Source organism: Ictalurus punctatus, chromosome 10 (assembly GCF_001660625.3).
Source record: "Ictalurus punctatus breed USDA103 chromosome 10, Coco_2.0, whole genome shotgun sequence".
Classification (NCBI taxonomy): Eukaryota; Metazoa; Chordata; class Actinopteri; order Siluriformes; family Ictaluridae; genus Ictalurus; species Ictalurus punctatus.
This window is the reverse complement of record NC_030425.2, coordinates 3,921,043-3,993,131: the sequence shown is the minus strand read 5'-3', so window position 1 is coordinate 3,993,131 and position 72,089 is coordinate 3,921,043. Positions and strand designations below refer to the sequence as shown.

General features: G+C 38.8%; 1 protein-coding gene across 49 annotated transcripts; it reads right to left on the bottom strand.

The window, feature by feature from the left end:
- Window positions 1-18,794: 18,794 nt before the first annotated feature.
- ptprc (protein tyrosine phosphatase receptor type C) lies at window positions 18,795-52,539 on the bottom strand. 49 transcript variants are annotated; one of them, XM_053682970.1, is made up of 45 exons: window positions 52,387-52,539; window positions 52,156-52,252; window positions 48,201-48,290; window positions 46,102-46,128; window positions 45,506-45,595; window positions 44,841-44,906; window positions 44,653-44,727; window positions 42,936-43,013; window positions 42,504-42,593; window positions 41,386-41,451; window positions 41,198-41,278; window positions 39,497-39,574; window positions 39,065-39,154; window positions 37,919-37,984; window positions 37,731-37,805; window positions 37,506-37,589; window positions 37,091-37,180; window positions 36,830-36,844; window positions 36,509-36,733; window positions 36,205-36,381; window positions 35,851-35,949; window positions 35,597-35,716; window positions 32,385-32,507; window positions 32,268-32,288; window positions 32,030-32,161; window positions 30,590-30,801; window positions 30,402-30,465; window positions 30,161-30,269; window positions 29,980-30,017; window positions 29,790-29,890; window positions 28,122-28,212; window positions 27,941-28,005; window positions 27,808-27,844; window positions 27,602-27,699; window positions 26,272-26,397; window positions 25,931-26,088; window positions 25,695-25,830; window positions 23,055-23,201; window positions 22,308-22,395; window positions 21,856-21,989; window positions 21,627-21,761; window positions 21,412-21,534; window positions 21,122-21,282; window positions 20,814-20,949; window positions 19,000-20,234 (listed from the first exon to the last, which is right to left on the bottom strand). In XM_053682970.1, exons 2-45 carry the CDS (start codon window positions 52,211-52,213, stop codon window positions 19,896-19,898), a joined length of 4,614 nt encoding a protein of 1,537 aa, XP_053538945.1. In that variant the 5' UTR covers window positions 52,214-52,252; window positions 52,387-52,539; the 3' UTR covers window positions 19,000-19,895.
- Between the last annotated feature and the right edge of the window lie 19,550 nt (window positions 52,540-72,089).

The window sequence follows — 72,089 nt, the reverse complement described above, 5'->3', positions numbered from 1 at the left end:
TCTTGACATCATCTCAGTTTCATCCAACTGCTGAATCCATGGTCCTCAAAGAGCTTACAAAACATGTACAGGATTCTCATTGGAGAAAAAATGAGGAGACGCGTACAAAAGAATTTCCAAAACATTAGATGTACTGGCACACTGTGAAGGCCCAACAAAAGGAGAAAATGGGGCACCACAGGAACAGGATGTCCCTCCAAAACTGATGAAAGGACAAGATGAAAACTTATCAGGAAGGCTGCCAACAGACCTACAGCAACAATAAAGGAACTGAAGAAATATCTGGCAAGTATTGGTAATTCCCTGCAGATGATAACAATCTCTCATATTTTTCACATGTCTGGGCTATGGGATAGGGTGCCTAGAAAGAAGCCTTTCGCATGGATAAAAACAAACCTGTCAAAATTTAGCCAAAACCATATGGCAAAATGTGTTGTGGTTTGATGAGGCCTAGGTAGATCCTTTGGGAATAATTCTCAAAGATATATTTGTTGCAAAAAGAAGACTATATGCATAGTGAAGCACGGTGGTGGCAGCATCATTCTCTGGGGCTGCTTCTCTTCAGCTGGGACTGGGGCTCTAGTCAAGAAAGAGGGAATCATGGATAGCTTCAAATACCAATCTATTTTGACACAAAACCTGCAGGCCCTTCGTTAGACAGCTGAAGAAATGATAAAAACCCAAAGAACAAATCCAAGTCAACAAAGGAATGGCTTCAAAACAATAAAAGATCAATGGCCCAGTCAGAGCCCAGATCCAAATCCTACATAAAAACCTGAAGAATGACTTGAAGAGAGTTGTGTACAAGAGATCCCATCACAAATTGATATCTTGAGGTTCCCCCACACACACACAAACACTGCAATATTAACATGGGGTGTGTAGACTTTTTATATCCACTGTAGTACTGACCAGGAAATTACGACTAGGCATATGGTAACTAACTTTTTATCATTTTATTATTATCTTAATACATGTACTTTATTTCACATCTTTTTTTTTAAAAGATCCCCCAACATACAACACTTTTCTACAAATATTCTTGTGAACAGAATGAATAAACAAGTAAAGCTGGTCGATTTAAATTATTCCTCAGGGTGTTCCCTATTTTAGATGCTCAGTTCTGGTTTGGAGCTCTTGCAAAAGGCAAAGCAGTGGTGGAGTGGTGTTACCATCACCACACTCACTCCCTACCATTTTATCACTTCAGCAGACTTCTTCATGGCTGTGAACAAGTGGGAGTGATTTTCTATTGCAGTCTAAAACTGATCTCTCGTCACGCAGATACTCGTTGTTATTGCACACATTAGCATCTGAGCTCATTAAAACCCGACCACTATGGCACGTCTTCAACAAAAGTGCTGTCACTAGATGTGAAATGGTGTGAAAAATTCATGGCATGCTAACAATCTAACATAATATTACATGAGCAATATAAGCTTACAACGTGACATTAGCAAACCAAGTGACATTTAAACGAGGTACAACACTTCAGCAGCAGTGCAAGTATTACGTATTTTGCACAGACTTATGACAACAATGTTGAAATACAATTTTACATTCTTTTCCTGGTTAGTTTGTTCTGTATAAAAATAGGCTACACATTTATAAAAATCTAGCACCCCTTTTAAAGGACTAAAATAATGCTTTATGTAACACCACCTTGTGTATTTTAGATTTCTTTATACTATTAAACAGTATACATAGTCACACCTCTGTTTATCTGCTATCATAATATCTTTTAAATGTAAAGAAACAAATTCTGAAGGATGAAAAGGAAAGGATTACTGGAAGGCAGCTCCTCAGGCATAGAAAGTTTGGGACGTGTCCTTTGTAGAGTGCAGAGAGCTTGCAGAAAGCTCATAGAGTTTTTCAGATGGTGCATCTCCATCTCGCCTTGTATGACCCCCTCTAAGTACAGGCCTTGAGGTTTTCTGGAGTTTAAAAATATCCACCGCTACGTTCTTCAATTGCAGTGGCTTCAGACACCGGGCGAATTTCCACAACTAGGTTTCCATATAAACATTGACAGCTTTTTTTTCTCTCCTCCTTTTTCCTTCACAAGATGGATTCCAAAAATATCAGGTGTGAACAGTGTCCCTCTGTGCTCACTTTCCTCCAATGGATGGTTCTCCAGCAGTGTTTTTTTTCCCTGACACATTAGCATTAATTACTCTACAAAAATTTGCACAGCACGATGCACTCCGGATAGAAAAATACACTGTGTGAGTAAAGGGAACCCTACAGTATTATAAGTCAAAACAAGTCAGGTGGGTTTCACTGTAATTACACCATATTACTTTTATTAAAAACAAATGTAAGGTGTAAAAGTAAAACAGTACAGTAATATTTAAGTAATGCATACTGTAAGTAACTGATGCTTTCATAATGATGAATTAACACATCATTAATGCATTAAAGAAATAATGAAGCATATATGTACATTAACAGCCAACTGTGTACATATACAGTATCTCACAAAAGTGAGTACACCCCTCACATTTTTGTAAATATTTGATTATATCTTTTCATGTGACAACACTGAAGAAATGACACTTTGCTACAATGTAAAGTAGTGAGTGTACAGCTTGTGTAACAGTGTAAATTTGCTGTCCCCTCAAAATAACTCAACACACAGCCATTAATGTCTAAACCACTGGCAACAAATGTGAGTACACTCCTAAGTGAAATGGGCCAAATTAGCCATTTTCCCTCCCCGGTATCATGTGACTTGTTAGTGTTACAAGGTCTCAGGTGTGAATGGGGAGCAGGTGTGTTAAATTTGGTGTCATCACTCTCACACTCCCTCATACTGGTCAATGGAAGTTCAACATGGCACCTCATGGCAAAGAACTCTCTGGGGATCTGAGAAAAAGAATTGTTGCTCTACATAAAGATGGCCTAGGCTATAAGAAGATTGCCAAGACCCTGACACTGAGCTGCAGCACGGTGGCCAAGACCATACAGCGGTTTAACAGGACAGGTTCCACTCAGAACAGGCCTCGCCATGGTCGACCAAAGAAGCACGTGCTCAGCGTCATATCCAGAGGTTGTGTTTGGGAAATAGACGTATGGGTGCTGCCAGCATTGCTGCAGAGGTTGAAGGGGTGGGGGGTCAGCCTGTCAGTGCTCAGACCTTACGCCGCACACTGCATCAAATTGGTCTGCATGGCTGTCATCCCAGAAGGAAGCCTCTTCTAAAGATGATGCACAAGAAAGTCCGCAAACAGTTTGCTGAAGACAAGCAGACTAAGGACATGGATTACTGGAACCATGTCCTGTGGTCTGATGAGACCAAGATAAACTTATTTGGTTCAGAGGGAGTCAAGCGTGTGTGGCAGCAACCAGGTAAGGAGTACAAAGACAAGTGTGTCTTGCCTACAGTCAAGCATGGTGGTGGGAGTGTCATGGTCTGGGGCTGCATGAGTGCTGCCGGCACTGGGGAGCTACAGTTCATTGAGGGAACCATGAATGCCAACAAGTACTGTGACATACTGAAGCAGAGCATGATCCCCTCCCTTCGGAGACTGGGCCACAGGGCAATATTCCAGCATGATAACAACCCCAAACACACCTCCAAGATGACCACTGCCTTGCTAAAAAAGCTGAGGGTGAAGTCTCCAGACCTAAACCCTATTGAGCATCCTCAAACGGAAGGTGGAGGAGCACAAGGTCTCTAACATCTCTCTGTACTCACTTTTGTTGCCAGTAGTTTAGACATTAATGGCTGTGTGGTGAGTTATTTTGAGGGGACAGCAAATTTACACTGTTACACAAGCTGTACTCTCACTACTTTACATTGTAGCAAAGTGTCATTTCTTCAGTGTTGTCACATTAAAAGATATCATCAAATATTTACAAAAATGTGAGGGGTGTACTCACTTTTGTGAGATACTGTCCATTAACAAAGTTATATAGGAATAGCCTTTAATCATGGTAAAAAAAAAAAAAAAAAAAAATTATTAACATCTTGTTAATTCATTCTGTTAATTTCCTGACTTATCCAGTATTAGTAAAGATAATTTACATTGTCTTGTTGTACACAATGCACCCTAAACTTTAGGCTATTTAAATAACAAGAAATTTGCGATTCACAAGGTGAAGAACGACCGACACTTAGTAGTACCTACTCAGCATGGCTCAAGGTCCCTTTGAAGAACCTTCAAACTAACTGTTCCTCAGTGGTGGGATGAACTTCCAATCTCAATCTGGACCGCAGAATCTGTCACCATCTTCAAGAAACAGCTAAAGACCCACCTCTTCCGTGAACACCTAACCAACCCATAATTTTTTTTTTTAAAAGAGCATGTTACAGACATGTACACACCTTAACCACACTGTGAACGTCATGTGGGAGTTTTCAGCACATTATGCGACAGGACACGTACACACACTGCAGTGCTCAACCGTTTGACGGCAAACAAGAGAGCATGGTTGCTTCCGAAACCGCATACTTACCTGCTCTATAGTAGGTGAAATACATGTATCTCGGCTACAGTAGGTAAGTATGTGGTTTGGGACGCAGCCCACGGCTATAAGCAGTCATCTATTTGCACGTATAGCATGCAAAAAACAAAATATTAACTGCATTCAAAGTTTTCATAAAATTAAAAATGAAACACCCAAAACTGTATACAGTACCATAATGAAGACCAACTGTATGTTGATATTCTGGAGGGAACGTCGGACAGAGTGGCGTGGGGACGTAATGACGTGTGCCGTTAATCGATATATGTTCTATAACATGTAAAATGTGAACATGAAAGGAATATTCTGAAAGCAACTAATGTAAACTCCTCAATCAGAATATTATCTTATTAAGAATAAGTTCAATCATTAGATTACTGCTGTCCATGTAAACACCTTAATCAGAATATTGTCTTATTCAGAATAAGGTTGTCATGATTGGTTGAGACGGATGCAAGTGCATAATATCAAAGTTTTAATAAAGAAACAAACAACATACAAAAGACACTATAACTAGAGGCAAAAAACTGTGGCAAAGATAAACATAAACTAAAGAACAAAAGCATGGCTACAGAGACAAAGGCAAAGAAAGACTAACGTGACAAAAAAGGTGCAGTGCAAACTGTGGCTATATACATGAGTGCTCAATTAACAGGAATGTGATTCAGGTGCAGGTGGTCATGTGACTGTAGTGCAGTGACTGCTGGGAACTGTAGGTCCATGTTGCTTCTCTGATTTCATGACAGAACCACCCCCTAAGGGCGCTTCTCCTGGAGCGCCAAAATACACTCCATCCCTCTGGCGGTCCTGTCCCCCTGGGCAAAATGTCCCCAGCTGAACGAGGAGACTGAGCGGTGCCCTCAGCGGAGCAAGAAAGCAAAGAGAAGTCCTCAACGGAACAGGTAAGCAGAGCAATGTCCTCAGTGGAGCAAGAAAGCAGAGCGATGTCCTCAGTGGAACCGGAAAGCAGAGTGATGTCCTCAGCAGGACAGGAAAGCAGAGCGACGTCTTAGCCAATGAGCTGGAAGAGTATAAACCCCAGCCACTGCTTCTGGTCAGGCTTGGGGTGTACCAGGCTCAAAAAAATGTTATTGTCAGTCAAACAGAAAATACTCAGGGTGGCCGAAAACTCCATTGTAAGGCTCTGGGGGATCCATGGCAGCTCATTGAGGAAGCTTGATAGAGTTGAGTCTCAGTAGGGTGTTCCTAATTACCTTGGCATGATGTCTCCTTCGCTTTCCTGCTGCTTCCATGTTATTGGGAAAGTATTCTGTCTGGTAATGGAGGCTGAGATGGAAGCAAGTGCAGGTTAGCTAGTTTAATACAATAGTCCAAGGTAACAGGCAGAAATCAATAAACAAAGACAGGTAGAGGTCACACGATCAGGCAAACAGTCCAAACAAGGCAAGGCAAAGAGACAAGGTCGTGAACATGAACAAGGTCAAAACCAGAATAAACAAACAGGATTCAAGGCTTGGCACAGACAGAGACAAGACAACTGCACGTATACTTCACAAACAGTGAATGCTTAGAAAGTCCTTTTCAACTCTGGTTGTGATTGTGCTGTGAATTGGATGCAGGTGTGCATGATTAGAATGAAGGCATGTGTTCTGGGAATTGTGGTCCATGGCGGCCATGTTTGTAGGCCACAGTGCTGTATGGGAAATGTAGTCACTGGTTTGCTGTGATATGACAATTAACTACAGATGGCACGATACGATACCCAGGGTCAGTATTGGCCCAATGCCAGTAGAAATGATGGATTGAAGGATATCAGAGAAAAAAAATCATTAATTTGATCCGATCCAATAACAAATAGAAGAAATTGAGATAATTAGTTTGGGACTGTTAATGTTTACATATAAAGAAATACATGAATGTATTTTTTCTTAGAATTAATATTTATTATATTTATATATTATACTTTATAATATTTGAATGCAGTTTTTAAAAATCATTTAACAGCTTAGTAGTTTAAAAAAAAAAAAGATAGATATTGGTATTGGCTGATATTCAATGTTTTAACATCATTATCCATATCAGAAATGAAAAAGTGGTATCAAGCCATCTCTACTATTAATGTATTGCTTATATATTAAACAGTAACCAAGACAATAAGGATATATAATATTAACAATTGGTTTTCACTAGCTTTAATTACTTGCCTCTTGAAAATAGTCATGCCATACTTCTGAGTTCTTCATACTGTATATTGTATAATGCAAAAACACTTGATATTTTCATACTGTAAACAAAATCAGACAAGTAGCTATTAGGTACCGTATATCTTCAATGATTTTATTAAAGATTATTCACAACTCTCTTTCATTTAGGTCCTGAAACCAAAAGTCTGAAATTAGATTATATATTGAGCATGTTGGTTAAATGTTTTACAGACTTTCAAAGCAGTGATGTGTATCTGTGTTAGTGTATTCTTTGTATACTGTATTATACAATCTCAATCTGTGCTTTTGGCTCAGTTTAGAATTAGCTCCATTAAAAGCACCAAAATGAGGCTTGTCTCATGCCAGTGAGGGGGACTGCGTTATGGCAGAATTAATAAAACACTAAAACCAGCATGGAGTACCGAAGTGCAGCTGTAGCATCTAATGAGATTTAAAAGTGCTCCCATAAAGCCTCATAAATGGTGCCTACTTGGGGAATTATATTCTCTTTAGGTGGAGTCTGATTGGTGTTTTAGCAAGCGGAGGCAGCAGTTGTCCCTGTGCTGGATGAGCAACACATAATGACGGGTGCGTGATCAGATCTTTACACTTATTTAGGATAGTCGTCCTGCCAGGCACATCCATTCACCATACACACAAACATGAATTCGTCTAGTACCATGTACCATTCACTGCAGCTGAATCAGAAAGTCATTGTACACAAGAATGGTGCTTTAGAAGAAGCAAATCATTATTTAGATTTATTTATTTATTTATTTTTACAAATTCTGGCAAATTACAATGCCATGCTAACAAACAACCATCTCTAGCAATGTGCGTCTGACCTGATTTCCGAGTGATACATGCGATATTTTAATTAGAGAGAATGTGAACGTGTGGCGACAAAGATAAGATGCTTAAATTTGAACTATTAGTCGTAGTAGTGGCTAAGGTATACTGGATCTGCCATAAAATTAGAAACCCCATTTAAATTGTTAAAGCCTAAAACACCATAAAGCAAAATAGAAAATTGTAATACAAGCAGAACTATTTGTTATGACTATTACTATGTATTATGACTATGTATTGACTATAGGCTTTAGGTCACGCATGGCTTCACCAAGCCTGGCTTGAAAGAAAGTTGTGCTTTATGAGTGGGCCACGCATTAGATATGTGTGTGAATGGTTATGAAAGAGGGAAGTGAAGAAGAGAGAGAGGGAGTGAGAGAAAGAAAGAGAGAAACGCATCTGTGAGAACCAGGACGGACAATACTTGACTGTATAGAGGCATGAAGTCTGGCCATGCACTGTGTGGGTTTCGTCCAAGCTGAAGACATCTTTTGTATGAGATATGTAGCCTCTTTGTGTTTGTGAGGAAAAACTCTTTTTTGCATGATAATACTATGGCTGGGGCATCTCAAGAGTCACATGAACACTTTCTCTCATAAACAGCAGACTTGCACATACTGTCTCTGTGTATGAAAGAGGGAGTATCAGTCACTTTCTGTGGAATTTAACAAGGTCATTTAAAGCCTACGTTGTAAAAAGAAACAACTAGGCATAACAGGCTTTTAGTACACTGGACGCACAGAATATCTAGCTTTCATATACGAGTGGAACGGGATAGTGTTTTGCACTGCTGACCGTAGAATGTAAATGATACTTTATCTGAGATATTCACCTGAGACTTTCTTGCTTTCGTTAATCCCAAGATAGGTATCAGATATACAGTCCCCTCTGAAAGTATTTGCACAGCAAGGCCAATTCTTTTGTTATATATGAGATGATAGATCAGAGTTTCAGTTTTCATTTCCTGATATTTACATCTAGGTGTGTTAACTAACTTAGAACCCAGCCATATTTCAAGTTATCAAACATATGGACATGTGACTGTGATGTTGTTATAAGGAGGAGGAAAAACCAGGTTGTGAGGATGCATACCTGGCACATGGGCTAATCAGTGGGAGGGAGAGAGACATAAAGGAGCAGCTGGAAGTGCCACTGAGGGAGAGAGAGAGACACACACGTGCACTTTATGTTTGTGTTACGTTTGTGTTTTATGTAATGGTTAGTATTATACTCACTGTATGTTTACTGTATGTTCAGCCAGTTCCCACCTACTACTTACCTGGTTTTAAAGTTTGTTACACTGGTGCCAAAACTCGGGGAAAAAGGAGGGATGCTCTGTCGGAGAACAGAGTCATAGTCATAGTCATAGTCATAGTCACCACCGTTGGAGAATCGCAATGCTGAGGATACAGTGATGCTGGAGTGGTTGCCAAGGAGGACAGAGGAACTGCTGCTATCCACCTGAAATAGAAGGAGTTGTCTGCCAGGGGATAGAGGACCTGCTGCCGTCTGCCAGGAAAGCGAAGATGTGGTTGCTGTCCTCCTGAAAAGGGGAGGAGCCGTAGCTGTCTGTTGGGGAGGTGGAGGTGCAGCAGTCATCTGTCGGAAAAGGGGAAGAGCCACGGCCGCCTTCTCGGAAGTCCAGTGCCATCGCCTGGAATTCTGTGTTTACAAATGGGACCCCTGTCTTCCAAACAGTTCCTACTATTGCAGAAAAATGTTTTCATATATAGAAAACGAAAATAATAGACTTTTTTAATCTGCATATGAAATTTGAGCTTGTTAGTTTTGTTGTGGACCACTCAATAACTAAACAGACGTCACCTCTGAACTTCCGAAGTCACATGGCCAAGTATTTGGGACATCACAAGCCAAATACTTTTACCATCAAAAAATTGTGTTCCATCAGGGCAAAAATAAAATACAGCTCATGGAAATTAAACAAAAGTCATAGTTTATTTATATTATTTAATGAAATGGGACATTTAAACCATTAGTCATTGGTGTACAGTTCTTAAATTTTGGGACAGTATGACTTAAACTGAACTAGTAAAAAAACAAACAAAAGGAAATTACCCTATTTTACCCTCTAAACAAATGGATTAAGCATTTCAGTGGGGTTGAAGCCTGGACTTTGACTTGTCCATTCGCATGGCTTGATTGAGTTGTATGTTTGCTGTTTTGCTTAGGATTACTGTCCTATTGCATGCCCCAGTTATGACCAAGCTTTATCTGCTAGACAGATGGCCTCACATTTGTTTTTATAATGCTTTGGTATAACAAATAGTTCATGTTTACTCAACGACCATGTTGGATAGTTGGCATGAGATGTTGATATGCTTTGTTTCATTATCCCCAAACATTGTGCTGTGCATTATTATAACAACAAAGAGGAGTGGCTCTGAGCAAACTGACATTAATGTGAGACATGCATGCCAAACTTGTGAGTGAACTGAGCCCCTCTATCGGACACAATGTCCTCACATAGTACATAAGCACTTCTTTAACTATGTTCCTTTTCAAAGGGAACTCCACGTTGCATTTAGCATAACACTATGGGGAGCGCCCTTGCACGCGACTGGCATCTGAAGCTTGTGTAAAATCATGCCTATTTATAGGCCTGCCGTGATCAGCTGACATGGCAATTAAGCGCATCACGTATACATATATGGCACCTCTGAACCTCTCTGTCAGCCTTATTATCTTCAGCAAGACTGCATGTCGGTTGTTTGTGTAAAGAAACAAGAAGACGCTTCATTTAATCTCTATCTTTCTCAAAATCTCTGGACTTTTCTATCCCTTTAAAAAAAGAGAAGAAAAAAAAGGGAATGAGCGAGAGAGAAAAGTATGAATGAGAGAATTCAGGAAGTGTGTTACGCTTTGCTCCTGTTTCATCAGGAGGATTGCACACGTTTTGTGTGAAGTGTCTAGGGCTGGAGCATGCGACGGCAGCCCTCGAGAGGTCTGACTGTGCGCAGTGTAACTCCTTACTTTAGGCAGCTCCGCTCACAACTTGCTCTCTTCTCGGTAGCTGAAGCTAGATGGGTTTCAAAGCCTCGTGGATCTGGGCCAGCCACTGCCAGCAGCTAGCCGTCTCAGGTCCAGGAGATCTCTTATGGATCCGGAAAAGTAGCCGGAGACGAGTGCTGCTCTATCTCTTGCTCTGTCTTCCGGGTCCAGCTCTCCGCTGGCTAAGGAAAGCCAAAAAAAAAAAAAAAAAAAAAAAACACATAAAAATAATAGTAATAATTCCTCTCTTATTCCGAGAAGCCAGAAGGGTGTACTAAGAACTTAGAGCAGCATATAAAGAGCTGTTTGAAGTGATTACTAAGGTTGGATGAGCTTTTTTCTCCCCAGTGAAAGTAAATCCCTCCCACTGCAGAAAACTCCCCTTTTTCCAGAAGTGCATGACAAAATATCAGGCTTCTTGCGGAAAACCATGCATAAGCCTTATTTATAACCCCACGATGTTGTATTATTCGGCCATTGTGGGGAATGAATACCATGGCTATTTAGCTATGCTGAAGGTGAGGGTGGCGCTTGCGAGCCACCTCTCTCCATCAACAGCAGGTAAATTAGGGGGGCCGGCTTTGCCATCCAAACCACCATGTAAGGCCACTGTGGCATTGGTGTGCAAGGTGTATGGAGTAGTAGTCTTGCTTGTGGGTCACTGCAGATAATGACAGTGTTGCAGGCCTACCAATCAGACCTGCTGAGTGAGCTCAACATATGGCGGCATTCAGCCAGTTCCTACCCTGTTGTGTCAAGTTCACTAGTGTGCACTAGTGTGAGGGAGACACAGAAGGTGTGTATGGCAGCCTGCCAACCCCCACAGACAGCCAGGGGAACCAGGCGTCCACAGTCATGGCCTGCTACTAGGCCTGAACTGAGAGGGTAATATGGTAATAAAGGCCAAGCAGACAAATAAGGATTGGGTTCTTCCCTTCAGGCAATCTTTATCCCCTCGCACCTTCACAAAGTGCATGGATGTCATTCTGGCTCCATTGTGACTCCAGGGCATTCGTGTACCAATCTAACTGGATGACTGGTTATTTCTAGCATGATCCAGGGAACTGGTGGTTCATCATCGAGATGTTGTTCTCGTCCACATGAAGAGCTTGGGGATCAGGTTGAACCTCAGAAAAGTATGCTTTCTTCAGTGCAGTGGACAACATTTCTAGGGATTATAAGGCTTCTACTACAATGAGGGCGTTTCTACCTCTAACATTGTATGGTCAATCCTATCAAAATTGAGCAAGATTAAGCTGGATCTTGGCATCCCCTTCAGTCTCTATGGGAGACTATTGGAGCTTATGGGCAGCCAACGTCATACCCTTGGGCCTATTCCACAGGAGACCATTCAGTGGTGGCTCAGAAGTTGGGAGTTTCATCCAAGGATGAAACCTCTGAGAGTAATCAATGTCACGCAGAGATGCCTACGTGCTCTGAGAATTTAAAGTGTCCCCGGTTTCCAGCCTTGGGTCACACTCTAGGGGTGTCTCCTTAGCGTAAGACAGTAATGACAGACACCTCCCTCATGGGCTGGAGCTCGGTCTTAGACAGCTGTCCCACTCATGGTCTCTGGAGTGTCCCTCATTTGGATTGGCATATAAATTGCCTAGAAATGTGGGCCATATTTCTAGCACTGAAATTCCTTCTTCCTCAATTGAGAGGTCACCATGTGTTTACAGACAACACAGTGGCGGTCTCATATACTGACCACCAGGGATGATTATGTCCGCACCCCCTGTTCAGGCAGGTGCAACTAATTCTTCTCTGGGCAGAGGGAAGGTTTTGTCAGTGAGTGCAATGTACATTCTGGACAACTGGAATGTGAGGGCAGACATCCTGTTGAGGCAGGGGCTGAGGCCCAGGGATTGGTGGCTCCATCCACAAGCGGTTGAGTCCAGAGGGCGGAGGTTTGGCCAAGTGGGACTGTATGTGTTCGCTTCCGAGGAGACAACACACTGCCCGCTGTGGTTCGCCTTCACAGCTCCCACAAAATTAGGGCTGAACGCCATGGTGCACATGTGGCCGATGCCACATCTGTACGCTTTTTCCCCGATTGCTCTGCTCCCACAAGTTCTAGCGAGAGTTCACCAAGGCAGTCTATGTCTGCTGCTAGTAGCACCTTATTGGCTAGCTTGAATGTGGTTCTCAGAGATAATATCCCTGCTAGATGGCACTCCTTGGGAGATTCCCATCCGCAGGGATCTACTGTCTCAAGCCGGAGGGCTGATTTATCACCTTCGGCTATGGAAACTGTAGGTCTGGCCCCTGAGGGTCACCAGTGCTTAATTGCCATGTCACCTGATCACGGAAGGCCTATAAATAGGCATGATTTTACACAAGGGACACACAGTGGCTTAGTGGTTAGCACGTTCGCCTCACACCTCCAGGGTTCGAGTCCCACCAGGGCCATGTGTGTGTGGAGTTTGCATGTTCTCCCCATGCTGCGGGGTTTTCCTCCCCCAGTCCAAAGACATGCATAGTAGGCTGATTGGTGTGTCTAAAGTGTCTGATTGTGCCCTGTGATGGACTGGCACCCTGTCCAGGGTGTACCCCGCCTTGTGAAAGATGCTCCCTGGGATAAGCTCCAGGTTCCCCGCGACCCTGAGAAAGGAGTAAGTGGTAGAATATGGCCGGTCGCGCGCGAAGGCGCTCCCCATAGTGTTATGCTAAATGCAATGTCTCATTCCCTTCTCAGGGAACAGGGTTACAAGCGTAACCCAGATGATTTCAATGGTTTCCATGACAGTTGGGAGTTTTGGCATGGACACCAGAGAAACAACCAGTTATTGAAAGGGGAGCATGGGAGCTTTATCAAAATATTCTTTTTGATCGAAGTAAGCATGGCGGATCATAAAAGACCAAAAGTTCACTCAGGTACTGTGGCACCAGGCCATTCAGTGCTTTATAGGTCCATAGTAGTATTTTATAATCAATGCAAAATTTCACTTGGAGCCAATACAGTGTGAATAAGATAGGGGTGTTGTGGTCATACTTTCTGGTTCTAGTAAGGACTCTTGCAGCTGCATTCTGCACTAACTGGAGCATTTATATGCTCCATACTAGAACAGCCAAACAGTAAAACATTACAATAATCTAGCCTCCGCTAGCTCCGATGCTCTTGTCTTTCTTCAGGATTGCTGTTATCTGTGCAGTGACATCAAGAACACGAGCACCAGAAAAAACATGTGTAACCATGTTACCGTTAGTTGAGGCGATGCAGACGTTATGAACAATGGCATCTCTGATGATCATGGTGTTCTATTTGGTCTCACGGAGAGCGGGGAAGCGGTGCCTGGTGGAGATCTCGAAGACTGGGGGCAGTGGAGGGGGAGAGGTCCTCGCCTGGGGTCTGGCCCATGCTTTCCGCTGCTGGTGCACCCAAGGTCCGTGGTGTGTCTGTGCCAGAGTAACGGAGACCTGGGCTGGATACGTCCTGGGTGCACAGTCCCTGCACAGAGAAACACACAGTGTAGAGGTGCTGGGAGTGATAGTACCATGCTGCATGCTTACCTTGGATTTTTGGGTGATAGCACAAGATGTTTCTAGCGCGGTTTTTCGTTCATGCAGCTGGGCCTGCTTGTCGAGTAGGTCACGGATCTGTTTCTCCATGCTGGCCTCTAATTCCAACAGCACCATGTGCAACTCGAGTGAGTCCTCATCTGCACTCAAAGGTGGAGAAACAAGCGACATATTTTCCTTTATAAACAGCAGTGTGAAATGAGTGAGAAATGTAAAATAAGGCTAGCAGTAAGGTGATGCGAGCAGGCTGCAAGCTAGTCGCGGAGGTTTCGTAAGATTCGATTAAAGCTTAGAGATATCGCAATGTTACAATTGCTTTTCATCTAAAATAGTATCTGTGATATGTTTACACGTTATAATAGTAAAAATTATCATTTTAAAGTATAGAAATTTATAAAAAATAATGTGAACTCGAGGGTCACTGCTTCCTGCGTCACTGCTTTCTCCGTCACCTATAAGGTTGCTTTTTATATGTTCAAAACAGGAAATGGAATGGCCAACTAGGAAGGGCTCGAAATTCAGAGAAGGGTGCCTTCTGGTGGTGTGGTGGTGAATTGTCCATAGTGGGTGTGACACTTATAACCATGCATCTCCACTTTTGTGTATCTCCACTTTGCAAAGGACATTTTTCCAGAAATAACACTGCAAACCTAAGCTGTGCTTGCATGTTCTTTCTGGAGAGAAGATGCTTTCTCTTTGCTGATCTTCCATAAAAGCCATATTTGTTAAGTCTTTGTCTTACAATGTCTTGAACATCAATTTAATATCCTAAATGAGGCCTGCAGATCTTAAATGTAAGTCTTATGGTCTTTGCAATTTCTCAGACCATCAGACAGTCTGACTTTGGGATGAATTTGCTGGGATGTCCACTCCTGGGAAGACTCGCAATTGTCTTGAATGCTCTCCATTTCTTAAGAATCCTTCTCACTGTACAATGCTGTATTTTAAATTGTTTGGATATGGCCTTATAACCCACACTGGACTGATAGGTAGCAACAATTGATTCTCTAAGGTCATTGCTGATGTCTCCATGGCATGGTCTTGATACAAATTTGAATGCCACCAATCCTGACCTCCAGACTTTCATTATCAGCAACTAATCATCTAATTAAGTGGTTAGCTATATAGTGCTTCAGTTATACTTTTACTCACCTAAAAATCGGGTGATTTGCCACCAAAGGTGCCATGTTCTAAGCTGTTTAACACATCTTTATGCAAACATCAGGAAATAAAAGCTGAAATTTTGATCTATCTTCTTATAATCATCTTTTGCTCTCAAACCTAAATGCCTTCAGTGTATAGCAAAAACAAGAGTTCACCTTGCCATTTGAATACTTTTGGAGGGAACTGTATATGTAGTATGTTTATGACTGTGTCCCATTTAGTGCTGGCTCAGCATGGAAAATCTATGTTATGAAGAAGAAAGTAGAATGATATCTCACAGTTCCTGGAGCATCCATGTGGCATCAAAGGATCTCCCAGTAATTATCCTATATAAAATGGAATTTGGCTTCACTGGAGCCTACTTTGCATATTTGTCTTTTACTATAAAGCACCTTGATTATAGTTTCCCTCACCCTATTAACATTTTTGTTTGTTACATTGTGTATAGCATTCCATGTGTAGTATATGGTCCATGTTGTCTCTGCCTGTGGCATGTGTTTTCAAAACAGTACTATTTTACATTGTATTTTTATATATCTTTCACATACAGATGATGGCATTTGCTTACCTGATATGCATATTTTAATGCTAATACAGTATATACTACATACTACATCATCAGATAAATCTAAACATATGTACCAAACCAGATTATCTCTTACTAAAGTTAGAACTGAGCTGGAACTGCTCAGTAATGACTAAACCCCTCCCAAAGCAGGAACCGTAATTATATAAAGCTGCTGCGGGTAATTCATGCCACTCATATATAGGGTAGGTTATTTATAGTCCTTAGTAACTAGCTGTATATTACCGCTGAGATATGTGTATCTGTATCTGAATGACTGGGCCACACCTACTGCAAATACCACTCGCACAAAGGCTGGAGAGAAAGATGATATGATAATTGTATTCTTGGGTGGAGTTGAATGTGGTCTCTGAAGGCACAGACGTTCCAGAGAATTACACTTGATTTATTAAAGGGAATTTCCTGCATTTCTCTGGCATTTTACGTACAGTGCATACTTTGTTCATTGATACTGAAACCATAGAAGCTTAGAAGGAAGAATCTTACATATCTCTATATGTATAAAAATTTGTATATGTATAATAAAGTTACCAATTATTTGACAATTTTGTATCTTTAGTAATGTGTAATACATTACTTTGAGCAGTATAGTACCATTAGAGTCCCAAAAAATTCACCGGGTCAGTCCTAATATTTTTTGTGTAAGTGAAGCTTGTGTGTATAAGCATCACATGTCAGAGTGTGTTTACTAACTGATTAAATTAGCACTCTAGAACTAAGATTTTAGATTTTTATTTTATTGGATGTCTATTTTATGTCTTCTATGGGGAGGGGGTGGTGGTGGTGTTCACATTGTCTTCCTGAGTGTGGAAGGTGTTGTGATGTCATTCTCTGTCATTGTGTTGACTGCTGGTAAAAAGAGGCAGGCTGTGACTGTCATGCCCCAACCTTGTGGTGCCTCAGGAAGGCCTGCAGAGAAGGGAGGTGTGAAATGGGACAGCCATCTTGGAGCTGCGAATGGGGACATTTGAGGAGGTGGAAGGAGGTTTGGCAAAGTAAAGAAAAAGAGTCAAAGTAGGAAAGGAAGAGAGAGATGCTGTGACGTGCTGCCACTCGCAGCGGCACCCCACTCATGTGTATCTTATCGAAGCTCATCTTATCTTAACTGTTGGAGTTGGACTTGGATTCCTTTCACAAGCATGCTGGACTGATTTACCTGTTAAACCCAGGAGAGCTTCCTGGTTGTCTCCTGGGAGTCTCTAAAAGAAGCTTTGGTGAGAGTATTTAACGCCCCACTTCCAAAAATGGACTTGTTCCTTATACCAAGTGACCAAATGAGGTTGTGACATTAAGTCTAAATGGACCAAGTCACCAAGCTCTGCTGAGCATGTTCATTTTGAGGACCTCCTTAACCCAGTATAAATGCCATCTCTCCAGGTGGCAGTTGTAGAAATCTCTAGTGCTTTGGAGTCCAACTCTGTAGCTGATGTTATTATGGTCGTTTGAAACCTTAGTAGTTGCAAGGCTTCAGGGGTGAATGCGATTTGGCCTGAGATGTTGAAGGCCCTGGACAAGCTTGAGGTTGTGTGGTTAAACTTTTTTTTTGGAGATCTCAGGCAGTACTTTTGGACTGGCACAATTCCCTATTTTTAAATAAAGGAGAGCAGGGGGTGTTCCAATTACAGAAGCACACCCCTCAGTCTCCTGGGACAAGACTATGACAGAGTACTGAAGTGAGTCTCAGATTCAGGATGAACAATATGGGTTCCATACAGACCTTAGAACAGTGGGTGGGTGTCAGACTCCAATAAGGTTGTGTCTTGTCTCCACTCATATTTGTGGTTTTCAATGCAGGTAAAGTTTGAGAGGTGTTTCTTATGGGGGTTAGAGATAACATTACTTGTTACTTGTGAAAGATGTTGTTCGCTTGACACCATCTGAAGTGGCACTCCAACACATGTTGAGTGTGAAGTGGCTGGAATGAAAATCAGCACTTCCAAATCCGAGGCCGTGGTACTTCCCTGGAATAGAGTAAGACGCTTCCTTCAGGAGAGGGGAGAGACCTTGCCCCTCAAAAAGCAGAAGGGATTTCTATATATACATATGACCAAACTGATATTCTGAAATATTTTACAATGATAATATGGATGAGTTACAGAAAAGACATCTGTAGTGAATTCAAATTATTTGAATTCTTATAATCAGAAAAATCTGCTTAATGTTCAGAAATATTAATGAGAAAGGGAAATCAAGCATATCCAGTGGTTTTACTCACAGCCAATATGATCTATCCTTTGTTTCTAGTCCTCATGTGCCACCCAGTGTATGTTACCTGTATTACACTTATCTATTTTCAAGTCCTGGTCTTGTAATGACCAAAATAATACAAATTGTAGTTTACATCCTGCTCTAACACACTTGAATCATGCTCGGCAATATTGCATTTAAATTGTGGGTGTGTGAGTTAAGCCCTACGCATTTATAGTAACACTTTATGTGAAGTCTACCAGCTGTACATTAGGTCTTCATAAAACAATTAAAACTTATGAGGTGGCATTTGAGTTTTACAGACATTATTTAGTAAGGTATCTGCCATTGTCTTAACATGAAAAAGGAAAGAACAGAAGCTCAAAATAATTGAAAAGGTAGACAGTTGAAGACTGCACTGTACACTGTACGTTATAGAGGTTATCCAATGCACAGCTGCCACTTTAATGATTTAGTGACACATCTTAAGGTGTATTGGAGGTGCATCCAAAAAGTTTTCCATTTCCCAAATGGTAAGATTACAGAATTTTGTTTCAGAATTTGTTTTCGTTTTCTTATATGCCTAGCTAACTAGCTGTCACTACCTTCTTCAGTAAAATTTAGCTAGGTAGCTTTAGTTTTAAACGCTAATAATGTTGTTGACCTGATTTCCGAAAAGTATTTACTTCAGTAATAGATACCTGTGCCATTGGATGATAGGTAGATACTTTATTTATGAATGTACTATTAATAAAGACAAACTAGTAACATGTTTGTTAGTGAAGTAAGATGAAACATTCAGCCTTCATATTAAAACAGTAAAATCTTTACTATACACTTTGTATGTTTGATCCCATCTGCACAGGATGTTGTCACAGCCCCAAATCGAATTCTTCGTTCTTTCTTCTTTTTTTTTTTTTTACTTTGGGGAAACAAGATTGTGAGGTTCTGCATCTGGAGTGTCCTACAAACCCACATAAGCGGCACCTACATGCTAACGGTGCTGATCTGCTTTAAAATCCACCTTTAAAAAAAAATAAAAATACATAGTGACATATTTAAAACCTTTATTCATTATTTTTCCAATTACAAAACAACAAAGGATATAGCCATAATTATATAAGATATTAAACTAATAATAAAAATCAATACCAATCAGATAGTTTGAAGACAAAAGTGTACTGCAAAGTAATCTTTGCATAACATATCTTTGCCCTTTTATACATTCGGCACTTCATAACTTAGATTTCTTAACAAAATACTTCTAGATATATATAGATATACAGTGAATATGAGCAAACTTTCCATTTACATTACATTCATGCATGCAGTTTAAAAAGGAAAAAAAAGAGACAGGACTAAAAGCTAATTCTGGAGGGTTTTTTTGGAGTTCTGGAAATTTCAAGCATAGATTCATGACAAGGTGGTATGATGGATTTAAATACAGAATGTGTTGAGATGTAGGACTAATTGCGTATAACTGGTCCTCCAGAAGTCTTAGCATCTTGCACTAAAATACACCACTAGAAAGGTACAGTTTGAAATAATAATAATAATAATAATAATAATAATAATAATAATAATAATAATAATAATAATAGTATAACACTAAAGCAATGGGTTGTTGTTTCTCACAGATTCAGAACAGAGGGATGTTGTTTCTTACAGATTCAGAGCTGGTCATTAGTTTTCCCCCATGTTTTCGGTTAATTAAATTAACACTGTAGTTGAATACAACAAAACTCTAAAATTCAATGTTAAAAAAAGAGACAGTTATTTCTCTTTTTCTCTTATAACATTTATTTTTACAGTCACCCAGAGTGTGTCAAATAAGCAGTCATTAAATTAAAGATTGTTTTGTTTGTTTTTGTTTGTTTTTTATTTTATAAAAAAAAAATTGAAAAAAAAGTCAAATACAAAGCAAGCTGCAATTATAATTGAACAGTTTAAACCTCTACAGTAGCAGTGGGACCATTAGTGGTGTTTTCACTGAGGGCTTTCTCTGGCTCGCTGCTGGACTCAGTGACTCCCTCTTCAGGCGATGTTGAGTCAGTGCCTTCCTTGGTGCTCTCTTCGCTTGGTTTCTCTTTGGTGCTCTCTTCGCTTGGTTTCTCTTTGGTGCTCTCTTGGTGCTCAGCGTCTGTGCTGGGATTCGTTGGGATCAGTGCTGTTGATTCGTTAATAATCTGCACTGAGTCAGCAGGGGCTTCACTGGGCTTCTTCACCTCGCCGTTCTGCACGGGGTACGCTGCCTCCAGGGCGGCATACAGGAACTCGTACTGCTCCTGTTTTAATGAAGGACAACATACATACATTACATCACATTTAAAGCCTGTTAAAGGACTTTAAAATGGGTGTGTTAGGAGAGAATAACACAAATCTTTTTGGTCTTTTGTAAAACTAGTCCATAGCTATTACTACTGTTCTATGCAGTTATTTCAGATTTTAAAATGTACGTCATTTTAAAATGTGCATTTTAATACAGATTTAATATCACAATCTGTAAAGAACTGTACAAAAGTTTGTGAAAATTTCTAAATAACGACTCCAAAGGTTGCTAATCCTGCTGAATGTTATCTCTCGTTATGGATGAAGCAGCTAAAGGTAAAGTTGAATTGTTGCTGGAATTACTGTCATGATTTAAGAATATTTATTACCAAGATTTATTGGAATTGTTTTAATCTGATAGATTATTATAAATAAATAAGACTGCATGGGGTTTTTCTTTCTTTATTTATTTTATGCTATGATGTCATGATAGACTTGTATTTGTCCAAATATTTGTCTAAATATATCATTTTGTTTTTCTGTACAGTGCACCAAGTTACGAGGTTTTTGCCTGGATATGAAGTTTAAAAACTCACGAGGGTGTTGATCATCCCTAGACGAGCCTTGCGTAAGTCCTTGGCCACCTGGAAGATGTCCACCAGTTTCTCTGTGTCCGCACTGTCCAGAAGCTTCCACAAGGCGCAGAAGATTCCAGAACGTGAGGAGCCATCACTGGTAGAGGAAACAATCATGTGCATGTAAATACAGTCTATATTAAATAAACATTTCTGTATATGCTCTATTCAATGATATGCAAACTCCCAAAAACTGTGTGGACTCAATAAGGGTTCGAAGGCATCAGCAAGCAGTGTGTCGCATTGTGTGTTAAACAATTTAAACTCACTTGCAGTGGACTACAATGGGCAAATTGTTGTTTTTGCTGCTGTTAACACCGCTCTGTCTGGCACTCTTCATCATGTCAACCAAGTCGAGAGGCTTGGGTGGGATCTCATGACCCACCCATTTCAGGAAGTGGTACTGCTGCAATGTTTGGCTGTCTTTCCTCTGCAGGAGTGATGAGCAAATCTGAGTGCATGACTATATCTTACATACATAGATAGTTGCACTGTATTGAAATACGGGCATCTGAGTCTAACAGTCAATATAATAATGAACAACAGAAAAGCTGTGCACCTTTGTGTGCTGTATTTCTAGGCACCGTCTGATGTATGTAGGGAAGTTTTCAGTCTCCTTGACCTCCACCACCATCTCCCCAAATGTTTTCTTCTCATCATCCCAATACTGGGCGCACATCTCCTGGCAGATTGACACATAACAGCAAGAAGTCGTAAGAGTGGTATCTTTTTGAAACCTATTTAATGAAACCGCTTAGATGTGGAGAGACTCACCTGGTCATTCTCAATGCAATCAGAGAGCATGAACACAGTTTTAACCTTCTTCTGGTAAAGCATGTGCAGAAAGTCAGCAACTGTGTCAGGCATAGGTCCCTGAGCAACAATGAAGCTACTTGGGCACCAGTATCCCTAGAGGACGGCAGATGTAATAATAATTTGACCGTGCATTAAAATATTCATTTAATTGAACAGCTTTTAAGCTTTGTATAAAGGAAACATTTACATCCACATATGAGGCATTAATATATTTGGTGGGGACTTCATCTTCTTCGTCTGAGGAATATTCGTCCTCATCTTCAGCCTCGCTGTCATGACTGGCTTCGTCGTCCACTTTAATTGGGACTCTGTTGAAGTCATCTAAAAAGGGGGGGGGGGGGGGGGGGGGTGTTAAAGACCAAAGACATACAGACATTAGTTGAGGCTAAAAATATTTCACTTTGTACAACACAACTCAGCTTCTTTTAAAAAAAAAAAAAAAGTATATATATATATATATATATATATATATATATATATATATATATATATATATATATATATATATATATATAAACAGTTCCAACACATTGTGAATAGATCAATCATTAAGTACAAATTACATGATGAAATCTGATTTTAAAAACAACAACTCTGAAATGTCACTAAAAGTGAGTAAAAACAAAGCTTGATGCTCACATGGCACGATAGACGAGCGGTTTTTCTTATTATTCTCCTCAGTCCGCGCCGTGTTGGACGCCCTGTAGTTTCTGAATTTTGGAAGTTTCTGCATAAAAACCCACAACAACAAAATGTTATAATGTGCTAGGGGTTGAGTCGTGTTAACGCACCATTAACGCAAACGTCAGCGTAAACGTGCTTAATACGGTATTTATTTCATAATAGACACCACTGATGTATCACACTTGTAAAGAATGCGTATAACTCTGCTTTGTCATTCATAAATGTCAGGAAGAAAAGCACCATGACACAGAGAAAAAGTACATAAATTGAGAAAGATGTAGTTAATATACAGACCCTTTAAAAGCATTATTTTAAAAGCGAATGGAAAATAAGTGTACTTTCTAAGAATTGAAGTCACATTTACATGTAAATTTTACATGTAAAAAAACAAAACAAATATACATTGTGTATGAATGAAAGCCAGCTATTTTCAATTACTCTTTTTACACGTTGCAGTGTATGCATTTTAAACAAGAGGTTTTGCATTTACATTCGTTTATTTGCCAAATAATTGCCCAAAGCCAATTAAAGTAAGTTAGAATACAGTACAATGATAAAGCCGAGTAGGTTATAATGTATTTAACGAAGAGGCAGCGTGTGTTTACGCAGCAGTGGCTTTCTGACAAACTTTCCAGTCAGTAATGGACAAATGGACATTATCAGTAGGATAATAAAAAAATATTTAAAAGAGGAAGCACCCACCTGAAACTCCAGGTCCATTAAAGATGTCTCATTTCCCTCCTTCTGTCTGAGTGTATTGACCTCTGAGTGGAAATCTGCGAGTGACATTTCTGTCTCGCCAAACTGACTGTACTCGATCAGCGCCATGTGGATGAGCACATACTGGGCCTGGGATACATTACACTTCCATTTAGATCAGGGTACATTTGTGATCTGTACGATCACTTGTATGATATTATACAAGTAAAGGAACGAGTTCGTTCTTTATTTTAAAAAAAACAAACATATATAATATTATATTTATATGTATACATACAGTGCCCTCCACAACTATTGGCACCCTTGGTAAATATGAGCAAAGAAGGCTGTGAAGAATTGAATTGTCGTTATTGTTTAAGCTCATGATATTTTGTTTAAAAAGTTAAAAAAAAAAAAAAAAAACACTCTGCTCTCATGGATATCAAACAATTGCAAATACAACACAGGTTTATCAAATCTTTATTAAATATAAGTGTGCAACAATTACTGGCACTCATATGAATTCATATGAGGAAATTGTTCATTCATGACTTCCTGTTGCACAGGGGTATATATGTGAGGTAACACATAGGTCAAATTCCCTTAGTCATTTATAACAATGGGTAAGAGTGAGGAATATAGCTGTGATGTGCAGCAAAAGGTTGTTGAGCTTCACAAAATGGGAAGAGGTTATAAGAAAATAGCACAAGCATTGAAAATGCCCATTTCCGCCATGATGGCAATAATTAGGAAGTTCCAGTCAACTGGAAATGTTATGAATCGACCTGGAATTGGACGTGTGTCTATATCGTCTCAACGCACTGTGAAGAGGACGGTTCGAGTAGCCAAAAAATTTCCAAAGATCACAGCTGGAGAATTGCAGAAATTAGTTGCGTCTTGGGGTCAGAAAGTCTCCAAAACTACAATCCGAAGTCACCTCCATCACCACAAGTTGTTTGGAAGGGTTTCAAGAAAAAAGCCTCTACTCTCATCCAAAAACAAACTCGAGCATCTTCAGTGTGCCGACACTACTGGAACTTCAAATGGGATCGGGTTCTACAGTCAGATGAAACCAAAATAGAGCTTTTTGGTAATAAACACAGAGGTGGTTTTGGAGCACACAGAGAGGTAGCCATATGGAAAAGTACCTCATGCCCACTGTTAAATATGGAGGTGGATCTTTAATGTTTTGGGGCTGTTTTTCTGCCAGAGGATCTGGACATTTTGTTAGGATACATGGCCTCATGGACTCCATCAAATATTAGCAGATACTAAATAAAAACCTGACTGCCTCTGCCAGAAACCTTCAAATGGGCCGTGGTCGGATCTTCCAGCAGGACAATGATCCAAAACATACATCAAAATCAACACAAAAATGGTTTACTGACCACAAAATCAAGGTCCTGCCCTGGCCATCCCAGTCCCCTGACTGGAAACATATAGAAAACCTGTGGGGTGAACTGAAGAGGAGAGTCCACCAGCGTGGACCTCGAAATGTGAAGGATCTGGAGAGATTCTGTATGGAGGAACGGTCTCAGATCCCTCGCCATGTATTCTCCAACCTCATCAGGCGTTATAGGAGAAGACTCAGAGATGTTATCTTGGCAAAGGGAGGTAGCGCAAAGTATTGACTAAAAGGGTGCCAATAATTGTTGATCACCTATATTTAACAAAGATATATATATATATTATAAACCTGTGTTTTGTTTGCAATTGTTTGATATCCATGAGAGCAGAGAATTTTTATGATATTTTTTGAACAAAAGATACATTTTTCACAGCCTTCTTTGCTCATATTTACCAAGGTGGCCAATATTAGTGGAGGGCACTGTATATATAGGTACAGCAAAGATAACTTCAAAAATACAGAAATTAAATGTTCTACATTTTAAAAAATACTATAAAGTGCAGTAATAAACAGTAATAAATGAGTCAAAATAAAATAAAAAAGTCAACTGAATGAGCATTCAGTTGTACTGAATGTACTGAACGAAAGGCAGGAAGACCACAGAATGTGCCCAATTGTTAAAGCACAAAGAATTCATAAGTTAGATGATCATAACTGTTTACAAATGTTAGTTGATACTGTACCATTAAAAGGTCTAGTTAATTGTTACGTAATTCTTTTAATTTCTGCAAAATCTGCTTTAAGAAACAACTTATCATACACATCAATAATATATATAATGATATATAATGATATAATGATAACTGACATTTTGTGTGTTACTATTTTATAGGTTTTTTAAAAATATATATTCTTAAGGGTGCATTAATACACATTTATTAACACAGCATTTAGCTTGGGTAAACAGTTAATAAAATAAATTAAAAACTAAATAAATTGATTTATTTACTACTGAGTATTGATAGTTATGATAACTATTATTATTATTTTTCTATATTAATTAAGCAATTTTTAAGCATTAAGTGACTATGAATTAATAGGAATGAATTACTGCTTAACAGCTGGTTGATGTCTATGATACTCATTTGCAAATTGTATGTAATTAGTTAATGATTAATAGACTTATTATTGAACTGTTTTGCAATCATTATTACTGTACTAATCCCTATAATGTCTATAAAGAAGAAAATGAAGACAGAAAGTGGCAGGATGCTTTGATATGCTATGTGTCTCACCTCAACTTGGACCATGAGGCATCTTTGACGGCGAAGTTTGACCACATATCCATAAATGTCCACACGTCCTTCTGCCTCCAGACTCTCAATCATGGCATCGATGCCGATGTAGGTCCCTGTGCGTCCAACTCCAGCGCTGCACGGAATAAAGATCCATTTGAGTTCAGCTTTAAATGTACTCGTTTGCAAAAATGTACTCGTTTGCAATCAAATGTAAAAACTGCTTTCTATAGTACCTGCAGTGAATGACGATGGGACCACTGAAGAAGTTTTTAAAGGAATTGACTCTGCGGCGGAGTTTAAGGAGCAGGCCAGGATCAGAGGGGACACCATGGTCAGGCCAGCTCGTGAACTGGATGTGCGTGACTTCTCTTTCTGCTGCCTTCTCTTTCCGCTAAAAAGGAGGAAACATTACGACTCATTAACCGACTTTTGTGTGCTTGAACCATAAAGAATATATCTAAACAAGTCCAAAAAGTGAAGCATTATATTTTGGTACAGGTTATAGAGTAAATGTGGACTAAGTCTCCTAATTCATATTAGTAATGTAAATGAAAACAAGTTTGAAATTGCTTACATTCATCATTGTCAGGTGGCGAATTATGTAATCCGGGCAGTTTTCCTCTCCCTTGATTTTCACAACCAAATCCTCAAAAATCTCTGTTTCTCTGTCCATTGATGGCCAGTACTGAGCGCATTTGTTCTGAGAAGACAAAAAAAAAACGATTAATGAAATTTTTAGAAATAAATAAAGGACAGCGTGAGTGACTAGGTCCACCATGTCAGGTTCAATCCTGAACACAAGAGACTTTGCCCTGGTGGAAGAGTTTTGTTCTTAGTTTTGGCACCTTACAAAGAATACACCCTGTTCGGCTCCCACTAAACATGTATCAAGCAAATCCTATTGGATGGAGGACAAACCTCCATCCATACGATAGAGAAGTCTGACCTTCTGACCTGGAGTAGAGAAGCTTGACCTTTTAAACTCACTACAACCCCCACAAGCTAAAGCAGAAGGAACTTACACTGAGGTGCCTATCTTCCTATCTCTTGCGCAATTTGTCAGTTACCCTCAACTTCACACTTCAGTAGAAAGTAATCATTGTTGACAAGATACTCATCTGATTAAGTGGTATATTTAAGCACAGAAGGTAGCGTGTATTGAAATGGAAGTGGTAGATTATTTCCTCTGAGACTACTGCGGATGGTACCACACAGAAACCATAAAGATGGCTGTAGATGTGTTTTCTTGGATAGCCTTAGGACTGCAATTGCTAAGAACAGTTTTGCACTCTATCAAGTCTCCATCACTGAACAGTTAATAACTTCAGTTCAATATAATAGACTTTAAGTTAAAAACTATAATGAATTCAGAAGTTGCTCATAAGCTGATAGGTTCCTGGTTACACAATTGCAATTTTGTCTATATAGTACACAGTTATAGAAGGGAATTATTTATAATCGCACTATTTGGTGTCACCCAGATGAGGATGGGTTTCTTTCTGAGTCTGATTCCTCTCAAGGTTTCTCTAAATTGTCTCAGGGAGTTTTTCTTTGCCACCTTCACCTCTGGCCTGCTCATTAAATCTGGAATTTATATGTTTTGTGACAATGTCCAAAAAGTATTAAAAGTGCTATACAAATAAAACTGAATTGAATTGGCTCATTGTCACTGCTGACAAACTACAAGGTGAACTGACTGGGAAGGGAAAAGTAAGTGTTTAAATGTTTAAAAATGCCAGCATCGAGCATCACTTCTAGCATGATGGCAGAACAATTTTCCATTTAAGTCCCGATCTAACACATTTTTAGGTTCTGGTCAGAAAGCTCTCCACTCATGGAAATGACTACCCCGTATAGAAGATCACAGGTTTACTGATATATTAATACATCATGATTAGCTATACCTTGTTTCCTTCTTCACAACGGGTTACCATGACAATAATCGAAGTCTTTTGCTCCCAGATCATTGCCCAGAAATCTCCAACTGTCTCTTCCTTGGGTCCTTTGGAAAATAAATAAATAAATAAAAAAATAAAAATTACAGTCCTCATTAGCAACAACAGGAAAGATTATTTCTGATGGTGTTTTGAGTCAAAAAAGCAACATTTACCTTGGGCTGCAATGTATTTGTTGGACTCCTTGTAACCCTGAATGAAGAAATGTAAAGGTTATTGACCTTTTCAAGTACAGCGGAATGAATAATGATCAGCTGATTTTGAAACTTTCAGAGGAACTACTCCTACCTCGATAAAACTGGCGTTGATATAATCTGTTCCTCCATGAGAGAGAGTAACACGATTATAATCATCTGAAAGTAGACACGCAGTCAGGGGTTAATTTACGGGGAGGAAATAAATCAAATTTTAAAAATTTAATTAATGGAAGCTTAGATTTTGATTTGTATTTGCTCCATGATAAACTTACAGGGAAGAATGTCAACATAGCGATTCTTGGGTTGGTTTTCTGGTTTTTTGGCCTCTCTGACTGAGTAATTGGAGAAGATACGTGGAACACTCTACGCAAAGCAAACAAGCAACGTATAGTCAGCTTTCAAATTAGAACAAAATCATCTCTGGTTAAGCATTTAGGACAGAGTGTCTCACCACATATTAATGGTCTGAAATTCATGCAATCTGTGGGGGGGGTGTTCTGCTTTTTAAAAAAATAATAGATAAATCACACTACTTACTACTATTGAAAATTCGGGTGCATTCTGGGGTAAGAGTGCACAATGTTATTATAGTTTCTTATTTAAAGATTAAAACTGATCTTGTCAAATTCCGTCATAATTTTTTGGTGATGGAATAATAATAATATTATAGGAATATTCTTCCTCTTCTTCTTCTTCTTCTTCTTCTTCTTCTTATTATTATTATTATTATTATTATTTTACATATTTATGCATTACTGTGCATTAAGACCAGGGCTGAGTTTCTCAAAAGCATCACAAAGTTAACATCATTTTAACTGGGAGAAAGAGAGAGAGAGAGTGTACAATGTGATGCTTGCTCGACCATTTAACGATGATCTTTGTGCTGCGATGCTTTTGGGAAACTCAGTCCAAGAACAGTACTGACTTTGCAAAAAAAAAATTTAATCTAAAAAAAAAAAAACACCTAAGTATACATGTAAAAGTAAAACCAAGACTAGTATCCTAGTACTGATGAAGTTCTGATCTGGTAAGTCTTCTTGAGAATTTGTGAATGTGGACGTCAGTATTTATATGTAAGACTAATTAATTCAGGACTTTTTAGTTACAGTAATAAATCATATACATCACTTACAATTAGATTTACCAACTCAGTGTGACCAAATTACAGGAAAGCTTTGTCAAAATGTATAATATTACTCTAAACAGCTTATTTCAGTGCATTTTGGTAATGATGGTTACTAATAGTTCATTTTGTATAAATGCGGTTTCCCAGTGGCATCAGTGCAGCAGTCATGACATTGTAGCATACTTTACTGAGTTGATTACTTATCTAGAAGTACAAAACTAGCTACGTATGTGACTGTGGTGAACCACAGATAACTGGGAATCTGTCAGAATTTGGTGAGTGGGTTCTGATGGCCATGTGACTGGTATTTATGTAAAAAAATTGTCATGTTTCAATAGGTTGGAAGGTCTTGGCGTGTGTACACATATAAGAAGGTATCTATGTGATTCTCACCACCTCTGGCTGTGATCCAGGGATCCTCAGGAAGACACAGTTACATACACAACTAGCACTCGTGTTCTGTTTAGATTATGCGTATACACTGCAAAATGTAGCATTAGCATTGTATTTTACCATGTTTCTAGCTATAAATCATATCCTTGCCATTCTGTGCATACTGTAGTTTTTAATCACGCTGCATGTCTGATAGAAAAGGCCACTGGTGTATAGATTTAAGCACTCCAGTGTCATGGTAATTGCATTATTGGTTGACTTTCATTATTGTTGTGACTCCATGTCAGGTCAACCCACATGATGTAGGTATACCTCTAGCTCTACCCCTTCTTCCTCAGATTTTGCTGTTTAATATTACTGAGGCAGCTGAGATACTCGGTCTACATGCACGTGGATCCAAATGAAAATAGCTGAGAGTAACCTGAAATTCCTCCATGAACAGACGTCCCTCGTCAGCCCTCTTCTTCTTGTAGGCCTCCAGCAGAGCTTCAGCACTCATGGGTTCCACCCGGAGCAGTGCATCTTACCAGGAGGAGAACATTATCAAAAAAGGTCCACAACAATATAGATATTCCAACCAGAAAAATGGTGAGAGATTAGTTATTACATACTTGTAGGAAGAAGGTCATCCAGTTCTTGGTCGTTCCTGCTGTGCAAAATAAAAACAGCATTTATGAAACTGATTTTTAAAATCAGCACATTTTATTTAATAAAATAAAATAAAATAAAATAAAACAAATCAATTAAAGCCACACAAGAGAGGGTTCAGGAAACATCATCTGTGACACAGACCTTGACTTCTCTCTCTTTAAAAGATAGATTTTGTAGAGGACAAACAGCAGTGCAACAGATGTGAGTACAATGAGAAAGGCCAGGAATCCAATAACGGCTTTGTCATTGTCTGAAACACACCACATATTAGTTTTAGACTGGTTATTAATATATTATTATTATTATTATTATATGGATATTAGAGGAACATAAAATATGAGGACATCTGAATTAGGGCAAAGGAGGTAAAAGTGGGTCTTACATTTAGTGGAATGATCCACATCAAGGATAACTGTTCTGTTCCCATTACCATTTTGGGCATACACCTGAGTAAAAATACAGTGTGAAGTCCACTATCAAAATAATGCAGTGGTTCCCAAAGTTAGCACTGACTAATCACTTTATAAACTGCAAAATGAAAGTCAGTTAAGTGTGATCAAATGTCAGTACCTTAATTTTATATTTTGTTAAGTAGTAGAGGTTTGTGAAATGAAAATCACAACTCATTCCATTACAGTCTGTTTTATTGTCTTCCAGATGATCATTAATGTAGAGCTCTGCGAAGATCTTTCCCGGAATTCCATTCCAATTGTCGATTGAACAGCTCACTTTGAAAGCATTATGGCTTTCATCTTTTTTTGTTTGAGTTTTTGCGAAAGGTCCTATGAGAGAAAGAAGAAAAATTTAAGAAATTACATGATTTTCAATTAAATTGCTTAGTTTTGAAGGAGCTATGACATTGTTTATGCTTCAGTCTTATACCAGTAATTTGCATTCGTAATATGTGCATGAAGAATACGCCTACATCACACGTTTATGTCTTAGATGTTATACATGAACATGTCCGTGTTTGTTTTATTAGTTGTTATACAGTGCTCATAGATTAATGGTATATACTGTATAACCTTTCATAAACTGAATCAAACATACTGAAACACTAAACAACATAATGCCGAGAGGTGAGGATCATTAACCAGCAGGTGGTTGCAGTTACAGAGAGAAGTCATGGACCGTTCAAGCTGAACTGATCACCACGTCATGATGGATCTTGCTTTCCAAAGACATCAATTCTGCTTTCCTTTTCTCAGACAAGATCTGATGTCTGTGTCTGTTTCCATATAATCTATATGTGCAGGGTTTTATTTATTTATTTATTTTTTCTTCTATTTTTGAAATACCAGTGACACAATAATACAGGTCACCAATAATAACTTATTTATATCTTTATTATTATATAAATAAATATACATTTTTGAATTTATTAAACAACCATTTTGTGGTCATTGTGGTGGCTCTGCCATCATATTATGATCAGTTTAGCTTGAATGTGTTGCTGTTATTTTGCTTTCTTTTAACGTAGGTTCTATAAAAGAAAGAAGAGAAATATTAGAATTTATGAAACTTTAACAATAATTAAACCTTAAGCTTATGCTTCAGTCTTATAGCAGAAATTTGTGCCTATAATTTGTGGTGGTTTTTGCATCATGTTGTGATCAGTTTGGTTTTAATTAGTTGTGGCTTGAATTTGCTACTATTGTCTATGTAGACACGACTTCCTACTGGTTAAAGATCCAATTCTGCTGTGTCTACAAATAAATAAGGAGCTGGACCATGACAAAGAAGAAATAAATAAGACAACAACAACAGTTTTAAGATGTAGTGAGAATAGATAATGGCTTAATTGGGGTTTGATCAAAAGAGAAAGAGTGGGAGAAAGAAAGGAGGACAAGGTTCATGGGACTTGGAACTGTACATCTTTTCTCAACAAATAAACAAATATTGCAATGATTATGTATCAGATCAACACTTGGGATTAGTGGTCATGGTTAGTTATTATGCATTACTAACACCATCAGACATGAAAACTAAAAAATCGTGTGCAGTACTTACGTCCAGGCCAGGTTTTTGTAGTATTGGTAGTGGTGTTAAATGGTTTGTTTTCATAAGATGCTTCAAACTCACAAGTATATTCCGTAAAAAAATTCAAATTAGAAAATTTACAGGGGTTCTTGGTACAGTGCTCTGAAATGATAAAACTCATAATGAAGTATAACTGTTGAATAATGTTTAAAAAGACAGAAGAACATTTGAAATGAAGAGGACGCATCTGTAAAGCACAGGGACAAACCTTTTAAAGAGCTGGTGGAACCTGGAATGAAATAGAAACACAAAGATTTCTAAGATTAAAAAAGAGAGATCTTGCATGATTCTTCTAACTTTACTATATAAGAGAATGTTTTCCTACCATTTTTACACGTTACTTTCCAGGTGAAGTCTGTGGTAATCGATGGACACTTCTTGCTATCCAATTGCCAGGATGCATGAATGCTATTATGACTTACAGAGAGACTGGGCTCATTCACTATATCTATAACAGAGAGAGTAGTTAGCTGCATTTTTTTTAAACCTCTCTAGATTAAATAATAGTGAGTGAAACATGTTGCTTCTTTAATCCATTCTGATCAGACAGGCTTTGTGCAGGACAGAAAATATGTTGTCATTACATGCTGATGACTTGTTTTTGTACATATCTGAATGTACCATGTCACGACATGCTCTATTGGAGTTGATAAAACACTTTGGTACCTTTTCTGGTTTTTCAATTAATTGGGAAAGGAGCATTTTTGTTCTCTTGAGATGCAAGATTTCTAATCTCTGTCCCATATAAAATTTCCCATCAACACTTTACTTACCTTGGAGTAACCATTCCCAAGGACCCTAAGGACTTGTTTGAATTTTAACTTTACTGAAGCCATTAATAAACTGAACATTTGTATTGAGAAATTGCGGATTCTTCCACTGTCCCTGATTACGCATGTCAGTGCGATAAAATGGTTTCCCTTCCCAATTTTCTTGATCTTTTTCATAATTTACCCATATGTTTACTTCCCATTATAAATTACTGAACTCAGTTATCTTGCCTTTTGTTCGGGGCTACAAGGCCCATCGTATTTCCAAGAGGATTACATTACATTACATGTTCTACTAATGCAAGGCTTCCGCTTATACAGTTTATGTTATGCAGTTTGCATTGATGTAAAGAGAAGATTCAGAAAATTTCTCCACTCTGCTCGATGCTTGTGTTCTGAGGGGACTGTTATGTCATATGTTTTGGGTGTTCCCAATCATATTTAATTTCTGGAGGATATATTTTGCTGGTACTCTTTGGTGTATGATATGGAGATTGGTCCTAATATTAAATTTGCCCTTCTTGGCTGCTTGACTGCCACACTGACTCTCTCATATGCCCTTTGAGCCTACTGTCTTTATGTCTTTAATCTTTGGCATGGTTGTAGCCAAGAGAATCATTCTGGGCTGCAACTATACAGCTTCTCCTAGGTTTTAGGACTGGCTTAGTGAGATGGGCCTTTCCCTATGACTGGAGAGAATATGTTTTAATATTATATTTTATTTTTTACAGACATAAAAAATATATATATATTTGGGGCCCTTTCCTTGAACATTTAGAAAGTAGTTGAAATGTGTAGAATGTTATTTTTATTTTCATTCCATTATACTTTTTTTTTTTTTTTTTTGGGGGGGGGGGGGGGGGGGCATGTTAGTTTAGTAGTTAGCAAGTTTGCCTCTCAACTCCAGGGTTTGGGGATCAATTCCCACCTCTGCCCTGTGTGAACAGAGCATACAGGTTCTCCCTGTGCCTCTCAGGGAGGGTTTCCTCAGGCTACTCCAAAGACATTTAGATTTTTTTTCTTACCCTTTACCCTCTCATTAGCTATGATTACCATTTTGGCATTTGAGGGATCATGTGATTTACATTTATTTATTTCTTTTTTTGTGTGTTTTTATGTCTACAAACTGAAGTATGTATGGATTAAAACTGGCTTTAAATATGTCTCAGCGGAAAACTGTTTCTGTTGTTGAACTTTGCACACTATAAAAGTACTTGACTACATCAGATTTATATGCATCGATGTAAAGTTTTGTCCAAACTGCAAACTGTACATTATTAAGTTCAAACACAAAAAAGTATATAAAAAATGGGGCCTGACTCAAATCTCTTCCTCCTTGAGCTCAGTGTAAATCCTTATCTTTTATGGCTTCATGTGTGAGGAGTAATTCCTGTCACATTACTTCATGTTAGTTAATAGATAGCATTAGGGGTCAGCTCACATTAACTAGAGAGCTACAGTCAGCAGCTGGCTTTAAGACAATCTTGCCAGATTGGTTGATTTTAGTTAACTGCTAGGATTAGCAGTGAAAAATCCTTAACACTAATTCTGATTTATGTGCTCTAAAACAAGATCTTGGATGCTGAGGACTGTCTTAAATGAGCCAAAAAATGCCATCAGGAGACTTTGTTCCAACTAGCATAGTATGGTGTAAAACTGGCAACCCTACCAACATTGTGTGTTCTCAATGACACACTGAGAGGGCAGGGGTAATTATTAAAATTTCTACATTTAAGATTTAGTTTGGAGATTTAGGGTTAAAATGTAGATAACATTTACATTTTAACATTTAGAATTAATATTTACATTTTACATTTAGATTCATATGTAAAATTTACTCTGAAACTTAAAACAGTTATTTGACACGAGTCACTATGTAACTAAAACAAACAAACAAATAAATAAATAAATAGTCATAAAGAAAAGAATGTTAAACTTTTTGCATTTGATGCCCCAAATAATATTATTCAGAACATGTGCATGTTTTAATATTTTTGAAAATCTGAATAGTTGAATGGTTTGTGTCTTCTTAATTCTGCCTTTATTAAGGTAATATCAGACTTTAAATTTTTAAAAAATCCCACTTCACTTTATATTCCATTTCTCATACAGCTCTCATTATGCTTTGACACAAGAGTTATCCGTGACCTATTTGTTTTGTTGATATCACCTTAATGTCATCTTACCGGCTGATGAGATTCTCACTGCATAAGAAAAATGCTGAAATTGAGTCAGTGCCCAAAAAATTTGTCTTAACTGTCTTCTCTGAGCAGAATTTGTGTTGTTTTGTACTTTTATATTGGATTAAATGTCTGTTTATTATCATTTGTATTCAAGTATTTTTGTCTTCAAAAAGTTGTTGTCTTTTTTAAAATGAATTTATTGTTTGTTTGTATTTTTTTTATGAATCAGCTTAGGATGTCACTAACAGAATTTCACTGTGCGATACACTAAAAGACACTAAAACTTTTAAATCCTTGAATAATAGATTAAAACTTCTACACTGACAGTTTCACACTTTGACCAGGCTGTATACTCAGATTTATTCAATTCTTTTTTTTTATAAAATTACAGTGACTTAAATGTGCGAGAGAACTCAGCTCGGTAAAAGAGATCATTATTAGCAACTTGCACACATCCAGTTTGTGTCCACTGACTTACTGAAGCTAATGTCATTAGAGAGAAGGTCAGGATGATGTGCCTTGGTCAAAACACTTCTATGAGGCTTTTTTATAGGATCTGATACTCAGATAAATTACCAACTTACCACAATCAATCTTAACTGGGATGGGATCACTTGTAATTGTTCCATTCCCATAATCATATGTCCCAGTGCAGATATGATTATGAATAGGTTTCAAATCTTTAAAATCTGCAACTGCCAAACCTACAAAGAGTAAAGTTTTTTAAATTATAAACATAATTATTATGTGTTACATCATAAAAAAATATTGTTCATGGCAATAAAACAAACAGTTGCTCTTATTAAACAGTGTAAGCATTTATAACTTCAGTGCTTACCATTGCAGTTGTATGTGAGGTCTTTTAGGCAGTTTGAAGGCCGATTGTCCCAACGTAATTCCGTGGGAAACTCGTTTGTATAATTAATAACAGGCTTTACTGCAACAGACACATTTAAGAATTTATTTTCCAAAATGATTCTTCCACATACTGTACGCACAGCTATATTTAAGCCTTTGTAATTTGGGTGTGGAAATTCCAAACCGTGCTATGTGTTATTAATACAATACAGCCTACATTCATTAATTAATGAGATTTATTAATTAGAGACTGTATATATAATGTATACAGTATGCAATGTAATATATATGTATTTTTGTGTTTATCATGTACATTAATAAGTGCAATATATACCTGGGGGAAGTGTGAAAGGGATAGATTTCTTGCAGGGATCTCCGTTAAAAGTCACGCTGTCAGTGCAGGAGTTACTGGTATTGAGATCAATACATTCACTCAAATTCCATTTGGTCTCAAAACACACTTGTACTTTTTCCCCAGTTATCTTCAACGTGTGGTTTACATCTGAGTCAACTGCAAAAACAATCAAATTAAATAAAGCTGTTAAAATTCTTTTCTTATTACATATAATAGCCACTTTATTATTAGTTGAATAAAGACGTGTACAAATTCTGTACACAAAATTATATATTTAATTTACCTAATTCTCTTGTTTTAAAAAATCCAGTCGTGGGGTTACAGGAAGGAGTAAGAGTGACAGCGTAATTTTGGCAAGGCTTAAATGATTTAAGTGATATTGGGAAAGACTCTTCTGTAGAGCTTCCATCTGATGTGTCTGTGAATTTAATCTTGTATTTGTCTGCTGAGTCATTCTTGTCAATTTTCACTGTCACAGTATCGTTTTCTTCTTTGAGGGTGTAGTTGCCTGTAAAGAAATGTTTTCATGTACATCGTGAACAAAACAATATCATGATCATAAACAGAAGAACTTTTGCTTTGGAATTGATGGACTTGTACTTACACTTGGGGGATGTCTCTGTGGAGTAAAAAGAATGACAAAATTATAGCATATATACTTAGATGAAATATAAATATAAAGGTCCATAATAATAAGAAAAGTGTGTGTGTGTGTGTGTGTGTGTGTGTGTGTGTGTGTGTGTGTGTGTGTGTGTGTGTGTGTGTGTGTGAGAGAGAGAGAGAGAGAGAGAGAGAGAGAGAGAGAGAGAGAGAGAGAGAGAGAGAGAGAACTAAGCAGCTGTGTGATCCAGCATTGTCTTGTTACCTTTTGCTGTGCTGGTTGTGAGTGGGGGTGGGGTTGTGTTCATGGTGGAGGAGGTGCGTGGGGAGACGGAGGTGTTTGCTTTGATGATTTCTGCAAATTGTCAACAATGTCAATAGGTTGTGAATTACAGCAAAGCTGCTAATAGTACAATCTCCATGATACACAATGACAGGATTAGTTAGTATGATGCTCTAAAAACAAAGTTAAACATCATTCAGTGTTAAAATGTTTTTTTAATCCAGTCTTTCATCCAAATTGGGATATTTTATTAAATATAAACATTTCTGACTGGTTGGACCTGTTGGGACATACTGTATTCAGGGCAGGCTGTAATGTCTGTGTTGAGGAAAAGCATCTAGTAAAAACTATTATCAATACCTTCAGTGCATGTATTCTTCACAAAAGTGATTATTACCTGATGTAGTCACGGTTACGGTTGTATTTGGGTGTTGATGCTTGGTGGTGTTTGGGAGCAAGGCTGTTGTGTTATTGTCTGCTACTAGAACAAGTATAATACATGAGTATATCAACATGTATGTAATACAGCATGTAGCAAACGTATCTATGTATCTATAGTCGCGTCATAACCACTGATCACATAACTTCATTTCCCTCATCAAGCAAAATAAGAAAATTTTACCTGTTGTATTCAAAGTTATGTGTGATTGGTGTTGATGCTCGGAGGTGTTTGTGGGTAAGCCTGCTGTGTAATTCTCTGTTATTAAAACAAGCAGAATGCATGAGTATATCAACACGTATGCAAGACTGCATCTAGGGTGATGCTATAACAACTTCACATAGACCAATATAAAAAGAAGAGATCATGACCTGCTCCAGCTGTGGTTATGTTTGAATGGCTGGAGTTGCGTGCGGGTGTGCCTGTGTCGTCATTGTCTGTCACCAGAAAAAAAACTTATTATCTTTGAGATAAGTGGACTATAACTGGACAAACTGCTCTCACCTGATCCTAGAATCTTTTCTAAGTGTATTATGAAACATTATTTAAGGGTCACGCTATAGAATGCTTTAAATGTTACGGGGGAAACCCAGTGTATTTAAGTTCAACTTCCTGAGTAACTTTCAAGGTGCATAAATCACAAGCCCAGGTGACTGGAACAATTATTTGTAGTTGCCCAGTGGACACTTTGTCAGAAAAAGACAATAATCATGGATTTGTTCATTTCTTTCAGTCTATATTAATGCACTTAACTAGCTAACTAGCATGCTGTACATGATTATGTTATGTTAGCTACTACTGTATCTAGTCTAGTTAATTGGCTTTCTGTGGAATTTAAACATGAGACTGGGCAGCACACTGGAGCTTTATTAACCTGGCAACCTAACTAATGAATTTCTCAGTTCTCCACCCCTAGCTTTTCATCACCGCTGTCTGATTAGGGCTTAAAAACAATTCTATGTCCATCCATCCATCTTCTACCGCTTGCTCCTTCTTCAGGGTCGCGGGGAACCTGGAGCCTATCCCAGGAAGCATCAGGCACAAGGCGGGGTACACCCTGGACAGGGTGCCAGTCCATCGCAGGGCACAATCACATACACATTCACTCACACACCCATTCATACACTACGGATACTATAGACACGCCAATCAGCCTACCATGCATGTCTTTGGACTGGGGAGGAAACCGGAGTACCGGGAGGAAACCCCCGCAGCACGGGGAGAACATGCAAACGCCGCACACACAGGGCCCCAGCGAGAACCGAACCCCCGACCCTGGAGGTGTGAGGCGAACATGCTAACCACTAAGCCACAGTGCACCCCAATTCTTTGCCTTTTAACATAATTTTTTTTCTTTTTTCTCAATGATTACATAGCAACATTATATAATCATTATATATAATTATAGACTATATGTGTGTGTGTGTGTGTGTGTGTGTGTGTGTGTGTGTGTGTGTGTGTGTGTGTGTGTGTGTGTATGAAATATGCAGCTGTGTGATCCAGCATTGTCTTGTTACCTGTTGCTGTGCTGGTTGTGAGTGGGGGTGAGATTGGGTTCATGGGGGAGGAAGTGCGTGCGGAGTCAGAGGTGCTTGTGCTTGAGTTTTCTGCAAATTGTCAACAATGTCAGTAGGTTGTGAATTACAGTAGAGCTGCTAATAGTACAATCTCCATGATACACAATGACAGGATTAGTTAGTATGATGCTCTTAAAGCAAAGTTACATATGATTCAGTGTTAAAAATAAAAATTAGCAGTCTTTTAATCAGTTTTTAGTCTTTTATCCAAATCGGGATATTTTATTAAATATAAACATTTCTGACTGGTTGGACCTGTTGGGACATACTGTATTCAGGGCAGGCTGTAATGTCTGTGTTGAGGAAAAGCATCTAGTAAAAACTATTATCAATACCTTCAGTACATGTATTCTTCACAAAACTGATTATTACCTGCTGTAGTCACGGTTACGGTTGTATTTGGGTGTTGATGAGAGGGGGTGCTTGTGGGTAAGCCTGTCATGTAATTCTCTGTTGTTAGAACAATCATAATACATGATTATATCCACATGTACAGTGGATATAAAAGGTATACACATCTCTGTTAAATGGCAGGTTTTTGTGAGGTAAAACAAAGAAAATAAATTTTAAAAAACCCTTCAGTGTGAAATTGCAACCTATAAAAATAAAGTGAAATGCAATCATGAACACTGGGGGAGGGGGGTATTCGGGGGGTTGACTTACACCCTTAAACTAATACTTTGTTGCAAGCACCTTTTGATTTTATTACAGCACTCAGTCTTTTAGGTTAAGGCTACTAACATAGCACATCTTGACTGGGCAATATTTTCCCACTCTTGCTTGCAAAAATGTTGTAGGTAGCGAGGGCATCTCCTGGACACAGCCCTCTTCAGGTCACCCCACAGATTTTCAATCAGATTTAGATTTATCTTCTTTTGGTGAAGCTAATCTGTTGTTGATTTGGATGTGAACTTCCTCTTCATTTTCAGCTTTCTAGCAGATGCCTGAAGGTTTTGTGCCGAAATTGACTGGTATTTGGAGATATTCATGATTCCCTCCACCTTGATTTTAGCCTTAGTCCCAGCTGAAGCCAAACAGCCCCAAAGCATGATGCTGCCACCACCATGCTTCTCCGTGGGGGTCATGATCTTTTAGTGATGTGCTGTGTTTGTTTTTGTTTTTTTGGTTTGCACCAAACACACTTTTTGGAGTCACTGTATGGCCAAAAAGTTAAACCTTAACACATTTTGCCATATGGTTTGGGTGATTGTATGTAAGTTTTGGTTTCTGACGAGCCACCCTACTCCATAGCCCAGACATGTGAAGAATATAAGAGATTTCTGTCACATGACCAGTACTGGCCAGATATTCTATTTCTGTAGCTCCTTTAATGTTGATGAAGATCTCTTAGCAGCCTCCCTTAACAGTTTTCTCCTTGACTTCTCATTAATGTGTGAGTGACACGCTGTTCTTTGTAATGTTACTCTTGTTCCATATTTGGTCCACTTGTTGATGATGGCCTTCACAGTATTCAATGGTACATCTAATGCCTTGGAAATTCTTTTGTATGCCTCTCCTGATCAATATCTTTCAAAGATGAGATCCCATTCGTGCTTTGTAAGATCTTTGTGGACACTGGCCTTAGCAGCAGAATATGGAGAAATATGATGATGACAAGATGATGTCAGAAAAATCCTACAAGAACAACTGTACTTGGGGGAAATCAGAGTCTCTTTATTTGATGGCGGGTGTATAGTAACTAATACTTAACATGTCATTGAATGTGATTGGTTGATTCTGAAAACAGCCACATGCCCAATTATAAAAGTGTGTGCACATTTGTACAACCAGGTTATTGTATTTTTTTAAATTATTTTTCTTTTTTCCCTAAAATGTGATCTAGGTTGTAATTTCATATTGAGGGTGGGAAAAGTTCTGACACGATTTATCTTGGTTTAATTTTTTTTACATCACAAAAACCTGACATTTTAACAGGGGTGCATAGACTTTATATATACTGTACACTGTATGTAATACTGCACACACCAGACATGTATATGTATGTATAATCACACCATAAACACTTATCACTTAACTTCATTCCTATCATTCCCTACAATAGGAGGATATTACCTCGTTCATTCGAAGTTGTGTGTGATTGGTGTTGATGCTCGGTGGTGCTTGGAGGAAAGCCTGTTATGTTCATCTCTGTTACTAAAACAAGCAGAATGCATGAGTATATCAACACGTATGCAAGACTGCATCTAGGGTGATGCTATAACAACTTCACATAGACCAATATAAAAAGAAGAGATCATGACCTGCTCCAGCTGTGGTTATGTTTGAATGGCTGGAGTTGCGTGCGGGTGTGCCTGTGTCGTTATTGCCTGTCACCAGAAAAAAAACTTATTATCTTTAAGATAAGTGGACTACAACTGGACAAACTGCTTTCACCTGATCGTAGAATCTTTTCTAAGTGTATTATGAAACATTATTTAAGGGTCACTGTATAGAATGCTTTAAATGTTACGGGGAAAACCCAGTGTATTTAAGTTCAACTTCCTGAGTAACTTTCAAGGTGCATAAATCACAAGCCCAGGTGACTGGAACAATTATTTGTAGTTGCCCAGTGGACACTTTGTCAGAAAAAGACAATAATCATGGATTTGTTCATTTCTTTCAGTCTATATTAATGCACTTAACTAGCGAACTAGCATGCTGTACATGATTATGTTATGTTAGGTACTACGGCATCTAGTCTAGTTAATTGGCTTTCTGTGGAATTTAAACATGAGACTGTGCAGCACACTGGAGCTTTATTAACCTGGCAACCTAACTAATGAATTTCTCAGTTCTCCACCCCTAGCTTTTCATCACTGCTGTCTGATTAGGGCTTAAAAACCATTCTATGTCCATCCATCCATCCATCTTCTACCGCTTACTCCTTCTTCAGGGTCACAGGGAACCTGGAGCCTATCCCAGGGAGCATGGGGCACAAGGCAGGGTACACCCTGGACAGGGTGCCAGTCCATCGCAGGGCACAATCACACACACACTCACACACTATGGATACTATAGACATGCCAATCAGTCTACCATGCGTGTCTTTGGACTGGGGAGGAAACCGGAGTACCCGGAGGAAACCCCCACAGCACGGGGAGAACATGCAAATTCCGTACACACGGGGCCCCAGCGGGAATTGAACACCCGACCCTGGAGGTGTGAGGCAAACGTGCTAACCACTAAGCCACCGTGCGCCCCGATTCTATGCCTTTTAACATAATTTTTTCTTTTTTCTCAATGATTACACAGCAACATTATATAATCATTATAGACTATGTGTGTGTGTGTGTGTGTGTGTGTGTGTGTGTGTGTGTGTGTGTGTGTGTGTATGTGTGTATGAAATACGCAGCTGTGTGATCCAGCATTGTCTTTTTACCTGTTGCTATTCTGGGCATGAGTGGGGGTGAGATTGGGTTCATGGTGGAGGAGGTGCGTGGGGAGTCGGAGGTGCTTGTGCTTGAGTTTTCTGCAAATTGTCAACAATGTCAGTAGGTTGTGAATTACAGCAAAGCTGCTAATAGTACAATCTCCATGATACACAATGATAGGATTAGTTAGTATGATGCTCTAAAAATAAAGTTACACATCATTCAGTGTTAAAAATAAAAATTAGCAGTCTTTTAATCAGTTTTTAGTCTTTTATCCAAATTGGGATATTTTATTAAATATAAACATTTCTGACTGGTTGGACCTGTTGGGACATACTGTATTCAGGGCAGGCTGTAATGTCTGTGTTGAGGAAAAGCATCTAGTAAAAACTATTATCAATACCTTCAGTACATGTATTCTTCACAAAACTGATTATTACCTGCTGTAGTCACGGTTACGGTTGTATTTGGGTGTTGATGAGAGGGGGTGCTTGTGGGTAAGCCTGTCATGTAATTCTCTGTTGTTAGAACAATCATAATACATGATTATATCAACATGTACAGTGGATATAAAAGGTATACACATCCCTGTTAAATGGCAGGTTTTTGTGAGGTAAAACAAAGAAAATAAATTTTAAAAAACCCTTCAGTGTGAAATTGCAACCTATAAAAATAAAGTGAAATGCAATCATGAACATTGGGGGAGGGGGGTATTCGGGGGTAGACTTACACCCTTAAACTAATACTTTGTTGTAAGCACCTTTTGATTTTATTACAGCACTCAGTCTTTTTGGTTAAGGCTACTAACATAGCACATCTTGACTGGGCAATATTTTCCCACTCGTGCTTGCAAAAATGTTGTAGGTAGCGAGGGCATCTCCTGGACACAGCCCTCTTCAGGTCACCCCACAGATTTTCAATCAGATTTAGATTTATCTTCTTTTGGTGAAGCTAATCTGTTGCTGATTTGGATGTGAACTTCCTCTTCATTTTCAGCTTTCTAGCAGATGCCTGAAGGTTTTGTGCCGAAATCGACTGGTATTTGGAGATATTCATGATTCCCTCCACCTTGATTTTAACCTTAGTCCCAGCTGAAGCCAAACAGCCCCAAAACATGATGCTGCCACCACCATGCTTCTCCGTGGGGGTCGTGTTCTTTTGGTGATGTGCTGTGTTTGTTTTTTTTTGTTTGCACCAAACACATTTTTTGGAATTACTGTATGGCCAAAAAGTTCAACCTTAACACATTTTGCCATGTGGTTTGGGTGACTGGATGTAAGTTTTGGCAACATATGTAAGTTTTGGTTTCTGACGAGCCACCCTACTCCATAGCCCAGACATGTGAAGAATATAAGAGATTGCTGTCACATGACCAGTATTGGCCAGATATTCTATTTCTGTAGCTCCTTTAATGTTGATGAAGATCTCTTAGCAGCCTCCCTTAACAGTTTTCTCCTTGACTTCTCATTAAAGTTTGAGTGACACGCTGTTCTTTGTAATGTTACTCTTGTTCCATATTTGGTCCACTTGTTGATGATGGCCTTCACAGTATTCAATGGTACATCTAATGCCTTGGAAATTCTTTTGTATGCCTCTCCTGATCAATATCTTTCAAAGATGAGATCCCATTCGTGCTTTGTAAGATCTTTGTGGACACTGGCCTTAGCAGCAGAATATGGAGAAATATGATGATGACAAGATGATGTCAGAAAAATCCTACAAGAACAACTGTACTTGGGGGAAATCAGAGTCTCTTTATTTGATGGCAGGTGTATACTAACTAATACTTAACATGTCATTGAATGTGATTGGTTGATTCTGAAAACAGCCACATCCCCAATTATAAAAGTGTGTGCACACTTGTACAACCAGGTTATTGTTTTTTATTTTTTAATTATTTTTCTTTTTTTCCTTAAATTGTGATCTAGGTTGTAATTTCATATTGAGGGTGGGAAAAGTTCTGACATGATTTATCTTGGTTTAATTTTTTTACATCACAAAAACCTGACATTTTAACAGGGGTGCATAGACTTTATATATACTGTACACTGTATGTAATACTGCACACACCAGACATGTATATGTATGTATAATCACCCCATAAACACTTATCACTTAACTTCATTCCTATCATTCCCTAGAATAGGAGGATATTACCTCGTTCATTCAAAGTTGTGTGTGATTGGTGTTGATGCTCGGTGGTGCTTGGAGGAAAGCCTGTTATGTTCATCTCTGTTATTAAAACAAGCAGAATGCATGAGTATATCAACACATATGCAAGACTGCATCTAGGGTGATGCTATAACAACTTCACATAGACCAATATAAAAAGAAGAGATCATGACCTGCTCCAGCTGGGGTTATGTTTGAATGGCTGGAGTTGCGTGCGGGTGTGCCTGTGTCGTCATTGTCTGTCACCAGAAAAAAAACTTATTATCTTTGAGATAAGTGGACTATAACTGGACAAACTGCTTTCACCTGATCCTAGAATCTTTTCTAAGTGTATTATGAAACATTATTTAAGGGTCACGCTATAGAATGCTTTAAATGTTACGGGGGAAACCCAGTGTATTTAAGTTCAACTTCCTGAGTAACTTTCAAGGTGCATAAATCACAAGCCCAGGTGACTGGAACAATTATTTGTAGTTTCCCAGTGGACACTTTGTCAGAAAAAGACAATAATCATGGATTTGTTCATTTCTTTTAACCTGGCAACCTAACTAATGAATTTCTCAGTTCTCCACCCCTAGCTTTTCATCACCGCTGTCTGATTAGGGCTTAAAAACAATTCTATGTCTTTTAACATTTTTTTTTTCTCAATGACTACACAGATACATTATATAATCATTATATATAAGTATAGGCTATATATGTGTGTGTGTGTGTGTGTGTGTGTGTGTGTGTGTGTGTGTGTGTGTGTGTGTGTGTGTGTGTGTGTGTGTGTGTGTGTGTGTGAGAGAGAGAGAGAGAGAGAACTAAGCAGCTGTGTGATCCATCATTGTCTTGTTACCTGTTGCTGTGCTGGTTGTGAGTGGGGGTGAGATTGGGTTCATGGTGGAGGAAGTGCGTGCGGAGTCAGAGGTGCTTGCGCTTGAGTTTTCTGCAAATTGTCAATAATGGCAGTAGGTTGTGAATTACAGCAAACAGTACAATCTCCACGATAGGCTATATATGTATGTATGTGTGTGTGTGTGTGTGTGTGTGTGTGTGTGTGTGTGTATATATATATATATATATATATATATATACACACATACATACACACACACACACACACACTCACGCACACACGCACACACACATATATAGTATACACATACTTTAGCATTAAAGATGCTTAGATATCCTGTGGGTGAGCCCAAAAATGTACACTGGCTGTTCCCAAAACCACAAACCAGCACCTTTTGTTAGTTTTGGAATGAATATAATAATATACAAAGAAATGAAAGGTTTGTTTTAAAAGCAAAAAGAGATATATGTGCTGTAACATTTCACAATTTGATTGTTAGTGTGCATGTAAAGCAATACAATGAGTCTGGAAAAGAGGTAGAGAGAAAAAGAGAGAGAGAGAGAAAGAGAGAGAGAGAGAGAGAGAGAGATTATTACCTGGTCCATTTTTGTCATCTGCAGCACCTGTGGTCAGAAAAGCACAAAATAAGAGATATGGCACTTTGTTGAAGCTTTAGGACTATCTGAAATGTGCAAATGTACCAGATTTGTTTGCCTTTTGTGCAGTAACAATATGAATGTAACCCAGTATCAGGGTGTTAGACCTAAAAAAAAATAGTTTGTCTGTGCCAGGAAATTTTCTCTAAGTCAGGGGTCGGGAACTTATGGCTGGAGATCCATATAAGGCTCTTTCAGTGACTGTCTATGGCTCAACAGCAGGAATAAAGGAATCACAAAAGCTGGTGTGTCAATTCAATTAAAACTCTACATGTTACATATTTTAAAATATTACATAATTCATAATCGATGCCCGTTTGTCATATATACACCAACCTGTGGCACAACAAGCTCAAATTTCACTGGACAGTGAAGCAGAGCAGTAATTTCCCAGTTTTATTCATAAATCAGTTGAAAACTACATAACCAATCTGTTTTCATTTTTTTAACAATGGTGAAATGGCTAAAAGAAAAAAAGATGACGAGTATCGTTCTTTCCAGTCCGAACGGACAGATGAATTTTCATATTTGTACGTAGCATTAATGGTAAATAATGTTCAATTTACTCTCACTTACTCATTGCATCTTGTATTGATTTACCTTTTGATGAAACTATCATAACTGATTAAATGACGTCCAAGTGCCACCTACAGGCCTATTAGGTGAAGTGCAACAGTCCCAAACTGCATGCATTTTTTATGTTCAGAAATTATATTTTCTAAAAAGTTTTTATCTTCACTGCCTATTTTACACCGGAATATTGCACACTCTGAACATTGGAAAATGTATTATTAATTTTGTTTTATTTTAAAATTCATTTACTTTTTAATATTTGATATTTAGACAGAATCCAAATTCAACCCTAGAAAATCTACTGAATCTGGATATGCGTGAAAGTAATTTATGAAGGAAAAGGTTAACGTCTAACAAATCTGTAGTTATAAAAAGAGAGAAGTGGTTTAATGAATAGCTGAAACCATACACAAGACTAAGAACATGTATGGACTTCAGTTTATATTCAGCATCATGATTCCTGATTTATCAGATCAAGAGGACGACAGAAAATGATATATTACTATAGAGGTACATTATATAGAGGTAGCGTGAGCACTCTTAAAATGATCTCTGTTTACAGAATAAAGTACAAAATAAGGTTCTAATTTTGACATTTCCTTAAGTAGTAGTCTGAGATTTTATTAATCTGTTATTATTTCTTTATTGATCATTATGATTGTTATTAGTCACATATACATTACAGCACAGTGAAGTTCTTTTCTGTGCATACCCCAGCATGTCAGGAAGTTGGGGTCAGAGCACAGGGTCAGTCATGATACAGTGCCCCTGGAGCAGAGAGAGTTAAGGGCCTTGCTCAAGGGCCCAACAGTGGCAGCCTGGCAGTGCTGGGGATCCAACCCCGACCTTCTGATCAGTAACCCAGCGCCTTAGCCGATAAGCCACCACTGCCAAACATGTTACTGACATATTTCACAGTAAATCTATGTCAATGTTTAGAGTAGCTTAGAGGAACTGACTGATGTTTTACTTTGCTATGCTCTCGTAAAATCTTATCGTAATTTTGAATCCTGACGATGCCACGGTCACGCATGGCCGAGAACCTAAATTGTCTGTGCTCTCTGGAAGGGAGGGATGGCTGACGCTTTCTCCCCTGTCAATCACAGAGACACTAGCCAATCATGTGTGTCTGTGAGCTCATGTATGCGGAGGAGACCGCGCTTTCCTGCAACATGAGCAGCAGTTTGAAAAGATGCGGTGGGCTGGCTTCACTTGTCTCAGAGGTTAGCCTTCACCCTCCCTGCTATGATAGGGGAGAACTGACTGGTGGGTGGGAAATGGGAGGTGACCAAATTTAGGAGAAAAATAGCATGGTGATCACCAGGGTCTGGGTCACTGAGAGTGAAGTCACAGGTGGGGTCTTGACTGAGGGTGAGAGTTTGGGAGAGCTTGGAGTTTTAGTGAGTGCAAGACTGATCAGAGTGTGTGATGAAGGTGGTGATGATGATGAGAAGACCCTGTGTTACCTTGAGTGGAAGCTAGGGAAACTGGTGGGGTGACTGCAGGTGTTGATTGCGTGGAAGAATTAGAACTTGTCTCTGTGTGACCCTGCTTACCTATGTGACAAAATCATTATTATTATTCACATAACCAGGAGAATTGTGTTTCTCTTTACTGTTACCACACAAAGCAATGCTGTAAGCTATATGAAGCACACTCCACAGAAACACTGAAGCAGCAACTTAAAATATGAAGCTTTCAGCAATGAATCAGCAAATGCTGTGGACAAAAATATTGCACATAGTTATATACATCATAGCATTTTATATTTATAGTTCGACACTTTTGGTTGTAGGAATTCATTTAGAACAAAAATTATGTGGGATATTATGGAGTCTAACAGAAAAAAGGTGTGTGTGTGTGTGTGTGTGTGTGTTTGCTTGCTTGCTTTATACCTGCTGTATACATCTTACACGACCATATTCCTGTCCAAGTCTTAGAAATTATCAAATGGAGGAGCATCATCGACGGTGGTTTATGTATAGCACAGCCTGGTTGTTATAGCAACGAGTGCACAAAAGCTATTTCAGTTTTTTTTAACCACAGCTTCCTGTGCACTGTAAAACCCTCCCCCCTTTTCCCCAGCTGAGAACACTTTGCTTTCTTTTCTTTTGTTCTGCTTCATGCGATAGTTCATTTATGTGCTTGGATATGTGTAATGTGTTTTCAGAAAAGTTGCAGCAAATTAATGAATTGTCTTGACTAATTAATGGTAGTAATTAATAAAGTACTAATCAAGAAAAAAAAAACACAAATGTTGTACTGGATATACAAACTGTACTGTCATTGTCACTGATCAAATCCACATTGTATTTCTAAAGTAAATGTGAGAGTATATAGTATATAGTATATAATAGAGTATAGACTATATAGTATAGTCACAGTATACAGGACTAATAAAGCAGAACTAAGATTTGCAAGAGCGCCTTTTGACAGTCTTTTCTCTTTTTCCGGATGTGGCTTTGCTCAACTCAGTTCACAACTTCAACTGCACTCTGCACACTGCACACTGCCAGCACACTTTTTCACGTTCCACCCACTTAATGGAACATTATCGTTTCTGGACCCGTCTTCAACTCACTTAATTCATCCTGCTTTAGTATAATAGATAAACGATGGCATACGTTTAACACGGTATCAGAAATGAGTCCCTTCTCAAAGATACACAAGAACAGATCTGTGGTAGAAATGACATCATCAAAAAACAAACAAAAATGTTGTGAGAATCTTCATAATCGGAGTGTCGATGGGAAAAAAATGACGATTAAATAGATAAAAATAAAACGATCGGATTGTAATATCAACCAGGCAAAAGGTTCAATTGAGGTTAGGCGTTTCAGCCATTTTGAAAAAGTTCAGCCATGCTGTAAAAGCGCATTCACGAGCCAGTGGCTTACAAATGTACGCATTAAACTTTTTATTAAACAATTCGGAATTCATTCGCATAAACGAATCATCCTATAAGAGCATTATTTGTGTGTTTGATAGGAATCATGGACTTGAAATGAAAAAGCAAGTTATGCTATAACATCACTAATCAAATAAATATAAATAAGCACATCCAATACGACATCGGTTATTTCATTGTAAAAGGATTCAAATAATCTAGCGAATGAAACATTTTGCGATTTGGGCTTATTGATTGCTTTCACTGATTAATAAAATGGCAGTTAAATGTATCGCATGCAACAGAGCCTAATGACATTATCATATTATTATTATTTTAAATGTGTGTGAAATTAGCTGGCATGTTACACCACAACACTGCATCTACAGTTTGTATTACATCTATTAAGTTGAACTACTTATAAGATAATGATGTGATGTTTACAATTCAATACAATACAGTAAAATACCTTACTGCTTCCTCTCAAAATGGATAATGTTATAAAGGTAAAACATATTATTCTATTTTTGCTCATCATTTGGAAGGCCTTGAATCATGTTGGTTGTATTATTATCTATATTATTATTATCTATATTATTATTATTATTATTATTATTATTATTATTATTATTATATGGTGACACCACTGTGGTAGATGTCTCAGTCTGGAATGTGTATGATTATGTCTTCATCCCCATTCCTACACTGTCCACACACAAACGTTCATATATATGACTTGCTTGTAATGTTCAACAGAAGCACACACTTCTGTGTGGTATGGGGAATTGTTTAGGAATGCAGCTAGAATCTCTTGAATCTCGAATCTAAGAATATTGGGTGTGGTTAGAGCTAGATAAAGTGTAAATGTTGCTTGCTTTGGAAATTTGTTTTGCATTTACCATTTTATATTCAAAAATGAAGCCTGATACACTCTTGTGTAATAAAAGCGCCTTAAAATAACTCCCTGGACTGTTCACCGAATCCAGAGGAATTACATTCCTAATTCAAGTAGTTACTGTATATTATGCGTTAACTTAAATAACTTGTAAATAATAATATCACCGTAATTCTAATAAATCATGTAGTATGTATTATTAAGCTCATATAATCCTATAATAACCATTTACTACCGTATCTGTTGTAGAACGTGTTGAAATAACATTTCACTTCTTGTGAAGTGCCTTATAGAGTAGCTGTAAAAGTCTTATCAGGTTTATACACATGAGACACTGTTCAGTTCGAATGATCATTTTGGCATGTGAGCACATGACTTTATCTCTCCACTTCCTAAACGCTATACATCAGTATTCCACAGTTTCAGTATTTCATATACATTTACTACATATCTTACAGAAGAATGGTGTAAGGGGTTACAAATGTATGCTTTTTAATTTTTAGAAACATTCTTTTTTTTAAGCATAGTCAACTTTTCAGCTTGTGATTGTTAGGAAGAGACACCACCTCAAGTTAGAATGAGGAAGTGGACTGAGGCCTGAGCAGAGAGGCCACATTTCAGAATCAGACTGTATTGTGAAAAAGACACCAAAAAGGAACTATAACTGTTCTCAGAAGTAGACGAGGACATGCTCAACACCCAAACTGTGCTGAAAGTAGCTTTAAAGCAGAAAATGCTGGCAGACGGAGGTTTAATCAGAACAGTAAGATCAGGCCGAGACTCTGAATCCAGTGCTGAGCAGCACACAGTGAAACCATTCAAGCAGCCATTAAGTATCAGACTGTTTTAAATCAGAGCCTCAGTGGACACACCCAAAAAGAACACACATATTATCGGTTCCAAGCAACAAACACCGATCATACACACACACACACACACGCACACACACACACACACACACACACACACATATGTATATATATGTACACACACTCATCGAATGCAAAAAAAATTCATCAGGAAAGCATAAGAAGTTCTCTTATTCCAACTGATCTAGAAATGTAACACGAAGCAAGGCATCATGGAAGAGTTTTTAAGAGCCGAGTCCAACATCATCTATCATCTCCATATTTATCATCTTAGTATAGAATTCCATAATTACGCTTTCAATAATTATGTAGATATTATATTTCTGCAGTCCAAAGGATGTAGTGTATTCATTTAAATAATAAATGAATCATTCAGTTATACTGTCATTCTCAAGAAATGTTAGAAACGGACAGACCATAAATTATTATTATTATTATTATTATTATTATTATTATTATTATTATTATTATTATTTAGCAGTAGTAGTAGAAATAATAATAATAATAATAATAATAATAATAATAATAATAATAATAATAGTACCACTCACTTTTATTCACATGACATGCCATAACCAGCATCCTTACTCTGAGCAAACAAGCCATAAAAATATGCTAATTCAGTATTGTAATATATTAAGGTACATAATCTATAATGCGACTCACACGGAAGAACATTTATGAAGAAAACGATCACCATGTCACATTTTTGCCTGTACATAACTTCCCGAATAGTAAAACATGCCGCTATAGAAAAGTGTTCTACTCACATAACACTAATCCTGCCAGGACCAGGAATAAAAACCTTGGTCCATGGAACTTTGCCATAACGGGGTGTAAAAGGCCTCTTCTAAGACACCATAAGTCCTGTTGGAAACAGAAACATTAAGTTAAAACATCTGAGAACTGATTCTGATCTAACTTGTAATCTATAATTTTGCTCAAAAATAAAATTTTTAATTTATTGTTTATTTTTATGAAGATTAATTTTTTTTACTTACGCTTTTTTTTGTTTTATCTAATCAGTCGTCACAGTTTCCTGCGTGTTTTATGCCCCGGCGTTCTCAAGCTTGTCTTTGTGCTTGACAGACGGAGCAGTGTCAGGAACACTCTCACCTTCAGTGAAGCACTAAAGGCGTCTTAACAGGAAGTTGTATTTTCAGCTACGCCACAATCTCTCGCTTTTTGTACTTCTGTCTCACTTGTTGAAGCTAAGAAGCAACACTGTAAGAACATTATGCATTTATAATACACATCCTCATGTCCATGAGAGAAATTCTGAATACTATTGTCTCCTTAGATGAATGAAAAAAGCCCAAAACTGTCAGTCATGCTAATTTGCTGTCTTACTCTGTTTATTGTTAGCTAGCGACGTTACTTGAATTTAGAGTTTGGTATCTACCCTAATGAAAAATCCAAATTACTCTGACTAGCTGCTGAGCTAACCAAGCTGATAAGCCTTTTATCTTTGCCAGCTAACATTAAGGCTATATTCTCTCAACCATTTACACAAAAACAACAACTTGTCTACAGTGTAGCATTAGTTTAGGTGATTCAGAAACCCTTCTATCAACACTTTCCAGCTCAACCTGAGTTTTGGTATCTGATTTTATGTATTTTTAGTAGGAAATGTTAGATAGCTATAGCATAAGACTTATCTTGTCCATCACCACTAAAGGTAGCAATAGCTAGCTAAATCCAAACGCAGATGTAGCAGTTCGAATAACTGAATGAAAAAGCAAAGTTGCTAAACAGACACCCACCATCTTCTACAAGGGGTTTGTACATAGACCACAAACATGATGTTAACTATCAAATAATTCCTCAGGACCTAGCTATTTATCTACTTAAACTTGTAAAGGACATGGGACACTCCTTTGAGGACACTGATGTATACATTGTTCAATGGAGGCTTTTAATTCAAAGTGAACCATAACTAAGTCTGAACAGAGGCGAAGGTCTGCAACAGCATCTACTAAACCTACATCATCATCCTGACATGGTGGGGATTTTGATATCATCAGGTAGAACTGGCTTGTCTCCAAGATTCTTCACAGAGACAAATCTGTCTATCTATCTATCCATCTATCTATCCATCTACCAACACACACACTAATATATATATATATATATATATATATATATATATATATATATATATATATATATATATATATATATATATATATATACACATACATACACACACACACACACACACACACACACACAACACACACACACACTGCTCTCCACTAATATTGGTACCGTTGGTAAATATGACCAAAGAAAGCTGTGAAAAATTGTTTAACCTTTTGCTCTTTTGTTAGAAGAAAATCAAAAAATACTCTACTCTCATGGATATCAAACAACCACCTTTTACTTTTCCATATGGCTACCGCTCTGTGTGCACCAAAACCACCTCTGGTGTTTATTTCCAAAAAGCTCTATTTTGGTTTCATCTGACCAGAGAACCCGATCCCATTTGAAGTTCCAGTAGTGTCGGCAAACTGAAGACGCTCGAGTTTGTTTTTGGATGAGAGTAGAGGCTTTTTTCTTGAAACCCTTCCAAACACCTTGTGGTGATGTCGGTGACTTCAGATTGTAGTTTTGGAGACTTTCTGACCCCAAGATGCAACTAATTTCTGCAATTCTCCAGCTTGGAGATTTTTTGTCCACTCGAACCGTCCTCTTCACAGTGCGTTGAGATGATATAGAAACACGTCCAATTCCAGGTCGATTCATAACATTTCCAGTTGACTGGAACTTCTTAATTATTGCCCTGATGGTGGAAATGGGCATTTTCAATGCTTGTGCTATTTTCTTATAGACACGCCCCATTGTGTGAAGCTCAACAACCTTTTGCTGCACATCACAGCTATATTCTTTGGTCTTACCCATTGTTATGAATGACTAAGGAAATGTGGCCTGTGTGTTACCTCACATTTATACCTCTGTGAAACAGGAAGTCATGGTTGAACAATTTCCTGTTCCTAGTCACCCAGGTGTATTAAAAGATGTAAAATATCAGTGGGTATATACTTCAAATATATTTTTCTCATATGAATTCATAGGGGCTCCAATAATCGCAGCAAACATATATTTACCAAAGATTGTTTTTTGATAAACCTGTGTTGTGTTTGCAATTGTTTGCTATCCACGAGAGCAGAGTATTTTTGTGAATTTTATATCAAAAAAGCCTTATTTGATCATTTTTACCTGCCTCTGTGTGTGTGTGTGTGTGAGAGAGAGAAAATATACATATATAGGGCGCACGGTGGCTTAGTGGTTAGCACGTTTGCCTCACACCACCAGGGTTGGAGGTTTGATTCCCATGCATGGTAGGCTGATTGGCATGTCTAAAGTGTCTGTAGTGTATGAATGGGTGTGTGATTGTGTGCCCTGCGATGGACTGGCACCCTGTCCAGGGTGTACCCCGCCTTGTGCTCGATGCTCCCTGGGATAGACTCCAGGTTCCCAGTAGGATAAGTGGTATAGAAAATGGATGGATGGATAGAGAGATATATATATATATATATATATCCATCCATCTTCCACTGCTTAATCCTTTTCAGAGTTGCAGGGGAACCTGGAGCCTATCCCAGGGAGCATCGAGCACAAGGCGGGGTACACCCTGGACAGGGTGCCAGTCCATCGCAGGGCACCCATTCATACACTTTGGACATGCCTACCATCCATGTCTTTGGACTGGGGGAGGAAACCCCCGCAGCACGGGGAGAACATGCAAACTCTGCACACACAGGGCCACGGTGGGAAACGAACCACCGACCCTGGAGGTGTGAGGCGAACGTGCTAACCACTAATCACCATGCACTAATATATATATATATATATATATACACACATACACACATACATACACATATATACACATATATATACACACACACACACACACACACACACACACACACAAAGTGAGGGAAAAAAGTATTTGATCCCCTACTGATTTTGTACGTTTGCCCACTGACAAGGAAATGATCAGTCTATAATTTTAATGGTAGTTGTATTTGAACAGTGAGAGACAGAATAACAACAAAAAAATCCAGAAAAATGCATGTCAAAAATGTTAGAAATTGATTTGCATTTTAATGAGGGAAATAAGTATTTGACCCCCTCTCAATCAGAAAGATTTCTGGCTCCCAGGTGTCTTTTATACAGGTGACGAGCTGAGATTAGGAGCACACTCTTAAAGGGAGTGCTCCTAATCTCAGCTTGTTACCTGTATAAAAGACACCTGTCCACAGAAGCAATCAATCAATCAGATTCCAAACTCTCCACCATGGCCAAGACCAAAGAGCTCTCCAAGGATGTCAGGGACAAGATTGTAGACCTACACAAGTCTGGAATGGGCTACAAGACCATTGCCAAGCAGCTTGGTGAGAAGGTGACAACAGTTGGTGCGATTATTCGCAAATGGAAGAAACACAAAAGAACTGTCAATCTCCCTCTGCCTGGGGCTCCATGCAAGATCTCACCTCGTGGAGTTGCAATGATCATGAGAGACTGGCCTAGCCAGTCTCCAGACCTTAATCCCATAGAAAATCTGTGGAGGGAACTGAAGGTTCGAGTTGCCAAACGTCAGCCTCAAAACCTTAATGACTTGGAGAAGATCTGCAAAGAGGAGTGGGACAAAATCCCTCCTGAGATGTGTGCAAACCTGGTGGCCAACTACAAGAAACGTCTGACCTCTGTGATTGCCAACAAGGGTTTTGCCACCAAGTACTAAGTCATGTTTTGCAGAGGGGTCAAATACTTATTTCCCTCATTGAAATGCAAATCAATTTATAACATTTTTGACATGTGTTTTTCTGGATTTTTTTGTTGTTATTCTGTCTCTCACTGTTCAAATAAACCGACCATTAAAATTATAGACTGATCATTTCTTTGTCAGTGGGCAAACGTACAAAATCAGCAGTAGTGTACCAACTGTACCCTTTGCTAAAGTTACATTTAATACAATAAATTTATGGTGTATCTAAATAGCAAAGGCAAAATTCAGTTGATTAAAAAAATCAGATCTGCTGTTTCGGGGATAAATAATCATAACTTGGCTGAACAAGCTAGATATGAGTATTAAAAAAAAAAAAAAAAGACTAGTGAAGTCATCATAATGAGCAAATGTTTCAGTAGTATGTTGGGTTTCACACAGCAGTGTGGTCAACTGTAACTACATGAGTCTTCTGTTATATATAGATGCAGCACTGGGTTACAGAAATGACCCCAATCATTTTATACACTACATGCACAGTGGGTTTTAAATAATATCTGAATAGTTCTTGAGATTCTGTATATTTCAGTCATCTTTTTCACATTATTCAGATTTGTGTCAATCAATTAGACATATTAACTTCTATTCATAATACCCTGGTATCAGTGCTGCAGGATTTCCAATTCAGTCCTGTACACAAGTCTCCTGAACACAACTCATTATCTAGTCCCTTGTAAAGTATGCTGCAAAATACCACTTCCTCACTTGTTTTTGTACTTTTTTCTTCTCCTCTCTTTTTGGTTTCCCGCCTTGTTTGAGGAAGTTAGAAAAGAGGCAGATTCATATGAGAACTGTAGCTTCTTAGCTTCACAGTCACAACTTCAGAATTTCCGTCTCTTAGACGTGTGAAAATGGCAGTCATGGTCACCGAGCACACTGATTACTGTATAATGCCATATAAGATTATATAATTGTCCATTTTTAACAATTACAATTTACAGACGTCTCGGGTCTAGCCGTCCTTTGCAGAACAGGATGGCATATGACCTCATCGTTTTAAACAAGGTCCAGGTTGTGAAACAGTTCCTGTTCTTTTATTACCTACAATCTTACACAGAGTTACAAACACCTGCCGTGATTAATAAGCAATTGTCTGACCATTTTTTTGTTTTAAAGAACAATACAAAGTACTTTTTGTATGTTTACAGTAATAGCGAAACAAGTTACTTCCTGTTATCACGTATGGTATTTCAACTATTTATATCAGCAATCGTTTCCTTACCAGCCTCTTCTTTTCTCTGTTTGAAGATTTTTTCCATGTTACACCTTTTATCTCTGACTGTTACAAAGCGCTGACGCTGGAGACTCCTTCCAAAAAATACTAAATAAATGTCACCTCTCCATATCAACAATTACACACATTTCTAAACCCTTTTATGTGGAGCGTCTGCCACACAACTGCTTGTTTAAGGAGTATCTATAGAAAAGATATTGGTAGTAGATATGGGTGCCATGTCACACAGTGCTGTTCAAGCCAGTTTGATTAAACTGCTAAATGAAATTATTATGATGGTGTACATTTTTGTATCTAATGACCTCTAATGACTTGCTTATGGCTATTTGGAATAGACCATCTGCAGAGTGGATGGTGCAGATCGAGACATGTGAATTCTATACATGTAGAAGACACGGTTAAAAATGTTTTGGCTTTTTTTGGGGGGGGGGTTTATGCTACACTTTATGGCCAAAAGTATGCGGAGACCCGACTATCACACTCGTATATGTTTTTCCCCAAACTGTTGCCACAAAGTTAGAAGCTCACAAGTGTCTAGAAAATCTCTGCATGCTGTAGCATTACAGTTTCCCTTCACCGGAACTAAGAGGCCCTTTCACTGGAACTACTGCACAACAGACCTCTTCACCCAACACGAGGTCCTGACCTCACTAATGCTCTTGTGGCTGAATGAACACAAATCCCCACAGCCACGCTCCAAAATCAAGTGAAAAGACTTCTCAGAAGAGTGGACGAATGGGGTGTTCAACATGCACATATGGGTGTAATGGTCAGGTTTGGCCACTAGGATAGTAATATCTTGATGTGCTGCTATGTATGCTAGATTTTTTTTTTTTTTTTCACTTTTTGGAGAACAACACGGATAATAACACTTCAATGCAAAGTAAAAATTCAACAGTATTTTTTAAGAAGTCCTATCACTGTGTGTTAATGTCCTGCCTTATTGGTTTATTCACACCATGAACATTCCATATAAATAAAATGTGTTGTTGTTTTTTTTTTCCAACCATAGATTATCCCTTCCAGCTAAGCTAAAAAAAAATAGCTTGTGTTAATGCTAGCCATCGAGCTTGAGATTTCACAATAAACAGCCATCAGAATGAGCTATCTGAATAATGTTAACTCGCTAACTACAGGATTAGCCCTTTTTGAATGGAAGGTGGTTTTGCTCTTTCATCTAGTACATACTGTAGTAAATGTAAGAGTCATGTTGACGCACAATATGCTTATAAGACAAATAACATGCCCTGTGTCTTATGAGGGCATGAGTAGCTTGCAACAGCTTTAACACTACAGAGTTGTAGTATGAAAAAACGTACATCCGGGAGCTTTAAAAGAGATCATCTTATTCCTCATGTACCACTTTTGTCTCTCTATATGCTTTTGTTTACATCACTGTTTTCTTAATAAACAATAGCAGGTATTTGACTTGTGTGCACACTGTAGTTCCCCACAGTGACGAGGTAAAAAGATAAAAGCATCAAAAATCATCTTTAAAATGTCGCTTTGATAGCAACAAGCTGTTTGTGCTGTATCACGCCCTTCCTGGGAGCACCTCACACAATACACAGTATGAACTTTACCAAGTGTCATTAGAACTATAGTTGGTGTTGTGCTTTGTGGTCAGCTGAGACCAGTATCGAACTGTTTTTCTCAAGCACACCATCAGCACACGTGACGACAAAAAGGATATTGCAAATAAACCCCGAAAACCCACTGAAAACCCCGGTGGTGGGTCAGTGATATTTCACAGCTGTTTTTAATGATTAATAGCATCATGAGGTTCTTCTAAGTACCGGAATATTTCAACCGAAAGCCTGGCTGCTTCTGCTAGGAGGTTCAGACTTTGCCTTGGTTTTTAACAAGACAAACGCTTCTATAGAAATGGTTAAAGAAACAAACAAAAACAACCGGTTGTCTGAACTGATGAGAAGTTTACATGCACAAAGTAAAAAAAAATTAAATCTATAACATAAAGGATATTAAAATGTTCTGTATGAAGGACCGGACCAAGATCCTTCTACAACAGTGTCCAATTGTAATAATTTAGACATTTTAGAAAGAGAATCAGTGCTGATATTCTCTTGAGGGCAGAAACAAATTGTTAGGGTGCTGGACATTTATTTTTTCTGAAGAAAAAAATCTCTACTTAAAAAAAAAAAAAAAAAAAAAAAATTGTGCTTGAGAAAAAAATCATGTGATTTTGCATGTTTTACTGTATGTTATTAGTGCTATGTTGTTCCATACAATGCGTTATGCATTAATCTATCCATCTAAGACCTGGACAGGGTCTCGACCCATAGCTGAGCATCTTCCGATTATACAGTCTGCTTAACTTAGTCATGGGATCGCACGTCAGTATGAAACGAAACGAAACATATTGAGCGTTGCCCACTTCACATGTCACATTTGTGCATGTCATGACATGACATCTCTTTCCTGCAAACACAATCAGGCTGTGAGTACATATAGAAGGCACTGCAAATAATATGCATGCAAATGTTTTTTTCTTTTATTCCGGGAAGCTCAGTTGCTTTAGTCTGATGAGTCTGCATTTAAAAGGCAACAAATTTGAAAGACTTGTCTGTTTTAGAAAGCCAGGAGAAGTTCATTTCACTGCCTGGTTGTCAGGACAGAGACAACTACTGATCTGTGTCTTCTTCCTGTCTTAAAGGGTGGACAGTAAGGTTGAGTTGAATATTTGGACTACATTATACATTTATGGCCAATTGTAAGTGATTCTTTTCCAAACTGTTGCCACAAAGTTGGAAGCTCCATGAAGACATGGTTTGCCAAGCTTGGCGTGGAAGAACTCGAGTGTCCCACACAGATCCCTGACCTCGACCGCACTGAACTCCTTTGAGATGGACTGGAACTCTGACTGCACCCCAGATCTCCTCCTCACGTAACATCAGTACCTGACCTCTCCTGTAGCTGAATGATCGCAAATCCCCACAGTCACACTCCAAAATTTAGTGGAAAGCCTTCCCAGAAGAGTTTAAAGCTATTACAACAGCAAAGAGAGGACTAAATTTAGAATGGGACTTGCAACGAGCACATCTGGGTGTGATGGTCAGGTCCACAAACCTGACTATATAGTATATCATGGTTTCTAATCTAAAGACTAAGAGCACTGAACACTGAAAGCTTTCATTATAATCGAGTCAATTTGAAGTTAGTTAAGTCAGTTTGTCCCGTGTGCTTTTGGGAAACGGGATTCTTTAAGGGTTCATTGAAAAGTTAAGGGTCCTGGGCTTCCTTAGAAACTTCTTTGAAAGAGAAACCCTCTCTTCTAAGGTTCTACAGAGAATGTTTACATCCTCCAGATGGACAAACCAAAGAACATTTTAAGTTGTTGACTGGACAGATAGCAACGTGTTTGAATACTGTCCTATTTGATTTTCTCACATAGATTTAATCAAGCTGATTTAAAAAATAAATAAATAAATACAAACTCCCCACGCCCTTAAATATCTAGTGGAACTTAAATACATTATCATGCAGTATCAGTCCACTTCAACAAAATAGAATTAAAAGTCCTTCCTTTTTGATGACAGGCGAGTTCAATCTCATGTTCGGAATCAAGTTGTGCTGAGTTACTTGAAGTAAATCGAGCTCAAGTGCAGTTTGTGTCAAAGGCTCCTCCAGCGCCCCTGCCTACACTGCGAGAGAATGAAGGCTGTGCTGCCATGCTTGCTTCAACAAAACGGGTTTCATTCTACAGAATGCAAAAAGTTGCAGGGAAGTGAAGACAGAGACCTATACAGTGCTGCAATGAAGGATGAAACAATTAACATGACAGTAGACATGGAACAGCTTTGTAGATTCGAGGCATTGGTGTTATATTTATCGACAACAATGCATTTCTCTCTCTCTTTATTAATAGCTTAAAGTAATTTTAAGTCCACCCTAACAGTCATGTGACTAATGTTAAAAGCGTTTACACTGTATATGTAACGTCCACCGTATTTTCCTTATATCGCTTTCCTTATGTGGTCTGTTGTTTTTGTTTCCTTGTTGTCATGCTGGTTAATTAGCATCACCTGTTGTTGTTGTGTGTGTTTTTTTAAGCCCTTATTAGTCGGTGAATTTATACCCTTTAGTCTCCCAGAGTGTTTACCAAAGTACTGTATGTGTACCTGCTTGAATTGATGCCTTTTTGACCCCTGCCATTGATTTCCCATCATAAATATTTTGAGCCGTGCAGGTGCATGTTACAGAATACTTCAGCACTTTAGGATACAGTGACCAGTCACGGATGGGGGAACAATGGCGGCATGTGACTTACCAGATTATCTCGGCTCATCATCTGATGCTCCAAAGCTGTCAGACCACCTGCAAGCGTTGCAAAAGCTACTACAACTACCAGGAACGCACACACACACACACACACACACAAAAAAAAAAGAAGTCCAGCCTACTGGGTTGACCCATGCATCTCACTCAATGGAATTTCCCCAGTCATGCCCAATGAGCACATCTGCCATATGACAGCTTGATTCACATTCATCACACATCCTTATTTCAGTGATTATGCTCACACGGTTCTCGATTAGCATGAAGTACAGAAATAGACCTGCTCATTAAATAGACATACAGGACTGAATCTGGGAAAGGGTGTTTTCTTTGAAGGTTCATGTATTGTTATTTATGTATTTATTTATTTATTTATTTATTTATTTATTTATTTATTTAAGAGTACTAGCCTCTGCATGCAGGCATTTGGTCTGTCCAGGCTTAAAAGCTGCAGAAGGTACTTGGATGCTCTATTTTGGCCTTTGGTCCTAGCCGTTCTTGTGTCTCTCGAGAACTTGCTCCTCGGCCTCAGCCAGCCTGCGCAAAGTACATTTACATTTATTCATTTAGCGGACGCTTTTATCCAAAGCGATTTACAAATGAGGAAATACAAGCAACGTGATATATCAACAGAGAACAATACAAGTAGTGCAACTATACATGATTCATAATTCAGTTCTGGAGAAGCAGAGTAGAGGTGTGAGAGCCAGAGTAAGGTTTTTTCTTCTTCTTTTTTTAAAGGATGATGTCAGGTTGGCGTTTTAGGGATTAGTTACGTGCTCACGGAAGAAGTGGGTCTTTAGCTGTTTTTTGAAGATGGTGACAGATTCTGCGGTCCGGATTGAGGTTGGAAGTTCATTCCACCACTGAGGGACAGTTAGTGCGAAGGTTCTGGAAAGGGAGCAACGCCGAGTAGGCGCTACTAAGCGTCGGTCGTTAATCGATCGCAGATTGCGTGAGGAAACGTACGCCTTCGGGAGATCAAACTTGAGTGTAGGAACTCTAGTGTAGTGTAGTGAAGGAACTCATAGTTCTGAAGTGATACTTTGGGTGTATAGAAGTTCCCGGACACACATCACTGACCCTGTATCAGCCTTTGACTTTTTGGCTGACGTTTAGGAGACCTGTCCCAGTTCCAGAGATGATGCTGCGGCCCTGTAACACGGTGTGTACATCTCTGATCCTGGATGCGCATGTGAATATTTACTACAGATGCCGCGTTATAGCTGCAATAGTCGTGTTTTTTGGTTGTTGGGTTGTTGTTTTTTTTATTATTATTCCTTACCTGTACAAATAACCTGGAAGATTTCTGTAACAATCAACATAAACAACTGCTTAATAAGTGTGTATTAAGTGGCTGAGAAAACCCATTTGGAAAACTGTCATCTGGTCTGGAATGCTTGTTTGTGTTTGGATGCACCTCTCGTGTGTCATTTCATAGCACACTGTAGATCCTGGTGACGGCGCTTCAGGAAGACAGGTGGGAATGACGGAGCTCGAGCTCAAGAAGTCGCTGAAATGTGGAACGACAAAAAAGGCCCAATCTTACTTAATGCACTTTAAAATGTAGCATAAATAAAGACATGATCATGGATCATTGGAAGGAAAAGGAATAGAAACGTCCTAAAACACTGACTATTTATTTCCCAAAAGGTTTTAAATCCAACCCAAGTCTAATGTGCGTCTTTCTGAGCGTAGCAAAGACGATGGAACTTCGGAACTGATTTTACACAGATGTTCCTGCAACTCCAGGCTTCCAGCAGGAGTCGCCATGTCTTAAAATGGCTCTGACACATCTGCCCTAATTCTGTCCTTTGTTACCCTGCATAATCTGTACACCGCCTGCCATGTTGTCCCCTTGACTTTACTTACATGGACATGATGGTTAATTAGTCCCACCTATTTCTCATTACCCCTTGTTAGTTTGTGCATTATTCCACCAGCTTCCACGTTTCAGACAAAACTTCAGACAAACCCACTCTCATACAGGGTCTTGTTATTATTTCACAATGATAACCGAAGACGTTAACACTAAACAATGACATATAGCCATGTGTGGTGGCATTTAAAGATTCCATCTCGAGACAAACACTCAGTCTAAAAGCAATGTTATTTGTTCAGTTTAATGTATTTTTAGCCTATTATCTCACACGCTTTTCAGAAGTCCCACCCATGCAGCAGCCAGTCCATGTTTAATAGCATTAATTACCATAATATCATTAATATATTATTATGTCAATCTGGTTTAGGCTAATATCGCCATGAGCTGATAGGATACAGCAAGCAGATAGCCTACTTACTTTATGTCAAAACAGCAACATTAGTGACACTAACCATCATCATTATCATACACATCAGTCTCATCACTTGAGCGAGCTGGACAGCTGTTTACAACCTGAACTGATTAGCATCATGTCAGTTCTGCTAAGACATGTAACTGTCCAACAACTTGATCAAATCCTGATGTTCGCTTTGTCAGACAATCACACTTAGTTCTCAAGGTTTTAAACTTTGGTTACACTGGCTTCTTATCTACATAATGGCATCTACGCACGCACATAGGTAAGGCAAGCTTTAAAAATAAACGGCGTTGGAATATATTTACGTTTTCCTAAAATAGTGTTGGAAAAATCCAGCATTTCATCATTTTTGGCTGCTTGCCAGAATTCCGCTGTAGCGACATACAACATTTATATTTTAAGTTCTTAACAATATTCCTGATAAATCTTTGAATACCCTTTGGCATCGTCTCAAGGAGGATTTTCTTAAACTTCCCCAAAACAAGCCGAAAACTGACTCGTTTGCGCAATTGTAAGTTTTTTAAGGTACAACTATGTAGTAAATATATATATATATATATATATATATATATATATATATATATATATATATATAAATACATTTAGACATAGATTTTCAAGCAGAAGCCCTTATCAAGACATCTTTAAGATGGCGAGTCTTTGATCTCCCCTAATAAACACAAACTCCTATAAACCCCACATCTGTAAAAATCTGTCTTGAGAATGTTTCCCGTCTCCGTGTGTACCTCCTGTAATTTTGAGAGTCAGTGTCATTCTGAAAAAGACATCAATCTAACATACACGGTAAATACCAAAGCCTGCGGGCATGTTGTGTGGGAAATGGGAACATATTCAGCGTGGGTTAGTACAGAACAGCCGGAATATTTTCATGATACAAATTTAGAATGTGGAAGAAAAAAAGAAAAGAAAAAAAAAAAAAAAAAGGAAATGACCTATTCTGTAATTGAAGCAAATCCCAGATTGAACTGATTTAACTTTCTGAAATTTCAGAAAATAAATGTTCTCTCTTCTGCTTTACAGTAATTTAGGGGGTCATGTGACAGCAACCCCACCCAGCCTGTGTGCCGTTCACATGCCATGTCTTTTGTGCGCTGCTGTCGGAGGCAGCCATCGTTTGCAAGAAGAGAAACGGTGACATCATAGGCTGAGGTGAGAGTTTCACTTCCTTCTGCAGCTCTCCGGCTCTATAAGAGTGCAATATTCTCATCTCTGTCTGCTTTCTCACGACGACGCTGTAATGCCTGGCATTTCTATTGTAAAAGAAAAGAGAGTTTTAACATGATTTCATAGCGTTACCCCACCTTTGCTTTTCTTCCCAAGACTGAGACTGAACCAGGACTTGCATGATTGTACAGCAGGGAATGAGCACTGCATTGGTCTGGGCTGGCTGTGTTCCAATTCTGTTTCTAACACACCCTTGTCACCGTTCCCTTTCCATTTTTCCATGTGGGAATCCCGAAACGTCATCTAACTCGCTCTAGCCCCAGTGAAGCTTGTTAGACAACCTGTTGGAGGCCTGAAGCGTCAAGTCAGAAATAACTAGAACTTCTGAAAACGATCCATTACACCCGAATGCACTCACCAAGCTTTGTTCAGTAAGTTAAATAAGAATCAGATTTGTAACAGCAACAGAAGTAAGGTTGAGTTTGAAAGAGTTTGTGTTTGGGTGGGAAAAATGGTGCACTTCACCACTGGATGGCAGTCTGCAACCATTTCCACACTTGATGTCTCAAACTCCAAGCGTTTAGCATTTCTCCTCTTTTTTTCCTTTCTTCTTCTGGGTTTGGAATGGTGAAATAAATTCCTGAGTAATATACACACATACTGTACATGAGCACACCAAAAGAGAGATGAACATAAAATAGACACTGGATGTGAAGTTTTATTCAAACGTCCAACACAGACCTACTTATGTGTGTTCTCGTACACTTTCAGTCGCACTTAAATACCCGTAGATATCAAGTACCGAGTATTAACAGGACGAAGTGTAGTGTGAGTCGTGCACGTGTCTCTTTGTGCCGTATTATAGAGGGTCGGAATTGTATAAATTCAGATTCTGTAACCTGTGAAAGGTTTCCATGACACGGAGTTCATCCTCGTGCGTTCCACTTCCTACCACAGGCTCGAGTTGGACTAACTAGCAATGGAGGGAGGTTGCCATGGCGCTGACTTACAGACTGGTGGCGAATTAACGTAACAAACGCACGTCATTGTGTACTAGCAGAATGGGGGGGGGAATGAAGCGGCATAGCAGTCTGCCAGAACCTGGAAACCAAGGACACCTGTTCAAAGGCTACGCTTTGAAATATATCCTCGCTGCGGTGTGTGACAAAAAAAAAAAAAAAAAATACAGCTTGCAATTAAAATTCCAGATCAAGGGATACAAGGATGCAAGCCATTCATTTGACAGCAACCAGACCAGGTCCATTTCATGTGGAGCTCGTACTGAACATACCTCTTGAACAGAGCTGACCGCTGCCAGGTGTCCTACTGTCAATAACGCTACAGAGGTGGAGGAGAACAATGGACGAGACACATAGATAACGAGAGAGAAATATGAGAGGGCAAACCATCATACGGCATGCGGTTCGATTTAGATCTCTCGTTTTTAATCACGCACACACTCTGACACTCTTTCCCCAGGGGTTTTTTGCTTGTTTGTTTGTTTGCTTTTAATCATTTATATTGAATATATAAAACATTTTGCCAGACAAACAGCGAACCATAGATGCTGTAGCGCGCTCCATCAAGACACACATCCATCAACCAGCAGGTCCAGGTTATTCCTTACATCGCTTCTTTCCAGCCTATACGTCGTCTTCGCCTGTCGGTCAAGTTCACGACAAATATTTCATACGTCTTTTATATTTCATGCTGATATTTGATATTGATCATCTTCCATATTTTATAGTCGTGGCTGCGGCCATGAATACGAAGGCAGCACGTGACGCGTACGCTGCGGTACATTAAAAATACGGCTTTTATTTATCGGCAGGAATATCGCCAGGGTCGGTACTGACCGTCCCGTCCCGTCCGTCAGCCGTCTACAACTCCATCAGCGTTACAAAAGGCTCGTTTTTAAACACCTTGACAGAGGTGTTCAAACGGACTGAAACAATGAGCAATCTTTTCAAATCTTTGCTATAAAGCATTTGAGGAAACGTCTTGGGCCTTTCGACCACAGCAGACAAACGGAGCAATTTAAAGAGGAGGTGCTATTGTTCAGCGTGGCTACGTAAGCCCCCTAGACTGTCCTCTGGGATTTGGGAAGAGCCTGGGCATCAAGTGATGTAGTAGAGCAAGGAGCTTCAGCAGCCTAATGAGGATCTATGGCCTTTTTTTCCCCCACACACATTTACTGGATGGATATGTGTGCCCTTTATAACGCCTATAATGGCCCACAGCAATATATCTCACGTTATAACAGACCCTCGGACAGCGGCTGGTGCTGTAATCATTTTCAGCATTTCTAATATCCTTTGGTTTTTTTAAAGTATAAACACCGTAAACATTCCACCAGTACACGATAGATAGATATTCTTCTTACGGTATAATGTGCGTTGTGTGTGGGGAACATACGAGAACATTCACAGCCAACGAATCGATGCAAGACTGCACTGAAGAAATTGCTTTGTTACTCAGCATACTGTCCTTTATAATGCAGAATATTCAAATGTGCACACGTTCCGACCAATTTCACAGGTTCCGCCGTGGGTGGTGAGAAAGCGTGGCTTTGGCGTGATCCCAAAAAAAAGAAGAAAAAAAAAAAAAAAAAGAATGAATCTTGCTCGAATTAATGCAAGCTGGTGTTTACACCTGACACATCACAGGTTCAGCAGATTGCTTTAACATATTGCAAGTCATATCACACTCGCCGTGTGTAGTAGTATAATCACAATAAGCTGTCCACATCGCGCAGCTCTTCAATGTAGTCAGGCTACGATCAGAAAGCAGATCTCAACAGCACCCTGGCATAACACGCAGCATTTATTAACGTCTTATTAACGCTATCGCTGGATCACGGGAAGATACCTTGCGCGGTTCGAGGAGCGCTGACGTCGTTCAAAGCGCTCGCTCTCGCGTTCAAACACTGAATATTCAAGCAGAAATATTTAGCCACGTTTAGCACGTGACGATAAGCAGGGTTAAATAAGTACCTATCCCTAGAGAGGTTGCGAATGTGGATTTGGGTTGCACCCCAAGCGACGTGGTTCTCAAAGCTGGCCACACACTGGGTGCCTTCATCTAGCGCACCGTTCTGCAGTCGTGTTTCAGCTCACACAAGTGACGATGGAACAACTCTCTCACCGTCTGGCAGCTCTTTCCCTTTCCCTGCTGGGAGTCTGAAACAGAATCAAATCATTAGGAGTTTCACAGTGTTCAGTACACCAATGAGCAGGGCTTCAGATTGAGAACTGAGATTGAGTGCACTGAGGAAATAAAAAGCATCTCACCTTACTGCTATTCATTACGGTGTGTGCAGCAATATTTAATTTTTTGATGGAAATATTATCATGTGTGTAGAACAGCATTTATATTAATACTTCGGTGTACTCATAGTGAACTCATTTTGTAAAACTTTCAAGAAAACTGATGCCTACTTTGAATGTTATGGATGTAGAATTGCAAATTGCAAAACTATTATTACTATTATTAGTAGTAGTAGTAGTAGTAGTATCAGTATTATAATTATTAGTAGTAGTAGTAGTAGTATTGCTATAGTATGATGATTACTACTACTACTACTATTTTTATTATTTATTTTTTTTATTAACAACAACAATAATAAAGATTATTATCAGCCCTATAAACTCCCTAAATCTTTCATTGGGAAAGGGACTACACTAAATATAACCTGCCCTATTAGTTTCACTGTAGTTACTGAATAAGTCATAATAGTTAGTGAATAATATGCTTGGACATAAGTAATTGAACAATACACACGAGTTTGCGGAGTTAAAGCCACCAACTAGTTTGGCTCTGGATTTCAATTCAAAATGAAAGGCTTCAGCTGAAAATTCCCTTCTCTGGTGGTCTGTCTGTCTCTGTCTGTCTGTACTTCCAGAAGGAGGATGAATGAAAGCTATCATATTTTCTGCATTATCAAATATTTCTCCCTCCCTCAGTTTGCTCCGTCACCTGGCAAAGCCACCTTCTCTAACCCCCTCCCCCATCCTTCTCCTCCAGCTTTAACCCTGTGTGTCCAAGCTAATGAGGAGTTTGCGCTGGAAGCTTCCAAAGGAAGCTGGATCGCCGCTCCATCGAACATACATCATGCTGGTCATTAGCCAAGGATCGGGCAAGACCTTTGGCCAGTGCATCGTGGAGAGGAGGTCGGTAAAAAAAAAAAAAGAGAGAGAGAGAGGGAAAAAAAAAACCGGATCTGTCACTCATTGTCACTTAAAGTGAGAATTTATCAGGGCCTTTGCCTGGGCGCACATGAATAATGAATGTGGTTTTGGAGCTTCACCTACCGTGCCCGTGTACTAATGGGGCCAGAGAGCAGCAGTAGAAGACTTCCTGTGTGCTGGGAGACAGTGGTCTTGCTCTGCTAGCGGATTCACACCGAGAAGCTAGCCCAGTTTGAGCTCTCCGAGTCAGTCCACGCTGCAGACGTGGGAAGAATTCGCACACTTCTCAACAAATCAAGTCTTTTGAGGCTTTCTTGTTAAAGCGGTTAATGTGATTTCATGCCTCTTACACAAACATTCACGTTTTCACAAAAGCCCACAACACTGGCTCTTACGAGCAGAAGATCGGTCTTACCAAGACTGACTTCATATGAGCTGATAGATTTAAAAATAATACTAATAATAATAATAATAATGAAATGCTGGCCTGTAAGAGAGCGTTGTTTTCTGTTTCGTACTTCCTCTGAAAGGTAACGTGTTGGGTTTACAGAGATCAGATTACCAAAATTAAAAAAGTACACCCCCCCCCCCCCCCGGATGTAACTAACTAACAGCAGCCCTTACAAACAAAAAGCAGCTGAAAGTTCTATATTGTATTCTGTGAACCACTTTGATATGCACAAAAAAAAGGAAGGTTCTTTCATAGAGGAGGGAGAGAGAAAAAAAAGAAAAAGAAAAGAAACAAGTCAAACAAACAAGCATGCCTTTTCTGAGCTCCTGCACTTTCTCACATGGCAGGGCTCAGAGAAGTTTTGGATAATTACAAACACCACAGAGAGCTCGTCTTCCGTCACCATCTGAGTATGACAAGCGGCAAAGCGAGAACGCAAGAAATAAACAAACATAAGAAACAACAAAGGTGGTTTCCTGCTAACAGCTCGGTGGTGCTAGGGTCTAATCAGCCAGATTTTTCGAGTGCGCCTTCAGCAATGCATTGGAGAACGCACGCTTCTTCTGATCGTGAGACAGAGGGACTCCCTACCTCCTCGGATCAGAGGTCAATCCCCAAAGCAATTCCAAAACAAAACAAAACAAAAAAAACCTTGTCGCAGAGATGCTACGACAAAACGTATACATTGAAATGAAATTTTTTGCTCTTACCATCTGTTATGGGTCAGCGTGAATGTGCCTCAGCTACTGAAGAGTGGAAAATAAAGTCGATCTCGGCTTTGTGATGAAAAGGTTTACAATCCGCCGCTTAACCAACCCAAAGATTACCACATTGGAGATTCATTTACTCCTCGGCCCAATGGAGACCAGTTTTCCAACACTCTCATCCTCAATTTACGTCTAAAACCTACCCCCAGTCGTTCAGGAATACTCTAATGTATATATGACAATATACTGTTACACAAAGCACCTAAACAGTGTCACATTTTAACATCCTTACACAACAGTGTACTGTAACATCATTGTGTAACAGTATACTGTAATAAGGAAAATCGAAATGCTGCTGATTCACAATAATTCTTCGCTTTTAAGTTGCAAAATTATTGGCAACAGTGGATAAAAATGTTGTGTAATGAAAAAAAGAAAGAAAGAAAAAAGTAAAAATGTTACGAAAAAACAAACAAACGTCTTTATACAGTACATTGGCACCTCGTTGTGCAGCCTCCCTTTGCCAACGTAACAGCACCGAGCCTTCTCCTATAACGTTTGATGAGAACGGAGAATAAGGAGCGAAGCATCTGAGACACTCCTCATTACAGAATCCTCTCCAGACCCTCCAGGGTCCTGTGTCCTCTCTTTGTGGACTCTGCTGTTCAGCAAAGCTCAGAGGTTTCCATAGGGGGTTAGGTCAGGGGACTGGGATGGTCATGTCAGAAGGGTGATTCTGTGCTCATTAAACATGTAGCGTCTTGGTAGAGGCAGCCAGATCATCATTTAAAATATTCTGGTACTTCGTGGAGTCCATGGTGCCACGTATCCGAACCAATGTTCCCAGGGTCTGGGATGAAAAACACTGCTGTTCTATATCAGTAACAATGGGGATTCAGGGTCTTTTCAGTATCGCCATCCTTCTTTCTTCTTAAGTGTTTGCTGCCCAAAAGCTCGGTTTTTGTGTCTCATCTGAATATACAACTCCGTTCCAGTATCATCTAGTAAACTCCACATGCTTATGTTTGTGGTTAGATGAAAGAAAAGGCTTTCTTCTGGCACACATTCCTCATCCTTTGTAGGCATGGAAGTGGTGTTTAATTGTGGATTGGGAGAAATGCTGACCCCAAAATGCAAAAAAAAAAAAAAAAAAAAAGTGCTCTGTATATGTCCAACTCTTATCCATGGAGAATTTTTTTTTCATCTGTCTCATTGTGCATGGAGGCAAAATCCACTCGTTTCCTCTTCCAAGCAGGTTCTCTACAGCTCCAGTTGTTTCATGCTTATTAATTATTGTCCCAACAGTCCATATGGATATTTTCAGGTGTATATCTAAAATATATATACACATAATATATATTATACATATATACACACATTACATTGTATACATGTGTCTCTGTGTGTACATACATGTATGTGTGTGTATATATATATATATATATATATATATATATATATATATATATATATATATATATATATATATATATATGTGTGTTTATTTATTTTTGAATAAATTAACTTCAATTATACGTTGGATTTCTCTCGT

What these genes read in the sequence shown, in the direction of transcription:
- ptprc (XM_053682970.1), bottom strand. Translation starts at nt 52,213, where the DNA reads ATGGCAAAGTTCCATGGACCAAGGTTTTTATTCCTGGTCCTGGCAGGA. An exon ending in CACAACCAGCACAGCAACAG is followed by an intron (nt 37,985 to 39,064) that starts GTAACAAGACAA and finishes TTCTGGTGACAG; the next exon opens with ACAATGACGACACAGGCACA. An exon ending in CTATGTTGACATTCTTCCCT is followed by an intron (nt 28,006 to 28,121) that starts GTAAGTTTATCA and finishes GTCTACTTTCAG; the next exon opens with ATGATTATAATCGTGTTACT.